The sequence below is a fragment of the Acanthochromis polyacanthus genome, chromosome 15 (genome assembly GCF_021347895.1).
Source record: "Acanthochromis polyacanthus isolate Apoly-LR-REF ecotype Palm Island chromosome 15, KAUST_Apoly_ChrSc, whole genome shotgun sequence".
In the NCBI taxonomy this organism is placed as follows: Eukaryota; Metazoa; Chordata; class Actinopteri; family Pomacentridae; genus Acanthochromis; species Acanthochromis polyacanthus.
The window spans coordinates 17,900,132-17,972,220 of NC_067127.1; the positions used below are offsets into that span (position 1 = coordinate 17,900,132).

The 72,089-nt window shown below is 42.0% G+C and overlaps 1 protein-coding gene across 5 annotated transcripts; it reads left to right on the plus strand.

Annotated features, from left to right (window-relative positions):
- The first annotated feature begins 1,567 nt into the window (after positions 1-1,567).
- On the plus strand, positions 1,568-42,191 carry fgfr2 (fibroblast growth factor receptor 2). Of its 5 annotated transcripts, none has more exons than XM_022204438.2 (18): positions 1,568-2,195; positions 4,351-4,606; positions 12,052-12,309; positions 13,027-13,101; positions 18,162-18,331; positions 20,219-20,342; positions 24,154-24,344; positions 24,608-24,746; positions 27,373-27,566; positions 28,335-28,474; positions 30,645-30,766; positions 31,630-31,740; positions 32,403-32,593; positions 33,280-33,402; positions 35,194-35,264; positions 38,236-38,373; positions 38,942-39,047; positions 40,494-42,191. In XM_022204438.2, exons 2-18 carry the CDS (start codon positions 4,426-4,428, stop codon positions 40,656-40,658), a joined length of 2,499 nt encoding a protein of 832 aa, XP_022060130.1. In that variant the 5' UTR covers positions 1,568-2,195; positions 4,351-4,425; the 3' UTR covers positions 40,659-42,191. The 5 variants fall into 5 exon arrangements, with proteins under 5 accessions (XP_022060130.1, XP_022060126.1, XP_022060128.1 ...); XM_022204434.2 differs by lacking the exon at positions 24,608-24,746 and adding an exon at positions 25,486-25,630 and having other exon boundaries at positions 1,576-2,195; positions 27,373-27,572; XM_022204436.2 differs by lacking the exon at positions 24,608-24,746 and adding an exon at positions 25,486-25,630 and having other exon boundaries at positions 1,576-2,195.
- Positions 42,192-72,089: the final 29,898 nt, after the last annotated feature.

Here is a 72,089-nt window from a genome sequence, read left to right on the forward strand (position 1 = left end):
ATGTCACTGCAGGGGTGGAGCCCATAGGTGGTCTGGGGTGACCAGGGAAAACCTCAGGCAAAAGGCAGGCCTCCTCACACAGCCAATAGTGAGGTCTGTTAGATAGCTACTGCTCATAGAACTAGGGTTATACCCTAACCCTAATTTAGTTTAACTTGCAATATGAACAGGCAAAATGCATAATTTCAGTTGCAGGTTACATAAAAATTCTTCTGTGTAGAATCAGAATCAAAAAGACTTTCATTGCCAAGTAGATTTTGGATTTTGAAGTGGTGTTTTGGTGCATAGCATTAAACTCTGACAAGTGGAAAACTTTTTTAAAAAATAGCAAATGTCGCAACTCAATAGACCGTAAATGTTACAAGTAAGTCAAATAAACAGCAAGTGTAGAAAATCCAAGATAATAAAAAGTAATACAAGTATAGTTTGCAGCAACGTGCAAATGTCCAAATAAATATTCACTTGAAAAAATGTGAGTCTTCATGGTGACTTTTTTTTTAATTTATGCCATTCATATCTGCATATGTGAATGATAAAAGTAAGTGACCACAACATCTGGCTATCTGACCAATTTGTAACATAGAAGAAAATAAATAATGAGGTGTCAGTTTTGGTGTAATCACAGGGTGAGTAATGGTCTTAGCCTAACCGCCCTTGTAAAAATTGTCTGGCTCCACCACTGTCTAAGTGGTCATAATACACATAATTTTAACTATGTAATGTACGATATGCTTTGTTCATAACAGGAAATAATAGTGGTTTAAAGTGTCAAAAGTCAACCTTGCATATTAAACTGTAGGTGTCAGATACATTGACAGAAATCTTTTACTAAAATGTAGAGGAGCTGATAACATCACATGGACAAACTTAAAGAAAAGTTTCTGCAAAATTAAATGAAATACACCCAAACCATTATACTGTAGTGATGGAATATAACAAATGACCTCATCCACCATGTGTTGGGTTGCCAAAGTGTCCTTGACTGTCTGTTTAATGAGCTGGTTGATGGTTTACTCTGATACTGTAGGATAATTTAGTAAAAATGTGATGTACCTCACTTGAATATTTCCATTATCTGCAGTACTTTGCTTCATCTCTGCTGCATTTCAGAGCAAATATTCTTAGACTGAAATTCTGTACTTTTACTTCACTGCATGCACTTTCTAATCTAATCTACACTTCAGCTCGGTTTTTATTGACAAAAATACAATTTAAACATTGTGATATTTCTACGTTTAGTGGTGGAAAAGTATCCGAATACATTCCCTCTGCAGCAGAAACAGAATCACAGCTCCATACTGTATGAATGCTTTGTGCGTCTGGAGCCGACAGTGTGCGCGCCGTGTGCGTCTCCCCCAGCAGATGTCACGTCTTGGCCACTGAGCGGCGTTGTTACTGTGGTCTGAGAGCTCCGAAGAGGAGCAGGGGCCTCGCATTGGACCGAGTCTGAGCAAGTTAAGCGCAGGGCAGGCAGGCAGACAGGCAGCTCTGCAGTTTGATGGGCGGAGGAAGGCAGGGCCCAAAGGCAGCGCGGCCAGGAAGCGGCTCGAATTACACTGGGGGTGCTTGAGGGGGGGGGAGATGACACCCACTGGAGTAAAGGAGGAGGGCGGTGTGTGGAGACGTAAGGAGAAAAAACCTAGTAAACCTGACAAAGCGTCTGAGAAGCAGTGCGAAGACTGTCGGCGGAAGACGACAAGGAGACGCGAAAGACGCTCTTTTCACCGGGGGAACGCACACTGATGGATTTTATGACATTTTGCATCGGACAACTATCCTCTTCTGCCCTTTGAAGCTCGTTACTAGCTGCAAACTTTTCTATTTAGTTGACAAGTGCGCTGCTCGGGAACACTGGGCATGTTTTGCGCCCTGGAAGAAACTTGGTGACGGGGAGGAAAGTTTCGGGGGGACAGCGATATGGTTTTCCGAGCTGTTTTCGAAGGATAACGCGTGTAAACTCGGATTTCCTTGCATGGCATTGGACTACGCTGCCAGTCGGGGTTGGAATATATCCTCTGATCAGAGTTGATGCCGGCTGATTGTGGAATAGTAAGCCGAAGAAAGGCAGCGCCTCTCAGATTTTTTTTTGCTGCATTGTAGTGTTGGAGACATTCCTCTCTGGATTCAGCTCATGCTCTCTCCTCCCTTATCTGTGCATGCCAAAACAGAGACCTCCGAGATTTTAGTCCTCCCTGGTAAGTATTTTCTGTTTACGATAAAACTCAGCTGGGAAAAAAAGTCTAAAGCTTCTTCAGAATCTCATCTGTCAAGTTTTCTGCTGTCAGAGCCTCTGTGATGGTAGAATTGCTTTGCGCGTTTTGGGTTTGTGCTCGTTTCTGACTGCTGCAGAGAAAACATTTTACTACTTAGAGTTAAATTTACTGAATTTTCCATCCAAGAAACTTTGTTGTAGTCAGCGGAAAAGTTCTCCCCGAAGTTTTTTGCTTGGGATTTTCTGACAATGCACATGCAACAAAGTCACACTTTGTGCGTAATTGCACTGCAGCTTTCCAAATCCTCCATTAAAACGCGAAAAAGGGGACTCCAGTGAAATCTGTCCTTGTTTATTTTAGAAGGCGAGGAACCACACAGCACCTTGCATCATCGCTTTAGAGCCCATTAACAAGTGTCCTGGTTATTTATTACTTTGCTTAATTTTCTACATTGCATTTATGGTGCCAATTACCCCGTGACCGCAGTTGTTTTTTCACTGCTTGGTGCCGGAGCCCTAAATCACCGAGCAGCTCCAAATGAGCCCCCATTGTGGAAAAGCCAACTGATTTGAATTTCAATAGGAATTCAATCAGTGCCAAGAAATTTCATTCAAAGGCCGAGTTTAAATGAAGGCTGTGGTCATGTATGGAGCAAAGTCCCTCGTGTGTCCAAATGTCATGTCAGCAACGTAAAGTTCTGCAGCGAAGAGCGCATTAGATCCACTCTCTGGTCAGTTTCAGATTTTTTTTAGAGCTCTCTTACTTTTTTCTTTTCTTTATAAGTTTATAAATGTGATAGCTGCAAAGGTTCTATTATTTTTTTAAAAATTTTTAATCAGGACAGTAACATTAAATTAAATTGTGTTACAGAAGTGGAGGTTCCTGCGTAATTCTGGTCCCTGCAGTAGTTCTTAGACAGTGGTTATTAGTGCACTGATTGGTTTGCATTTCATTAATAATTCATATGTCTGGGCTGTCACTACGCAGAATTGTCAGCCTTAATTGCGAAAACCAAACCGGTGCATTTCCCTAATAAAGTTAAGACGTCTGGATGAAATTCATGGATGCACCGCGGCATCATGTGCGCGGTCACCGTGCGTGTCCCCAGCAGCCCCCGAGGGGTGAATTACAGATAAACCAGCATGTGCACTTTTTCGGCTTCGCTCTCTAAAAGTCAAATTACATGTGTCTTTGCGGGTAGAAACCGATCGATACGTCCAGCTGGAGCAGAAGGAGCGCAGGGAAGCGTGACTACACCAAACCTCCAGAGACCCTTCACCGCGGTTGAACCGCAGATGTCTGGCTAAACAGACTGATGTGTGCGCGTCCCGATGTTGCAATATTGCATTTCAATTAAAGCCGTACTGGTCTCCTAATCAAGGCAGGGGAATGCATTTAAAACAGTCCTTTGTGAATAAAAATGAACACAAATGCAGCAGCGCGGGCAACAGGTTTGGTGCATCTGTTGCGCACAAGAATAAGCGCAACTAAAAGAAACTGGAGCCAAACTGGCTGATCCGTTGACTATCCTGTGCCAGGGATTTTTCGAAACATGTTGTGACTCATCAGTTAAGAAAAAGATTTTGTTATTAATTTGGAGGGGGAAAAACGCCGGCAGCTTGGTGAAATGGAACAGGTGATAGTGCTGGGTCATTTTTCAACACCAGATTTGTGTGAAATTAAATAAACTTCTGACGGCTGATCTCTGAGCTTTATGGCAGCTGGATGAAACTGAGAACACCATGCTCACAGGAGGAGTCTTAATTGGCTTCTTTAAATCTATTTTAATGCGTTTAATTATAGATGTGAGGTGAAGGTAGATGTGGGGCGGTTTAATGTTGACTCCTGGTGCCTCACAGCTTCGGTATGTCTGTGGCATGGCTTGTTTGACAGCATTTTGAAACACTCTGTTTATCTGTTGCTTCACTGGTCTGTCACTTTGTCAGAAGCAAAATAAAGTGAAAAACTGTGCCAAGGCAGCTTCTTGGAATTTACAGTAATTGTTTCAACTAACATATTTTCTTTTTTCCTTCTTTTTGTTGCTGTATTTCTTTACAAACTTCTATCTCTTCAATCATCTTTCCGTCTGCACCTTCCCTTCCTCCTTCTCTCTCTCTCTTCCTCTTTCACCTCTCAGCCCAGGTGATTGGGTGAATTCCAGTGAGTGACAGGCCGACCCGGCAGCAGTTGATGGTTGGGTGGACTCCCTCAGATGGGATCAGTGTCCAGGGGGAGGTGGAGAAGGGGGGTATGGGGAGCTCTGTCCCCCGCTAACGGGATGGCCTCGTGGGCCTGGCTGCTGGCCGCCGTCCTGCTGTCCCTTCTGACCGTCAGCGTGGCCCGGCCGCCCCTCACCGCCACCAAGGAGGAGGAGGCCACTCTGGAACCTGAAGGTAAGCAGAAGGGGTGTCACGAGAAGGGGCAGAAAATCGGAGCCTGGGTGGTAAAGCAGGAGGAAAAAAACATTTGTTGGGTTTGTTTTTGGAGAGCAGGTGTAGCTCTGTCAAGTTTGTTTGCTTCCTTAAACGCCATTCAGGGTTTTGGTTGACTTTATTTAGAAAGTCTTGTCATTAACTCACACTTCAGCGGAAAAAACCTACAATTGGCCAACAGCAAAAGGAGGCATGTGTATGTTTTATTACCTTTGACAAGACAACAGTAAGAAATGAACACAAATTAATTTTCTGATGTGAAGTTTTGCAGTTTCCAAAATTATCAGGAAGCAGTTGAACTTTCTCGCAGAGAAAACAGAGGTTTTGACCCTTTTGGCCCATCTGAGCTTCACAAAAAGTCTTACAAGCACAGAGAATGAAGTGCACAAACATTTCTTGAGGGGATTAAATAAGCAGAAAGGAGACACCTAACCTCGGCATGGCGAGAATCTTGTTTTTCCTCACTGCGAGCCGTGTGATTTACACTTTTTTTGAGTTTGATTTCTCTCGCTGGTGTCTGTGGCAGTTTGAGGTAAACGTGAGTGTTAAAGCCAGGTTTGTGACCTTGTGTGGGAGGACAAGGGAGAGCTGTGAAGAAGGGTGGGACAGCGTTTATGCTGGCATCTCTCTCATGCCCTTTTTGCCTGGAAAGAAGTACACAGAGAGTGAGGGAAAAAGAAAATTCAGAGTTCTGGAATTTTTGTTTTTTTACATCATGACTGCCTTTGTTCTTTTTCTTCAAAGTTTGTGAAATAAAACTCTTTTTAGTTTTAGTAGCCAAAGGATTCTTTGAGAAACCTTTAGTGAAAAGTTTGTTCTGTTACAGAGAGCTTTTTTTTAAGGCTTTTCAATTTTCTGCAACTCCAGTCTTGTATTCTGTTTAGAGACGAGCTAATTAGTTGTTGTGATGGATGGTAACTTACATTCCAAAGGCCTTTGTTCGTGGTTTTTAATCAGCATGCTAATTGTAAGTTAGGCCAACAACAGAGCTTCGCTTTTTAAACCACCTCCCCCTTCTCCTTCTGTCTTTACACACTCACACACTCTGTACCTTGTCCTGCCCTTTGCCCCTGAGGTCAGGTATCATTCTTACGTACCTTGATGAGAGGCTTCTTGAGCTGTTGTTGTTGTTGTTCCGCCGCAGACTGTTTGGCTCCATGCCGATGAGTACGGAGCCCCTCTGGTCGCGAGAGGACAGAGAGAGTTTTCTAAGAGTTATCCAATCCTCTAAGAAAGTTCTAAGAGGATTTGTGCATATTTGACTTCTCCTTTAGATGGAGAGATTACAGAGTACTGGGCAGCAGTGAAGTCATGTGACTGGAGATTAAGTGAGTAGAGCTGGGGCTCACATGATGAAGCATAGACAGGACCCACAGAACCTGCTTATCTGATTCTGAATTGTTTGCATGCTGCGTATGGCAAACACTGATTTTATTCACTGCAGCGGTGTGTGATTGAATCAGAGCGTCCACAGCTCCATTCCCACTACTTACAGGCCGCACTGGTGTCACCTGCAGGACACAGATGTTAAGGAGAAAGATTGGCTGGTCCTGCCCTCTCTGTCCTAATAACACCCCCTGCAGAGATGTTTAGCATTTCTACCCCCTCCACCCCTCCTCACCCTGCAGCCTTGGTCACACCGCTGCCTGTGTCAGTGGGAGCAGTAATTGCTGTAGATTTATCAGATTGCGTATCAGTGTTGTCTCTATAGAGCCCATGCCTGCACCCCTGGTGGCCCTGCTAGTCTGTTTACCTGTGGCTGCTGTAACAGAAGAAGTAGAGCGAGCGCACCTCCACAACAGGCCTATTGTTGCCGCTGTAGTCACTTCAGTATCTATGGGAGTGTTTACCTTGTTCGGGTGCTCTCTGTTTGCACAGTGATTAAAATACTCTGACAGAGCTGAACAACAATGGCACCAAGTACAGGAGGCGTGTGTGTCTTTAACGTTGGTATTTCTGCACTGTGCTCTTTTCAAGACGCTTTTTTTGCATATAATGTGGAATAAATGTGGCAGCAGGCACACTGGAACGCAAGCAGAATGGGAGTGCAGCTGACAGAAGTCAGCTCATGGCTTGGCTCTGCTTTCCTGCAGCCGTTGCCAAACTTTGTTCTTCAAAAAATGCTCTGATCAGCATGGAGGCAGCGCTTCAAAGTAGTTGGGTGGTTGCTAAAATATAGACTCCATTATACATCAAGGATGAGTCGTTCATGCTTAGACAGACACAAGGACGGGATGGATGCTTGTCAACCACAGACACAGTAGGAATGCTGTAGCTCTCGTGGCACATGGCTGCGTTTCTTTGCTGCATGAGTTCTGTTTTCCACCTGTGTGCTGTGCCCTTTTTAATCAGCTCATGTGATGTGTGTCAGTGTGTGTTTCTGTGTGTGTGAGGTGGGAATGCCAAAGAGTTACAGGCTATCTGTGACACTGTGCTATCTACACAGTAGGAGTACAGTTGTAAAAGTGTAAAAGTGTCAGCTGGCCTGTTAATGACATGGAGTGTGTGCGTCTGAGTGTGTGGCGATGGCAATGGAACTGAACTCTAAACAAGCGCAGTGTGTCGGTCAGCGTTGTGACGGTGGGGGTTGCAGTTGGCCTCAATATACGGCTTTCACACAATGACTTTTATTAGCCTGCCGTTGGCTGGTGTTAATCTTGATGCTTCGAGTGTGTTATTTGCCTTGACTGAGGTGCCAGAAAATACCTTGTCATTCCACCGCTCAATCTCACACTTGTCTGATAAGAAGCTGGGAAGAGCTGCTACCTGTGCCAGCTTGTGCCTCGGGTCTCAGCGAACTGTCCGGTGTACGGCAGGAGGCAGACAGGAATCTGAGCTTGTACTGACAGGGTGCAGGATGACGGAGGGGAAGGGAGGGAGGACACAAAGGAAAACCACAGGATAGAACAAAACGTATACAGATTTAGAAGTTAATTTAGGGGGAAAAACTGACAAAAAATCAATTTATTACCATTTTCAGGTAGGCAACTGGATAATATTGCACTCGCTATATATGAACTTTTAATGTAGTATCATTTTTGGTCACAGATTTGATTCCTGCATTAGCCTTCAATGTTTTGTTGTGCATTGTCTGCTCTGTTTTCTGGAGAAAGATGCCACCTGTGTGCAACGCAAATGTGTAGAACAGTTGCAACAACTAAGAAATTAATTTAAAGGTTCACAAACAAAAATAATGCACAACTTTTTTAAAAATCTGTTGATCAGCTCAGCGAGCATTATGATAAACAAGCTGGTTTTATGGTACATTAATTGTTAATATAATGATAATAATTAGTAGAGCTGCAGTTATTAAGTGACTAATCCATTAATTGTCTCCTGCTAAATTAACTGCCAGCAATTTTAATAACCAATTCATCTGTCTGAGTCATTTCTAATGGAAAAAAAGTTGTAAATTGTCTCATTCTTGCTCCTTAAATGTGAGACTATTCTTATTTTTTACTCTTCTGTGACAAACAACTAAACATCTTTAGTATCTTTATCAGTAAAAAAAGATATTTGTCATCTTGGGCTTTTTCATTGTTTTTTGTTATTTCACAGACGAAGCAACAAATCCATTAATCGGGAAAGAATTCAACAGAATAATTCAAAATGTAAATGATCCTTCGTTGCTGCCTTTGTGCCGACATCTATCTCATTAACATTCTCGAGATTAATGTTTAGAAGTCAGAGCAAAGCAGCACTTCTGAGGGTCACTAGAGCTTCAGGCTAAGAAGATTGTTGCAGATAAGGAGCATCCAGTGGGTTTAAGGGGTCGGGTGGGGTTCAGGGAATGCCTTGATGAGGGGTAAAAGGGGTGACTGAATCAGAGGGGCCGTTGCCATGGACGCCAGCAGGAGCCAGTTCATGGAGCTGCTCCTTTGTCATAATAAAGAAAAAAAAAGCTAAGGAGGGATTTGAATGTGAAAGGACATCAGAAAAGAGGGAGAGACAAAAAAAGGGGAGAAAAGTCCTGGGATTTGACTACGTGAGGAGGTTACAGAGGAAAGAGGAGAGGGGAAGAGGAAGGATAAGAAGGGCAGCAGAGATAATGTGATTTGGCAGTGTGTGTCTGTGTGTGTGCCTGTTGGTCTGCATGCATGCTGAGTGAGTGCCTCCGAGATGGCAGTCATTACATTTAGTCCACCTATCTCATTGTGCAGAGCGCGACAGGGAGGAGAGGGGAGATTGGCTCGCAAGCCACTGTGCCTCTCTGCACAAGTAAAATATGTAAGATGCAATGCTTGAACAGGTCCAGAGCTATAGCTAACTGCGTCTGCCTTTTGCCAGCGCTGCCACTTGGCTTGACAAGCAGCAGGACAGACGGACAAACAGACATCAAGGGGGCTCTGGTGGGAATTGCTTGCTGCAATTTTGCCGCAGACACTCGGGCTGCGAGACTAATTATTGCCAGGCAAGACGGTGCGAATGAGGATGAAGAGACAGCGAGGAGAGGACAGCCTGAATCCATCACACCTGATAGACACTTGTAATAGCTGTGTGAAAAGGAGAGGTGGATGTTGAAGTGGAGATGTGCTTCAGGAAGAAGAGAGGAAAAAAATTATAGTGATGATGGAAGGAGGGAGGGAAGAGGGGAAGCTGTTTGATAGAAATTGAGAAAAAGTGTGTGTGTGAGATAGAGCGACTGCCGCCTCCCTCCTGTTGTGCAGAGAGGGGATGAAACTTTGCAGAGATGAAAAATCTGCAGTGAAGTGCTTCAACTCAGCAGGAATCCCTGGACTCTTGTAGACTCCTTTCATGTGGAGGAAGGTGTGCGTGAGTGTGTCACTGCGTCTCTGCTTCCTGGTGTTTAGGTGTTTGACACAAGCCTTTATTAAGGTGCAGGGCTCCTTTAGGTTCAACATTCACAGCGAGTGTGTGTGTATGTCTTTCAGGTTCCCATGAACAATCTGGCATTCTGAAGGTGTCAACAGGTTTGGGAAGGGTCAGGGTTAGGTCAGCAGGGTCATGAAAGGGAGGATGGGGGGAGGAAAAAATGGAAGGGGGAGGTGAAAGAGGCAGCAGGAGGAGGAGGGGTTGATGGAGAGGGACAGATGGGACACAGCAGTGATAAGAAAATGATGAAGACAGAACTAACACCTGCATGCTTTCTTTAATCAGATGCACCATTTGGAGGAATTCCCTTCCCTCCTTTGCTTTTGTTTTCCCTCCTTCTGTGCCAGAACTCTCCCTGTAGTGTGAAACACACACACACACACACACACACACACACACACACACACACACACACACACTGACATATGTATAAATATAATTTTTCTACAGAGATTATACTGAGAGTGTATGTGAGTTCCAGGTGTTTCGTTGCTACGTCATTCACATTAAAGGACCCAGTACCTGGAAGTTGTCTGTTCCTGCTCGCTCCCCAGCAGCCATTGTGTCCCGGTTGACTTCCATGTCTCTAATTCTGTAAATTAAAAAATGAATGGAAAAACTAGAGCCACTAATAATGTCGAAGCAAAGGCCTCCGGTGCGGAAAAGCATGTTGTAAAAAGGTAGCGCAGACACCTCCCATCAATCAACACAGGAGCTCCGCCTCTTATCAGACCACACACTCTGTGGAGCTGAGTGGCGAGGGAGGGGTTAATTATTTCCGATTTGAGAGAAAAAAGACAATGCAGGAACTGTACCTGTGTGTGTATGTGTGTTGCCCAGGGGGAATGTTTCGAGGTTTGCACACATGCCTCGACTGCTGGCTTGCGGCAGAATGACTTTTCCTTCCTGTTGAGGCTAAAGTGAATATATGTGTGTGTGTGCAGGTATACTTTACATTTAACGCTTACATAGGGAGCACAGCAGCATATAATGGGGGTGGGATACTGTTGAAAAGGTGTATTGAGGTACAGGAAAGGCTGGGAGTGCCGCTGCCTCTATAATTACACCTATCGGACTTCAGCCAAACACTACATATACCATCATCACTGGCTTTTTTCGTATGCTTTTCCATTGTTACTACTTTCCTACCTCAAATCCTTTTAATCCCTCTCATTTTTACCCCTTTTCCTCTGAAGAAAGCAGACACGCAAAGTGTTTTGGACTATTTTTAAGAGGGAAAAATTTGACTTTCTTCCAATTTTTCTCAGAAAATCGGTGCAAAGAACTTTAAGATTTATCTGCATTAGAGCTGAGTGAATGTATACACGTGTGCATGAATGTGTATGTGTGTGTTGAAGTCTGCAAAAGCCTCAGGGTGACTGGAATTGGCTTCGTTTTATATATATATATATATATATATATATATATATATATATATATGGCAGAACTCCGCTTATATTTCAGGCAGGTTTTCCCCCTGTTGCTCAGCATTGCATTGTGGAGTTTGCATGGATATGGATAAAACCCATCCTGATGTAGAAGTGCAGATTCAGCTGTGGACATTTCCTTCTTATATATTGGACTTTCCCCTCCTTCTGTCTATGCAGTCGTACAAGTCAGAGGACACGGTGTACACACATGCGCTCACAGGCAGGCTTGGTTTTTCTCCCAGAAATGGAAGGTTTTTATGCTCTTTGGAGTCGAGCATCGAGTTTCTTGCTCTCTGCCTCGGCTGGCAGATCTTGTGCAGGGGCTGTAGATCCTCCATGGCCATGTTATGAAAAAGAACTAAGAGGGGAAACGATGGAAAACAGAAGAGGCAGGCTACCGCCAGTTCAAGGTTTCCGTGGCTGAGGTGCACAGTCAAAACCAAAGAAATGCCAGAAAAGAGAACAACCCCATCCCCACCCCGCTCCGTCTCACTTCCCCTGCCTGACAACTGCTTCCGTCCTAGACCTTTCTGGCTGCTTTCTTTTCTGATGGGCAGACGTGCTGGAGTTGTGTTACCCTTTTTTTTTTTTTAGGCTGCAGATATCTTTCTGCACTGCTCCTGCTCACCCACACACACTGGCTGCTTGGCATCTGCGCTGAGAGGGATGGGAGGTTGGGGAGGGATGTCTCAACTACAGTGATGCTCAAGTTTTTCAACGCTCAGCAAGGCATCGATTGTTTTTCGTTTCTCTACACATGCTGCTATGGCCGTAACTGCATGCACTGAACCTGTACATGCCAATCACACTGCACACTTCACGGAACTGGGTTTCCAAGGGTTCAATTGACTGACTGGGCGTTTATGGTAATGACATGTTGGTGTGACGGTTTATAAAATGGGCCTCCTCTTTTCTGTTTTGCTCCTCCTGCATAAGTTGATTTAAGTGCATCCATTGGGGGTTATGTGGTGTTTTGTTTCTTACACTATGGCTTGTTTCTTCCTCTCCCACCTCTCTTTCCTCCTCCCTGTGCACCCTTTTCCTACTTCACTTCGTCCTCCTTTCCCCCCCCCACCCTTCAACCCCCCCCCCCCCCCCCCCCCCCACACACTTCCGCTTCCTCCCACCCCGTTTGCTCTGCAGAGGCATCGAACAAATACCAAATTTCTAAGCCCACGGTGTGCTCAGTGCACCCGGGGGAGGTGCTGAAGCTGAGCTGCCCTCTGCCGGCGACGGGGACCATCACCTGGACCAAAGATGGCAGCTCTCTGGGCACCAACAACCGCACGCTGATAGAGCAGGAGGTGCTGCAGATCCGTGATGCCACGCCCAAGGATTCAGGCCTGTACGCCTGCACCAGTGTGGGCAAAGACACGGTCTGCTTCATAGTCAATGTCACAGGTGAGTCAGGCAGAACAGGACAGGTCAGGATGGGACAGCAAGTTTGGAGATTCAGGGTTGAACTGTGATTGGATGAGAAGTGGCCATGGAGGATATGTGGTTATGGATAAACAGCCTGAGATGTGTTCTTTCTAAATGGGGTCTGGTGAGTGCATGTGTGTACAACGAAAGCAGCGTTTGACCAGATTAGAGGAGGACTTGGGTGGTTCTTTCAGGGCTGATACCGATTATTAATCAAGGAGCCTGATTCCTAATATTTGGAAGTGATATACATTTGCAGCAAAAATGGAAATTCCTGGTGTCAAAATTTAGAATGATGCAAACTGCAATGCAGCATTTTGTTGAAAAGCTTTCGTTTCACAGTTTTGTCTGCAGACCACTTTTCAACATCTGTCTTTCATTGTTAATGGGGTATTACTCGTGATGTGTAACCAATCAGACAGCACAGTTGGCAGAAAATTACTGGAGGTCACAAAATGGTGACTACCCTAAAAAATAGCAATACAGATAATATGAAAAAATTTGAATATCAGACCTGATGTTTGGCCAAGCTGACCAGTTTTATTTAAAAAAAATAGCCCCACTCTATCGATTCTTTTACATGTCTGTTGCTTTCAAGTTTGCGAGGATGTGACAGCATGAAATATTTCAGAATGCATTGCGGTGTATGTGCATGGGTTGCGAGAGGGTGGCAGTAACCGTGGTTACTCTGTGCAGATGCCATCTCGTCGGGGGATGATGAGGACGATACAGAGCGATCGGAGGACACTGGGGCGGATGGAGAGCAGATAAGTGAGTATGGGAGGAACAGACAAAGGGAATGAATGAGTTAGGGATGCGTTCCCCTCCCTGTAGATTTGGCACCACTCAGCAAAATATGTTAAACATACAGTAGAAGCCTGAATGTGCACTGATCTGACATGTCCACTTCCTCCACAGTCACCTTCTCTGTTAAATGCAAGTGCATTTGAGTGCTGACAACTGTACTTACGTTTTTACAGCAGCATTTAAGTGATGAAAGAAGATAGAAGGAAAATTTGGAAAGAAAAGCAACAACATGTGCAGCCATACATATGTGTGTGTGCCTTTGCTTTTGTGGACTTCACACAAGTAATATGTAAAGCCTATAAAGTCCTAAAGAAGGGCTGTGAAAAGTGTGCAAACCGTGCTTTAAGCAGTGCTGCAGATAAATAATGAACAGTCCCTAACAGCATGTCAGAACATAAGTCTGGAATGCTGATTGTGATAGCCAAACACTTACAAAGGCTTAATCCCTAAGCGAAATAATCTACTTAGCTTTGTCAGTGTTTATTAACACAATTCAGACTGTGCGATTATGATTAAGGCTGAACAGAAAGCGGATAGGCTCTGTTCTTTCGGTTTGGAAGAAGACTAGCTTTTAACAACACCAAAACTCACGTCAAATCTGCCTTTCACCCACATCCCTGCTATTCTATACCTTAGCATTCCTGTCCAGGCCTATGCTGTGAGATTTCGGAGTATGTGTGTGTGTGTATGTGTGTTGTTATGTGCGTGTCTTCCAGGCTAGACGCTCCAGGGAATACAGGGATTCCTGACATTCCTCCAGCTAGTGTCTCCCAGGTAGTCAGGCCCCATGGAGCCATGTAGCCAGCCAGTCAGTCAGCTGGGCTCATCCATTATGAAAGACGCCCATCTGGACCCAGTTACCCACCTGATGGGCCAGTGTGTGTGTGTGTGTGTGTGTGAGAAAGAGAAAGTTTTTACCAAAGTTTGTCTATGCATTGGCGAGTATCTGGGGTAGCAATGTGTTTATGCAGCTGCGTGTACACATGCTTGCTTTCACATACACACTCACAAGAAGTAAAGATGAGGGCTTCCACATCTTGTTAAAATTCTCCACACGCATTGCGTCTCACCGTGAGTTCTCCTCCTCCACTTTTGGGCTGACTGTAATTGCCTGAAATCCATTAAATATGGGGGGAGCGAGAGAGAGGGAGAGAGAGGAGCACAGCAAGAGGAAAAAATGGGGGAGAGGGAAAAGATCCAGCCATTCTGGTGGTAATAAGCTGTTTGAAAACAAAGAGAAAGCTGTTCTGGCAGTACAGTTGCATTTTCTCGCCGTGTGTGTTTCTGAAAATTCAAAACCGAGATTATTATTAAAAGAAAGGGGGGGAGGAAGGGGGGGGGTGGTGGGGGAAGAGGCAGGGGGAGAGTGGAGTGCGTTGGATCGGTACCAACACTTCTCTGAGCATGGCGTGGAGCCTTGGCCTTGGGCCGAGAACTGCAGCGAGGAGGAGGGTGCATGCAGGCGTGGGAGGGAGTGAGAGTGGAGAGAGTGGGGTGTAGCTTTATATTCGTGGCTGCTTTTTCTGGAGCACTCAGAATGGGCTGGGCATCAGGCCACTGCAAAACAGAGCATTTTGATTTAACTTTGCGCAGAAGGTTGAACAACACAAGCCAGTACAAGAAAAAAAAAAAAAACGGAGAAAATGGGTCCAGAGTGTTTGTCCATTGTCAGCAGTGGGTGGTGTTATTGGAGGAGACATGGAAGAGCCTCTACAGGGATCTGAGAGAGAGAGAGGGGGGGGCTGTGTTGAGGGTGGTGGGTGGAGGGGAGGGTGGGGGAGGGAGCACTGATGTCATGATGAAGTCAAAAAGCCACGTGGTGCTTTGCTTTCTGTGTTCAGTTACATTTTCTCTCCTGTTGACACTTATGCTCAGTCTTGATTACGTCATTGCTCACTGTGCCTCCCCTTGACTTAAAGCTGAACATTAAAAGATCTTTACAGAGGGAAAAACACATCTCACCTGCTAAACCAGAAGTCAAGACTGAATCATAAAGCTTGCAGCTAACACATAAAAAAAATTACCTTTGTTATGATCTTGCGTGTGCAACTTTAAGCTGAAAAAATTTGCCACTGCTGTTACACAGTTTTTATATTGGTGGTCGTCTGATACGGTTTTTTCATTCAGCAGTTCCAATACTTAGAATGTAGAGTGGTTGACGGCCGATGTAGAATGTTGCTTTTTGATTTTTTTTTTTGTGTTGCATTTGATTCAATAATAATTTAGTGATAATTACACAAAATTGCTAGAATTAAATAAGCAATTAAATAAGCATGTTTAGTGTCTCTGTTTGCTTAAGTAGATCTACAATCTGTCTATAAGTGCACTTATTTTCAATAAAAATATCTATTAAATACATGTATCAAAAAACTAGTGACATGCAGTTTAACCACAGTCTTTTCCTTTACACTCCTGCTCAGTGTCCCTCCTGTTTAGTTTTTGCTCTTCCTCCTTTATGATAAATGTAGTCATTTTGTAGCGTTGGAGGAGAGGCTTACTAAATAGCTATTTTATGTCCTAGTATTAATGTGTAAGCCATGATGACAGTCCACCTGGAGCTCAGACAGATATTTGATTTGCTGATTAACTGGACTAACAATATGTTCCATTTAAAATATATTTTGAAAAAGTATACAGATGGTGTAATGTTATTACATTAAAACTTGTTGTACGCAGAGTCATTGTTTTTTTTTTTGTAATTAAAGGGTTGCAAGGTTGCTTTGAAAAAGTCATACCTTTAACGAAAGTTTTTCAGCTTCTTACATTTTCTCTACAATGATTTTCATTTTGGAACTCAGCTGACTTATTTCCAGTTGGCAGGACTTGAAAAATCCTGAAAAAGGCACTGTAATGAATCTGTGTGAAACAATGAGGGTTTTGCAATGTCTAAATCATAGTGAGATGAGAATTGATGAGTTGATCTGACTGTCGATCACATCCGATCAAACATTTCACACAGTTTGGGTTAGTTGAGTTTGTAAGTGTTACGCTGAATAACTCTTATGGTTTCTTAGACTGCCACACATCCATTTGTCAAGATGTAATGTTTTTTTACTTTAGTAGCAAAAGGTAGGAATAGTCTTATCAGCTACATTTCAAAATATGTGACATGCAAGATCTGAAGTTTTAAGTTTAACCAAGAAGAAACTGTGGAAACTGTGTCTTAAATTTGGCAAAATGATAAAGCATTGCTGTATCAACAAGAGCAAAGTTGGCATTTTGAGGATACAAGCTTTTCATAGGACAGAATCTCTTGAAACTGAGTCCATTTTTTCCTCCTGTGGTCCTAATAATCCACTGTGCAGAGTTGCCTTGTTCAACTTGAGTTTAAGCGCTGGAGGACATCACAGTTAAACAAGAAATAATCTCAACAATGAAATACTACTTTGGAACATTGATGTTTTGGAGTTTCTTTGTGCTCTGGGGAACTCGCAGAGAAAAAAAATCTTGACTCATAGCGCCTGAGTTAGATAACCTCAGCTCACCCCGGGCCAGCTTAGGATAAACAGCCGTGAGTGGGGATCCGGATGCACGGGGCTTTGGGGGCGGTGGGGGCTCCTGGAGGCCACAGCAGTTGGGCCAAGCAAGAGTTTGGCTTCATCTGGAGGGAGGTCTGAGGGTCATCGCGTTTGAAGTGCTGCCCCTCCGGAGAGAGAGCATGGGAAAAGGCACTGCTCACCTTTAATGTCCCAACCTCATCCCCTGACCCAGGCTGCCAGTCTGGGGTCAGAGGTCGTTGTGGAGAGTCGGACACGTGATGGGCTAGTCTCCACCTAATCTGTCTCTGTCTGACCGGACTGAGTGTTGACAGGGAGAGTAGACGGAGGAAAAATGAAGCGGACTGAGAGGTGAAGACGGAGGAAGAGAGGCAGAGATAGTGAAAGTGAGGAGGAAGAAGAAAGGGGGAAAGACTAATTATAGTTTAGGCACTTAGGGTATGCATGCATTCAGGAAGGAAGAGCAATGTTTACTGACTTTACTATCCAAGTATGCTCGACTTGTCCGGTTCTGCGTGCCAGAGAAAATGATGGGAGGTGTCTGATAGTATGCAGATTGGAGAGAGGCGGGGGGAAGGGCGCTTGAAGTCGATATTCTCTCGGGATGTAAACTTATGCTGAGGGTCATACTGAAGTCAGCAGTGGCCTTATCTGTGGGTATTCCCTCTGTTGCTCGTAGTCCTGGTATACGAAGAGGAAGTGATGGTGTGGCAGACCGTTTGAGTTGTTGTTTGACTTGGAGTTTTTCTTCCCCTCTGAGTCCCATCTGCTTAGGCAATCATGCTCCCAGGTGCAGAGAGAAGGGGAGGGTGGGGAGTTCGGAGGAAAATCCAGCTGACCGAGAGACAGAAAAACTGGGAGAAAAGAAGCAGCCTTGGGAATGGACAAAACACAAGGAAGGTGACAGATTTCAGTAGGAGAAGTGGTGTTTGGCAGTTCGACGTCGATAAAAATCTGGACTAAAGTGTGCGCTGAGACCTCTGAAATCCTTCGTTAAATGTGACATTCATTTTCTCCCCTGACGGCACATAATGATTTTCCAAGTGTGATAAGCATCCCTGGTCCTGCCGCTCATATCTAGTCAAGTGACAGGCAGATAAACAGGGTAGCTATGGTAATTGGAGGAAGTGGAGGGAGGAAAAAAGCTGCAAAGTGGAATGAGATGAAATTGAATGTGATGGTCTAGTTACCCTCTTGGCAACGCCCAGGCACATTCTCCCCTCAGAGCTGATGTTTTTTCCCCCTTCTGCAACACCCCGCGGAGACTATGGGGAAAGAGTGTGTTTTTGTTTAACTGTGTGAGCGTGGAGCTCTGGGTTGTGTTATGCAGACGGCGGGTCAGCCAGTGTTGCCGAGGGGTGGGGGGCCGGTCTGTGGTGGTGTGAGGAACGGTTCAGGTTTAAGTCTTCTGCAGTCACTCTTCTATGTATATCAGCCTGAGCCAGTCCAAGGCCCTGAAGCCAAACCGTTAATGCCGAGGACATGATTAAGGAATCAGACTGAATACCAACTGCTCTCTGGTTCTAGGCGCTCCGTATTGGACCTCATCTGCCAAGATGGAGAAGAAGCTGCATGCGGTGCCAGCTGCCAACACAGTCAAGTTCCGCTGTGCTGCAGGAGGCAACCCCCGGCCCAAGCTGCGCTGGCTTAAAAACAGCAGGCCTTTCCGCCAAGAGGACCGCATGGGAGGGTATAAGGTAGGATAAACAGTAATACATCATAGTTTTTATTGCAGATGTCATTCCTACTGCCTTCTCTTGCTTTTCTTTCTGTGCTACAGTGTTTCTGTCTGTTTCCAAAATGCATTTCCAAGGGGGATGCAGAGCCTCCTCCTTCCAATCATCCTCTTTCTGTCCTTTCACCCCTTTTCCACCCTTCGCTGGAGAGACGGGAGGAGAGTAGGCAGAGGAAACGAGCGCAGGGTTTCTGGTGTGAAATTGGAATTGCTCATCCGTGCACCTCTTCTCACCAGGATACTTTGCAGAGCCTCTCACTGTAACTTGAAATGGTTCTTTACCCCCAACAATTAGAAACGTAAGCCTGGAATTTAAGGGTTAAATGCCCCCAGACAGTAACGTATAGAGAGAGTAGGTATTGTCAGGGTTGAAATGAGTTCAGAATGTTGAGGTAACTCAATCAGGGAGAACAGGTCCCACTGGATCTGGTTGGAGTTGAAGTATGGAATTCCAGTATGTGAGCCTATTGTCAAGAAGTGTGATTTACAAACAGTATTGCTGAGCTGTTTAATGTTCAGAGGTGATGCAGTGTTCAGGTTAATATCTCTGTTTATACATTCTGCATAAAGAAAACCAAACTTGCTGATCATCACTTTAATTCCCGCCAGTTGTAGCCTTTAATGCGTATGACATTCCAGCATGATTCCAAATAAAGAGCTTTGCTTAGATTGTGAAAATGCCTCCCGTCTTAGCCCTGTTTTGGGAAATAAACATACCGAGCTGATTTATATGCACTGAAAATACCCAATTCTACATGTCATGGGAAAATCAAACTAGTGCGGTTGAGTTTTATTTCCTCTTTGAATGAAAAAAGGCTGAAAACAGTTACAACTAATGTAAATTCCTGTCCTGTGACAGAGTCTACATGGATTATAGTTTAGCTGTTTTCCTTCTCTTTGTGTCTCCAAACAAGCAGCCTTTACTGTATATGCTGGAGCCATACTGATAGAGTGGAGCAAGAGTTTAAACAGACAGTTATGAAATTAATTTATGAATAGAGCCAGTGATGCTGAACGAGTCCGAGGCTCCTGGTTAATGACTGATGGTTTATGAGGAAACGCATCTCCCTGCCAGGAAAGTTTAGGAGCAGCTTATGTTGATGTAGCTGCTAATGTCGCTTCCCTTTTGGCTTTCAGCAGGCTCATTACAGCTTAGACAAAAAACAGCCACGACGTGACGAAAACGATACAGTCGGGCTGTCACATACACTGCAGGCAGTTCATTTCTCTCTTATTGTCAACAAACGTCAGACAAAAGCTGTACCTGAGCCCAGCCCTGTGGTATAATCTCTCCATTGTGTGAAATGTAGGCCTGTACAAGCAGCAGCTTCTGTTCGCCTTCAGTCTGCAGAAGGAAACGCTATTGTTAGCTCACACCTGTGGATTCCACACATACGTGAAACTATAATTCAATAATTGTGAATAGCTGCGTACCCTACAAGGGTGGCGTTTGTTACATAAAATGACTGACGGAAGAATTAGAAGATTACATAGAAGAACGAAGGACTGTATTAGGTGTATTTGCAACTTTATCCAATTGCTTTTTGTACTTTTCTCCTTCTCAGGACTCTGGAAAGAACTAATAATGTTAAAGAAATTGGGATATTTTTTCCCATCGGTGGATGTAATCTGCAGGGAAAAAAGAAACTATTCTCATTTCGGAGAATCATTCTGGTGGAATCAACCTGTCATCAGCTTCAGTATTGTCGTCTTGCTCGTCTCTGACGCTTCCAACCAAATCCCCTCTGCCATTTTCCTTTCTCATCCTTGTCATTTAGCACTAGCTCTTCATGCCTGTTAATGCCAACTTAATGGCTACATATTTGTTGGTGTGTATTTCTGTCCCCAGGTGCGCAGCCAGCACTGGACCCTGATCATGGAGAGCGTGGTGCCATCAGACAAGGGCAACTACACCTGTTTGGTGGAGAACGAGTTTGGATCCATCAACCATACCTACACCCTGGACGTTGTGGGTAAGTACTACGCACCGTACACCTGTGTGAGGCTAACAAAGGGGTGTGAGTGAAGAGATGGAGGGAGGGGAGGCCAGCGGAAGGAGTTCCCACAGTGAGAATAGTGTCCTGCTTGATTGCCCAGGTGCACTGTGGATGCAGGTGGAGGTCAAGGAGCGCTGCCAAGTGTGTGGAAGCTTAAGAGGAATATGTCAGCAGTTTTAATGTAGTTCTCATTCATGTGTAGTACAGTAGTTCTTTATTGTGAAATACTGCTTCATGTATTTGATCAAATAATCATAAGCATGAGTTTCACATGAGGTTGTGGCAGTTTTCATGTCACAGTTTTGATTTTCTTTGTACATCATGCTCACCTCCTCCCATCTAAATTCCTGGCAGGTGGAAACAGATGTTCAGTGTCCATTTGAAGGATCATCTCACCCAAATCACAAAAATACCACTAGTATTAAATAAACCTTAGCTCAGAAAACAATAAAATCTGTAAATTAAGTTTTAAAAAACTACCTGTATGGCTTAGTGTCAAGACCAAGACTAGACCAAGTATACAAATATGTTTTTTGTTTGTTTCTGTTTTGGTTTAACTGAACGCTTAAGTCTAGCTCAGGTATGATGAGGACTATCGTTTAGTGAGGACACTGAGTGCTGGTCTCAGCACTATCACAGTGAGTTCAGGCCCAACTCAGTCAACCCCTCTTTTCTGACCTTTGGAGCACAGAAAGCAAAGAGTGTTTTTCCGCTCCATTTGCAGAATCGATTGACAGCGGGGACAACAAGGGGAGTGAGATCAAGATAGTAGATCAATGCTAGCATGTGTGTGTGTTTGTGCACCGACTTTGCTCTTACATTGATGTGGACCCGCTCTCTTTTGGCCTCGCTCGAACTGCTCTGTGAGCAATTGGTCCACATCAAAGTTTATCTGACACAGTTATTCTTCTAAAGCTTGATCAATAGAGCACAGATAACCAGGGGAGACATGAAGCTCGAGCAGCCTGAGTAACAGAAAGACAGTTAGAGGCTACTGGCCATCCATGCGTTTGTATTTTATGTGTACAGAATTATGATGCAAAATTTATCCAGCACTAGTTCGTGAGCAGCCCTACTGTAATTCCACACTTTCACTGTTTTGATTAGCATCTCCACGGCAATAAGGGGTATTATTTTAACATTATATTAGATGAATGTTAAATACCTGAAGGTTTAGTGAATGTATAGGCAATGCACACAAACGCATGAAGGTCCACACATGCTCCCCAACTCCGGCCTCCTGCTCTGCCTCCCTCTGGAGTTTGCTACAGCTCTCCTTCAGACTGCATATTTCTGTTTTTGTTCTGTTTTATTGCAGAGCAGTAAACCCCCTCCACGTCTGGCTCCGCCGCCACTGCCCCCCTGCAATCTCTTGCTTCATTTTGCTCCATTATAGTGGGGTGGACAGAGGGTGGGAGAGGAGGAGAAATAGAAAAGGAGGGGAAACAGAGACAGAAAAGACTGTTCTTATCAGTCTTTTTTTTTTTTTTTTTTTACCCAAATGACCTACAGGATCAGCTATTAAAACCAAAAGGAGCCAGCCCTTTCTGGTTCAAACTGGCCTCTGGAGAAAGAGGCCGCAGTTGGACATCTACAAGCAGAGGCACATGGCGAGTGGACAAATGAGGAGTTAAAACAGATCCCGGCTTTTTCAATAAGAACCGTGGCACCCGGCGGCTGCGCGGCACTTTGTGGGTAACCCCATGCCATCCTGTGCCGTGCTGCGCTCTTCCTCCTCCTCTGCCCCTCCCTGACCCTCAGGTCCCTTGTGTGCCAAGCCGGCAGGTTACCCAGAGTTCACTGGTCTTGCATGGGACACCATGGAATTACCCCTGGTGTGTCTCCTCACGTTCCTTTCTGCCTCTATCCCACCACTGCTGCCATCAAATTACTTCACTAATGACTTAATTGATAAATGGATTCAGTTTTGAAACGGGCCACTCAATATCGGTCCCAAAAAACAGAAGAAAGCGCTGCAGGCTCTCCTCTTTCACTTGTTTTGATACATGGAAACCATAACTAGGACCTGTTTTTTTCCTATTTTGTTCTGCAGACAGAGAGGACAACTTGGCTTAGCTTTTTTGAATCCTTCTTTTACCACTTCTCTTCTCTTCTTCCTTCACATCTTTCCCTGCTTAAATTCTTGAGTGCGTTCAGTAGGCTGTAAAGAAACTTCTCTCCTCCTGAGCCCACACACATACACATTGTTTTCCATTATTTTAGAGGACATTGCATTGACTTACGTTCATTTCCTGGAGATTTAGCCTAATCCGAACCATAACTACCACTTGCCTAACCTTAAACCAAGTCTTCATACAAAACTTCATTATTTACGTTACGGGGACTTCCCAAAAGAGAGACAGATCCCCACAGTGCGACTGAGCAAACAGATTTATGTCCCCATAATATGAGACATGCAGCAGACACACACATCCAAGATATTCCTTTTTCTAATTTAAGAGAGAATTGCTCCACAAACTTTTATTGTTTTGGGGTTTTTTCCATAATGATGATGTGGCCTTTTTTCTCACACTATACACACATTATGTTATTTGGTCTGAGTCGTCCGCTATGCAGCCCGAAATGCTCCAGCTAACATTTGGATCGACCTGTAATGAAGGACGGAATTAATTTCATGCCAGCATGTTTGTCTGCGTTTTTGAAACGGTTTCAAAGTTGACTGCTTTTTTCCTTTTGCTTGCTGTAGTAAATAACATTTGATAGGTCTTACAAAGAGATTCCTGGACGGTGGAGTGCTAGATTTTAGTCGATCTGAAGAGATCGAGAGGGCGACAAGGCTTGTGAAAGATGGAAGAAGAGAAGAAAAAAGGGGGGCAAATAAAAAGAGACAATAAACAAGGCTCGCTGTAGGAATGTGCGGGAAGGAGGAGGGAGACTGGAAGAGAGCCAGGAAGGGTGGGAATCATCTGATCTGACAGATTTCAAAAAAGATGGAGTAGGAAGACAGACAGGCAGACGGACATATGGAAGAAGTCAATGCCTCCTAGTTTCTTCACCGACCATCTGTTGATCCCTTTTCTCTCCCTCACTCACCCTGCTAATTCCCTTTTTTTAGTCCTCCTTAAACCCACCCTCTGACCACCCCCCATGACCCACCCCCAGCCTTATACACACATATACATGAATGAATCCACTGCACCTACCTTAAGGCTTTGTTTTGGAAAGACTCTCCAGTGCTCCAGACTGAGTGATGTCATTTTGTGTGTGTGTGTGTGTGTGAGGTGGCAGCGGGTGGTTGCTGTCAGTGTGGGGGTTGGTGGGCGCCTCGGTGAGGTTGTGAAGGCCGGGTAGTAGTTTGAAAGGGGGCATTGTTCCACAGGTCTCGCTCTGTTTGGATTCGCTGGCCAAATGTTTGCTTGTAGAAGAATGCAGATAGCTGGAGATGTGGGGGTGCTATGGAGGTCTTTCACTTTCCAAGACTGGCACATAGTTTAGCTTAAGCCACTCCTCATGGACAACACACACACACACACACACACACACACACACACACACACACACACACACACACACACACACACACACACACACACACACACACACAACGTTATGGAAGCCCTCCTCCACCTGAGCTGTTTATCTTTTAGAGATAGATGCTGATGCCTCTTTGTTTTGCGTTAAGTCTTTAAAAACTTCTCAGATAAGAAAGAGGCAGCTCAGTCGAGAGTCTACCTGTGTTTAAAGTTCTGCTTTTTCAGTATATCAGATTGACTTTTTGAGGCGCCTCCTGAACCAGCCCCCTAAAACTATCCCTCCCTGTCAACAGAGCGGTCCCCTCACCGGCCTATCCTCCAGGCTGGGCTCCCGGCTAACACCTCCGTACATGTTGGAGATGACGCCCGCTTCGTCTGCAAGGTCTACAGCGATGCCCAGCCTCACATCCAGTGGCTAAAGCATATCACTCAGAATGGCAGCCGCTATGGCCCTGATGGACACCCCTATGTCAGAGTGTTAAAGGTACATTCTTTACTTCTTAGATTCATTACACTCCAACCCTTCCCTTTTTTCCCCCTTGTTTCCACATTTTGTCAGTGATTGCAGGTATTTAAGCTGAATTTCAAGTCATTTTAGGAACTAATTATATTCCCTCCCTCATGACTTGATAGGTTCTTGGTGGTGCTTCCTACTCTGTCCTCTCCTGCAGATCCATAGTCATGTTCTGTCTGATTACTCATTTGTGTGATGCTCACGTCTGAAGTATGTGTATGTGTGGATTGCAGCGTTCAGGCATTAACAGCTCAGACGTGGAGATGCTCACCCTCAACAACGTGACAGAGGAGGATGCTGGAGAGTATATCTGTAAAGTCTCCAATTATATAGGCGAGGCCAGCCAGTCGGGCTGGCTCACTGTCATCCCAGGTAACCCTTGAGACCCGACCTGACCCACCTACCCTCCCTCCCTACCAGTGGGGTTTCCCCGGGCTCTGTTCCTGACCTGCTGTGCTGTGGTGGTCCTGCTGGTGGTCTCTTGGTGGTCCTTGGGTTCACAGACCTTCTCTCCCCTTCAATGTTACACCCTTGTGTTTCAGCTTCGCCCTCCACTGCCGAGGCCGGTGCCGCCACGGAAGCACTGGTTGGGCCTGCACACCGAGAGCCTGTCACAGCTTGCATCTCTCCTTTTCTTGTCTTACATTTTTCTTCCACCTCTGTCTGTCTTGCAAGCTGTGTCGAGATGGTGTGTGGTGTTGCAGTGCTCTCCATGCTCTCTGTGTTTGTTTGTGCATGTATCCAGTTCAATGTGTGCTTCTATTAGCAGGCTCTGTGGGTGATGGGAACCTGTTTGGTTCTTATTTTTGGTGTACTGGTTCTACTTTCTTGTGTTTTGGTGGCGTATTGGGATCTATCTGTGTATCCTCCTCCTCCTTACTCCTGAAAACATCCTTTTCCCCCAGATGGGACCTCAACGATGGACGCCATCCAGCTCCTCTAATTTCTCTCTTGGTGTTGTGGGTCTCATTTTTTTCTCTTTCTCCCTCTCCCTGTCCTCCCCCATCCTTTTCTCTGTGGTTTGTCCTCTCTCATTTCTGCTCTTGTCTTCAACCCTGGCTTTCTACCTTTACACTGTCCCCTTTTTCCTCTTCCTCTTCTCCTCTCCCAGACCGCAGGTGTAAACACCACAGATAAGGAGATAGAAGTTCTCTACTTGCCCAATGTAACATTTGAAGATGCTGGGGAGTATACGTGCTTGGCGGGTAATTCTATTGGGATCTCCTATCACACTGCTTGGTTGACGGTGCTTCCAGGTATACACACTCGGATACTTTCCTCTCTTTTCCTTTTTCCGTTTTTCATTCTTGTCTAAAACGGTTGGACTGTGTCACTTCTATGACCTCAGTGGAAGGCAAATCCTCCCTGCGGACTCCAATTCGCGCAGCTCAAATATTAGATTACTTCCACGAGCCAACACAGTCAACATCCAACACAATGTAATGCAAGAGCAGGGAGCACATATTCTATATTATTATCGGGATTGGTGAGCTGTTGAGAGCTCAGTGCAGATAATGGTGCTGTTTGCCAGTGACTTATTATAACTCTGAGACAGAACGGGGGCTCCCAGAGCAGCTCGAGTGTCTCTGGACTCCAAAAGCTGGGGAGGATTTGTGTTCCTTTAGTTCCACTCTCTAGCTCTGAGTCTGCATGTCAAAGAAATCTGTTTAAATATTTCTCTTTTTTGCCTCAAAATCTTCTCCAACCTCTTTCTGGCTCTGATAATTGGCCTCTTTTAAGATTCTTATTTCTCCTCGAAATAAAGGTCGAAAGGTAAAGCTCAACACTCGCTTCACGTTGGCTTAACTTTCTCAATTATCGGGGCCACACCTCTCCACTTCTACACAGCCACTGACTCATGCATGTGAATGTTTGTCCAATTGTGCGTGTCCTCATTTATCAACTTGTTTTGCCCTATTTTTGTCCGTTGCTGTAAGTGTGGCCTGTAATTACGCATACCAAAGGATAGAATACATAAAACTTAGTGTCAGTGTCTGCACAAGTTCATTCCAGGCTAAATAGGCAATCATTTCTGCTCAAGTTGGAGCCACAAGCACATAGGGCATTAAATGAAACTGATGGAAGTAGCTGACTGTCTGCAGCCGCTATCAAACCAACCTTAAAGCTGTAACAAGATCACAGTTGTGTTCTGCCTGTAAACAATACAAATAATAATCACAGACAAGCCCTTTCCTCTGGGAGTAATATGGAATATTTATTGCCCCCGATGTGTTCTATCTGCCCTGCTGGTGCCTTCGAGACTGTGTGTGTGCACGCTGTGGTTTTTGAACCAGCAGATACAAGGCAGACAGGAGAAAGGTTCCTACATGTAACTTCACCTCCAGCTGGCTGATGGGCTGTTTGGTTGGCTGTGCTGCACAAGAGTCTTGTTTGTGGTCTGGAGGGCTATGCATTATGGAACAGTCCGTTTCTATAGCACACACACACACACACACACACACACACACACACACACACACACACACACACACACACACACACACACACACAAACTCAACCCATTTCCTCGACAGGAAGTTTAGGCCATATACAAGCATGAAGGACACCGCTCTCCCTTGTTTGCAATCTGAAGTGAAGCGCGTATTGTTCCGTCGTCCGTGGGTGTGTGTTTGTGCTTGTGCTCGCGTGTCTCCAACATTAGCACAGAATGCAGACATATGCAGGCCTGCTTGTGCTGGCTGAGTGAAATCTGTTTAGACTGTTCAGCGCTGCACAGTCCTGTTATATTAACAAAAAAAGCAGACATGCTGGTAACCTGGGAAAGGTGATGATGCTACAGAATAATTTCTGTTTAGCTCGCCTGCTGATGGTGATTATATTTACAAATGAGTCACCGCCAGAGCATCTGTCTCTGTTTGTCTGTCTGATGTCCATGTGTGTCTGTTCAAACGGAGAACTGTGTGTGAGAGAGCGATAGTGAGAGTTTTCCTCTAACTTTCTTGACCTCCGTCTCATTGCCTCCCATTATTTTCCTCAGCCCTCGAGAAATCCCCAGGGCCGATTCCCCCGGACTATGTGGAGATCGCAATATACTGTTCCGGTGTCTTCCTCATCGCCTGCATGGTGGGCATTGTGGTGGTGTGTCGCATGAGGAACACCGCAAAGAAGCCCGACTTTGGTGGCCAACCAGCGGTCCACAAACTCAGCAAGCAGATCCCTCTGCGCCGCCAGGTAACAGAAAGTAGATAAAGAGTTCTAAAGGCATCTAACACCCCTGGAGGAGAAAAACACAAACTGCAGAAATGCTGCAGAAATACAATTGTAGCACACTATAGAATGCATAGGAGTGTGATCTTGAATGATGATAAAAAATATATATAATAAAGGCTGCATGGTTTAACCATTTGTAAAAATAATTATAGGTTTTGTAGACAAAAGAATCAAACACACCTTAGTATAGGAAACTCTATTTTAAGAATCTACCTGCAGCCTCATTTAGGAAGCGTGCTTTTCTGTACAAGTCAGCACTGCTGCCTGAAACTGCAGCCAATTCTTTTTTTCCTGTATGTGAGCCACAGTTTTCCCTCAAGGAAAACCAAAAGGTACATAGAGTGTTGGATTACACTCTCGGGAGAGACTGATTCCTGTGTCAAGGTAAGGTGAGGGTGGAGAGAGGAGAGATGAGCCCCGAGGACTGTGACGGAGCTGAGGAATTAACCACATTCATCAAAATTACTGTTGTTGCTCACTTCTTAATCATCCCTGAAATCTAGTCTCTGGCCTAGAGACAGATATTATCGTGATATTAAAGCATTAAGTGTGGAAATTAAAGACATACTATTCATATTAATGTGTCATATTTGCATTGTTATTAATTTCAATTAAAGTCAATCAGTCAATCACACATACATGCACAGTAACTCCTCTAGTGATGCCTTGGAGCTCTATCTGACCTCTGAACCCAGACCGCGGTGATCAGCCATCTCTCTTTTCCTGTAGGTGTCGGCAGACTCGAGCTCTTCAATGAACTCTAGTACGCCGCTTGTTCGCATCACAACCCGGCGCAGCTCTGCACACGATGAGCCGATTCCTGAGTACGACCTCCCTGAGGATCCACGGTGGGAGTTTGCCAGAGACAGGTGAGAGATGTCGGTTTCTTTTAATGAACTGCTGCCTTGTCCTGTAACATCCACCATCCTCTCTGCCAGTATCACCTGCTCGCTGGTCTTATTTTGGAAGTGAAAGTACATGGCAGAATTTCACATTAGCTTTTTTTAAAAGGATTTTGGGTTGTTTCAGTGAATCATAAAGATGTTTTACAGAGGAAATAGTAATTATGACTTAGTCCTAATTTCATGTCTCACCATTTTGCAAAATGCAAAATACATAATTATGTAAATCTGATTCAGCTCCTGCATAAAGCATAACACAGATGAAAATGCTGATCTGCTCTCCCAAGCCACTTTCATCTGAAAGGGGCTACTCATAATAACACACTCAGGATTCATAGCTTGCATACAGTGCATACTTGACGGTATGCACCACAGCTTTTAGCACTCCACCCTCTGCTCTTGTCCTCAATTCCAATATAACTATCTTTAGCGAACAGGAGGCATTTCAGGAGCCAATGGCACCAACATCACAACATAAAGAGCATCTGTCTGATTGTATCTCAGCTGCTAAATGATCAGATAACAATTTTTGCAGATGAAAAGTGCCGGCGATAATGACTAACTGGTGAATAGTGGTTGTGGTAGCTGAGATAAAGACCACTGATTCATCTGTTTGTGCTGTAGTAAAATGACCTGAACTTGGCACCCTGCCCTCTGCCTCATCATTACAACTGCAGCTACGTCACACTCTCACTCATCCGTAGTCACACACACACACACACATGCTTCTGTTGGTATGGACTGAAGCTGTGCTAATTAGTGGTTATTGCTCGCAGCTTTCATCTGCATGTTTGGTCTAGGAGTGTTTGCTCTGTTTCATACCAGAGGAATTAACACCGCTGAGGTTTCGGTTAGTCACACTTGCAGTGGCCAGTGATAAGCTTAAGGGTTGATTTAATAGGACGGCAAAGGTTACAGTATTTTAATACCCAACTGAGGCCTTGGGTTTTGAAAGAAAAGGGAAAATCCCAAACTCTACACATGAATGTCTGTCTTTTGTTAAAAGTGGCTGTAAAAGGAGCTTGGATCATAAATTTTGCCATCAGTGAAAAAACATTTCTGATGTAATGCTAGACTCTCTGTGTGCATGCCGAATGGCATTCTAGTGAGAAGTTTTGATTTTAATTGATGAACGAACCAAAGGGGGATGTTTTGTCTGGCCTGAATCAATCTCTGTGTGCCTCTCTGTTTGGGTCTTTATTCCTCGCCTGTCATCCCAGCGCCTGAGGGATCATGTTGGGCCCACAGAACGCTAAGGAATGCTAACGTTTGCGGTTTGCGTGGAGGAAAAATAACATCGATTATGTGTGGCTGGATGGACAGAATGGTTGCCATTGAGCATGGAGAGTGTGTGTGGACAGATAGGGGATTGTGTTACTACGGCAGGGCGCCGGCCTCGGGCTGTCAGCATTGCATTGCGTAGTGTGAGTGTTTACATAGCCGAGACACTGGGCCTTAGGGGTGAGGCCAACACCTGTCAATCAAATGGAAAAGTAGGAATCAGATGGGTGTTTTGGCTGTGATGAATAGTGTGTTTGAGTGAAATATCTTCACTATGTCAATGCTAAATCAGTGTTTGAACACCAGCTATCGTGACAAGACTTACAGTAAAATAAGACTTAGATTTCCATCTGGTGCTGCAGTCAGGCCCACCTCTAGAGCAACACAAAGCCAGAATTCCATCCTTCACAGGCTAATGTGTCGGGGCGAAGGTAAGCCCTGTGTAATGACTTGTAAAGAGTGTATATTGAAACATGCCAAGACAGGGTAAACAGTTTAGAAATGAGTGCCTCTCCCTGGCTTTATCAGGTGATTATCGTTGCCATGTCTGCCTTCCTACCTACTGCCCTGGCACAGGCTGCAGTCACCGCGCCAATAAAGCACTCACACAGACACAATCTGATTGAAACAGAGAGAGCGATCTAGTAAAAAAACAGCTAGAATGAGGTTGAGAAACTGGCCTGGTGCCTGGTTTCATTAACTCCCTCGATCTCACACTCTATTTAACCTCTTTTTTCCTGTGCTGGGGGTGAATCGATGCAGCAGTCAGATCAGATTGAGGTGTTTTAGTTTGTGTTTCAGCCACTAATCAGCTTCATGTCTCTTTTTCTTGTCTCCCACTCTGTGTTGGCTGTAGGTTGACCCTGGGCAAACCTCTGGGTGAAGGCTGCTTTGGCCAAGTTGTAATGGCAGAGGCCCTGGGCATCGATAAGGACAAACCCAAGGAGGCTGTCACTGTTGCAGTCAAGATGCTGAAAGGTAAGCAAGTCTCCTGCTGCTGCACAATCACAGTGAGGTTGTATTGTCAAATGTCTGACTTGTGCTTATAATCAGACCGCTGGGATAAGATGTACACTGCTTCATTGTATCTTCTGGGCAAGCTGAGAACATTTTAAAGGTGATTTATGCTCCAGTGAGGGTTCAGCAAAGGTGCAAGGTGGAGCCTGGGGCTGTCGTTATTATTCGTTATTGGTGGTTGCTGAGTGACGGCTAGAGGGAGGCGGGTTGGGTAGGTAAGGGTTAGGGGCGGTCACATACCTGACCCCAGAGCAGCAGCTGGCTAGAGCTCAGTCAGCACCTACACAAAGAGGCAAGTCACGCTAGCTGTGATTAATGAAAGCAGCAGAGGAGGGAGCACTGGGTTGGTTTGGGGTTGCGGGGTACGGTTAGATCAGGTACAGCAGCAGGCTCTGGGAGCTACCTTGACAATGGAAAGCTGCTCTTTAGAATGACTCCAGATACGGTAATGGTGCGGAGGAATGCAGGCAATGCCATTCTGGCTATCTGGATACCTCTACAGGCTCAATCAGTTCCATGACAAAAGGAGCCTGTGCAGAAGATAATGAATCCTGATTGAACATCTTTAATTCCTTCTCCTCCCTCCCTCCGGCACTGAAAGGACGCCTCTGTAGTCTGTGTGAGGAGATTCCCCCGCTGCTGTAACTTTAGCCTGCATTGACTGTCAGCCGCACTTAATCAGAAGTACCTACAAAACAAGGTGTTGTCTGACAGGGCGGCTCTACAGTCCTGAGTCACAGGGTTAAAGGGAAGACAGGACTGGGGTGTGTTTGTTTTGCTGACCTTTTCCTGACAATGTGCAATGTAATTTCTTCTGCTGTCAGATGACGCCACTGAGAAAGACCTGTCTGACCTGGTGTCAGAGATGGAAATGATGAAGATGATCGGCAAACATAAGAACATCATTAACCTCTTGGGGGCCTGTACACAAGATGGTGAGTTTATAAAGTGCCAACTTATAAAAGGAATCAGAAGACAATTATTTTTTTTCTGAAAAGCAGTGCACCATGAGGATTGTATCATTTGTAGGTTTAGCATTCAGCATCAGACGGTGCTTTTTAGATGCTCTAGAGGCAGCTCGATCCACGTTTTTAACTTTATGTATAATATGCTCAAGGTTGCTGCATGTTTCAACAAATTCATAAAATGTGTCATCAGACCACATCAGAGAAACAGTATAAGACAAGATGTTAGAAGCCATTTGAATGTCACATGGAAAGGTTGGATTGTAATTGAATGTGAAGAGTTGAGCATTCTGAGAAAGCTTCTTTTATCCTCAAAGGCAAAGATCTAAGATCAGAGAAATCATGTTTGTGCAATAAAAAGAAAATAAATAATTGGCATTCGACTTGAAATTATGCCTTTTTAAAACACAAACACACCTGCTTTGCTCTGCAGGAAATGGCTTTTGACTGTTTGCTCGGTGTTCTTTATCCAGACTTTCTCAAATGTGTTTTAACGGTCATTTTCTTGTAGCAAGCAGTCGGTTGAATTTTTTTTTCTTTCAGATTTTCTTTATTCCATGGAAGAAAATCACAAATTCTGTTCAGTGTCTCTTTCTGCCAGAGTGAGTGATTTGGATCTTGTTTCTGTTCAGGTCCCCTCTATGTGATAGTAGAGTACGCCTCCAAAGGCAACCTTCGGGAGTACCTCAGAGCCCGCCGGCCACCCGGCATGGAATACTCCTATGACATCGCCCGTGTCTCAGACGAACAGCTCACTTTTAAAGATCTGGTCTCTTGCACTTATCAGGTGGCACGGGGCATGGAGTACCTAGCATCACAGAAGGTAAGAAGAGGACAAACACCAACACGTACAAAATGTCCAGTTCTCACATCTACCTCCCACTCGCTGGTTGCCGGAGACAGGCCTCTGTGCCAGTACACAGAGAGTTTGATGTATCCAGAAGGGTTTTACGTAGGCAGCTTGTTTGTGCGTCACTGTGGGAATATTGTCTCCTAAAAACACTACTCTGACCCCCTGCCCAATCCCCACATTGTCTCGCAATCCATGACAAAAGCCCCTCTGTGCAGAAGAATTGTGAAGTTTTCACAATGGGGGTACAGCCATGTTGGCCAAATGCAGCCTCACGCTCCCTCTCACTGTTGGAATGTGACAGAGCTCACTGTCTCACACACGCTAGAGAACATACATACGTACATGCTCACACATGCGCGCTGATGCACAGACACGACTCCGACCATGTATGTTGCAAACTATGTGAGGAATCTTTACTTATCCAGGCATGTTGGTGTTGGTGTAGTCACTGTGGCGTCATGCTATTGAGCGGAGTGCTACCTCTGTGCAGGAGATTTCTGGATGATTACAAGCACCGCAAACATTTTAACACCATTCCAAATTAAGTGCGCACCTGTTCCAGAGTTGATTTATATATGGAATGAGGTCTTATTGTTCTCTTCCCTTTACTTTTTCCACTCCCCCTCCTTCCTTTATTCTCACTCTCTCCATCCCAGTGTATACACAGAGACCTGGCAGCCAGGAACGTCCTGGTCACAGAGAGCAACGTCATGAAGATTGCTGACTTCGGGCTGGCCAGGGACGTCCACAACATCGACTACTATAAAAAGACAACCAATGTAAGTCCTCAGCCTGCACGCTGCACATTGAGGGATGAGCACATTTAGGCCCAGTGTGAGATTAGTCCACTCTTCTCTTGCTTCTCTCTAATTCCTTCCTTTCCCCTCGTCGTTCTTTCTCACTCCTTTCCTCTGCTGGTGTCTTGGCAGAAGCTGCAGGTTCCCAGGCAGCCTGTGAATGTAGTGCTTCTGGAGACTCTGCCTTGTTTACCCCTCAGTCTCTTGTTCTTTTGGTTTCATCGACACTTATACAATTAGCCCGAAAGAGAGACGGAGTGAGAGGGAGAGGGGAGAGGCTTGAACACAATTGAAATCTCGGTAGCGGCCCAGTGGTGTCTTTCTTTCCCACCGCAGAGCAGCACTGCCTGCACATCCTCATTTAATATGCATGATTGCCTTTTCATCGCATGCACAATCATGCTGAGAACTAGCTGACAACAACAACAATATTTGATGCTGTTGGTGGTAATGATGATTAGGACAATGACAGCAGTGACTGTGATGATCATTTATATTAAACCAAAATAGACAGAGCCATGCTTGTAGTGCAGTATACAAATACAAGTAAAAGTCCTGCATGGAGAATTCTACTTGAGTATAAGTACTTCTATATTAGCAATTGTAGAGAAGTTAATATTTGGATGGTTTTTTATGTGGTAATGTTCCATCAAGTTTTAAATCTAATTGATATTGAGCTAAAGCTTTAAAAATATATATTTCAAATTGAAAAATCTCTAAGAAAATTGCCATTAGATATTATCCTTAAATCATTAATCTCTACTTCATATACAGTTTTACATGCAAGGACAGCAGATAAACCTGAGGGGTCATCGGTTTTCTCAAGTTTTGATACAAAAATAAGTTTATAATTTATAGCCCTTGTCCTCTAATCTTTCATTATTGGTGAGATATTGGATCATTTGAACATTAATTGAAATGAAACACTGTGAAGAGTTTAGAAGGACAAATTACAGTTTGTTGCAGCGTTAACTTCTCATAGACAGCTGAAATGTGACTCTAGACATCAGAAGCTAAAAAGATTAACAACTACTAGTTTAATCTTTAAAAATGTATTTTACACCCATGTTATATTGCACATTGTTTAAAATCGTCAGCTTAAAAGTAACAGAAGCTGTCAAATAGTGGAATAGAAAGTAAGATATTTACCTCTGAAATGGAATGGAAGTTCAAAGTGGAAATACTGAAGGAAAGTACAAATACCTTAAAAGTGTACTTGAGTAAGTGTACTTAGTTACTTTCCACCACTGTCGGACTCAAAGGAATCAAATCTTTATACAATGATCGAAAACATGCAAGTATGATATATTATGTGTTATGAATTAGCTTATTGTCTGTCAGCAGCTGAAAGAAATATTGTATAAGGACTGACTGAGGTGAACGTCTCCATTTAATAATTCAGCATCTGATGAGATTATTCTTGCCATTAAGCTACCACGCAGATATCGACTGGGGTCGTCTTGTCAGCTATGCTTAGCTTCCCAGCCAGTGTTTTAATAGCACATGGAGATAAACTCTCTCCTTTATCTGTGACCCTGTTTATCAGCTCTATTGCTTTAACAATGTAAATGTTCCTCTGGGAATCCTCCTCCCAGACACTCGCGCCTGTAGTGCCTTATTCCCCAGACTGCTTTCACATATCAGCTTTTCCAGGAGTAATGAGATCTTCCAGCAGTGAATAATTTCAGTCATGCTGATGCAGACAAAACTGTTGCATTTCAGGGCTGGTTTATGGGGAGATTTTTGTTTGACCTCTCACCTTTGTGTCCACAGGGTCGTCTCCCGGTAAAGTGGATGGCTCCAGAGGCACTCTTTGACCGGGTCTACACACACCAGAGTGATGTGTAAGTATATAAACAAAGTGTTTCTCTGCTCTGCAAGCACTAAAAAATAATACGAAATCCATATTACACGCAGCAGTGATACAAATACACCTTTTCATTCGGAAAAATGTGCTATCAGTGATAATTCCTGCAACCTGAAGTCAGATTCAAAAGGTTGTTTTTCAGGACTGTAGAAACAAGGGGTGGGTGTTTTGGTGCAGTGTTGGTGAGTGTTAGGTGGTGGTGGGGGTGGCTATAGGGGGCCAGTGCTGGCCGGTCTGTGGCAAAAGTGAGGATTTCACGCTAGACTTGGAGCCAATGCCGTGTTACTAATCTGACCGGCTTCAAAGGGCCTGGAAGGAGCCCGGAGCCCACCAGCACCACCTCCTCCCTCCGATTCACTCCGTCCGGCTCGGCTCGGAAGTCTCCCCCCTCCTCCTTTTTCAGGCCTCCACACATCTCTGAAGGCAACAATTGCCGCAGCCCTCCAGCGCAGGCGTCATCCTCTCTGCCGCCACCCTCCTTTAACCCCCTGCTATCCACCACCTCCTTCACTCTCCCCGTTCAGCGGCACTCAGAACATGTGGCTCATCGTTTTTTGGAGCACTTCCATGATCAAAATAAACCCATCCCTCTACCCTTCACCCCGGCATTCTTATTTTCATTCATCTGGTATGTGAATTGCTGATCCGTCTCTGTCTCTCTCTTTTTAAGATCAAGAGTACTCATTCTAAAAACAGAACAAAGGGAGAGCGTCCCACTCCTTTTGGTGTTTGAGTCTCATGCGTTCTGACAGCGCTGTTTGAAGTTTCTGCTCCAGACATTGGCGGCAGAATGTGTATGTGGCAATTAGATAAATGCGTTGCATGCTGACCCCTGGGAAAGGAGGTTTTGTAAGTGTGCGTGTTTGAGTCATACACCAGTAGCACACTAAACGTAGTGCTCATCCAGATAAGCACTTGGATAGAGGTTCACTTTTCTGTCCATGCCTTTGTGTACTTGTTTGAGCGCATAAATAATATGTGTACACACACATGATGCCCTTCATGTTCCATAGCGCAGCACTAATCAATAACCTGGGGGAGTACAGGGGGGTGAACTGGAGGCTGTGCAGGCACCACTGTAGTCCTCTATCAACTCGGTGCTAATTAGGATTCATCACCCACTTTTAGTAATTGGCTTTTTCGTGTAGAGTGGAAAAAGGAAGAGAGGTGGAGGTGGAGCGGGGCTTGTGCTCAAACATCACCAGAGGCAGAGCCGATCTATACATGACATCAGATTAAATGAATACATGAATTCCAATGAAACTGGCCCATTGCTGTTTTTGATAAATGGGCCCAAGGGACTCAGCTCAGGGTGGTGTAGGCAGCAGGAGAGAGATTATCCTGTGGCACGGCTTGGGCTGTAGCTCTTAAACCGGAGCCAAGCATCATATTTTTGTCAGATTTGCTTATTTATGTACATGTATTGACTGTTTTTCTGACATTCATATTCATGTTGCTTTCAGTCGATCATCATAAAATTCAGCAACAAAGAACGTGAACCTCAACTGCATGAGCTATGGATGTAACGGATCATGAATGACTTTAGAATTTGAACCTTGTTAAAGAACCCCTTATGTGAAATTTAAGTTTTTACTTTGTTGGCATCTAGATAAGGTGTTTATATATGCCAGAAAACAATCTGGTTGACCTGCAGGGTGGGGTTTTCTGTATCATTATTAAAATTGTAATTACTCTTTAGAATTGGTTTCCAGTTTAAACTCGAACACAACTAATCATGGTGTAGCCAGGAGGAGTTTTACAGTGTTAGAGCAGAGTTCTAGGTGAGATGGTGTAGTCCAACTGCAGCGAACGTGAGTTGCAATAGAGGCAGGGACTTCATAGAGACGCACATTCTGGAGGAAGGAATGGTGTAAAGTTACATCTAAGACATTTCTAAGGCAGGAAGGGATTATATGCATGTAAAAAATTTTAAAAATTTAGTTTTGATGCAGAGATGGGTTAAGTTAATGACCAGAGCAGGATTTTAATATAGTCATTTGCAGATTGGTTGATTTATTTCAAGTATACTTCCTGTATGTAGTTGGCTGCAACACGTAAGGACCCTAGTAAGATGGACTACCAGGTCAGTTAAAGTGACCCTGAGCATGTTGTTGTGTGCGTGTTTATTTGGTAAGTCATGGCTGGTTGCAGGTGGACACGAATCTTTGCAGTCCAGCAGGTTGACAGGCGCTGAGCGATGGTTACAAAGTGACTCAGAAAGGAGAGATGAGTGTGTCAACAAGAGCCGAGATACAACCCAGCGATAGAGGACAGAACAAACCTGGCTGGCTTGTTGTGTAAACAGATGGAAGAACTGATAAATGCCTAGCCTGCCTCTCAATGCATTCTTGCCTAGTTAGACCACTAACATGGGCTGATTGCGTACGCGCACGTTGTGTTTATAAATGCGTCTGTTTAATATAATGCAGCCTTTGTGTGGACATGAATGAAGCACCCTGTTACCGCAACAGTGATTTTATTTGCCCATACAAACATAACAGTGTTAAAATCAGCACTCTGGAATCGCTGATATTTAAGAACCGGACGCTGCAAGGAGGAAGTAGTTAATAATTAATAGTCACCAGCCATCTCTGGACGCCTTTTGTCTTTTCCTTCTCTTTTGTCTGCTGTGGGTGGTCCGGTGTTTGTTTTGGTGTGGTGTGAGTTGACAATGCCAGCCTGTGTGACCAGCCAGCCCGGGCACAAAAGCCAACATTGAGATCAGGGCCAGAGTCACACTGGCAGCGGGTTTGCGCCACAAGTCACTGGACTGTAGAAAGAGGGCATTGACACCACTGCTGTCACACTTTTGTAATTTTCTCTAACCCTTCGCCAAGTGACTCAATGTAAAGAAAGTGTAAAATAAATCCCACTCAAGAGGCCTGATGTTGGTTGTATTAGACTTGGAGCTCCTGGGCACCACTTAATGTCTTTTTCTGTCTTACCAGCTGGTCATTTGGGGTGCTGATGTGGGAGATCTTCACCCTAGGGGGCTCACCCTACCCCGGCATTCCTGTTGAAGAGCTCTTCAAGTTGCTGAAAGAGGGCCATCGCATGGACAAGCCCGGCAACTGCACCAACGAGCTGTAAGTTTGGCTTTTTATCTGCAAAACTGGCGTCTTCTCCACCCAAGCTGACCACCCGGACACACATTAGATCTCACACGCCAGCCCAGTCTTCATCAGATCCATGACTCTGAACCTCTGTGTCCACTCTGTCGGGCCTCTGCACAGCTGTGACTGTCTGCTATCAGTGTCCTCATTCACAATAAGACCTCTACAGTCCTCAGGACAATGGCGCAGCTCTGCTACGGTGCCACACTCAGAGGGCCGATGGAGTGAAAAAAAAAAAAAAAAAAGTAGAGCCAGACACAAAGGCAGTGCATGACATGCATCCATTATAGCGTTCAAAAAATCCAAAGCGCTGAGAGGCATGTTTATGATCAGCAGTAGGCCATCAGAATGTAAGAAAATGAGCTGGTGTCAGAGAACGCCTGCTGGTTTGAGTTATTCTTTGATATGGAAACACCTGAGTCCAGAGGCATAAAGCATTTCAGCTGGTAAAGTCTGAAACCTGAAGACGAGGTTGATGAATTCGGACATCCTTCATCCGCTTGTCTCTTGAGTAAACTGGTTGTAATTTTCTTTTCCTCAGGTACATGATGATGAAAGACTGCTGGCATGCCGTCTCATCCCAGAGACCCACCTTCAAGCAGCTAGTGGAGGATCTGGATCGCATCCTCACCCTGAGCACCAACGAGGTGAGTCGCTCTTCTCCACGTTTCTTCACACACATTCTTACTCATTAGAGTTCTTGCGTTCAGGGTGGTCAGAATTCATGAATTCATGCACAAACTTTCCTGGCAAACGGGAGTCCAGCATTTCTTAACAATAAAAGTGAATTGCATGATGGATATACATGTTTCCCAATCCAAACTAAATGACGCTCCTGCCAGTGCATTTGGGGTTCAGCAGAGTAGGAGCTTTTGGAGCATTAGCAGACACGTTGCTGACACTAGGCCTAAATGGTGACCGAGAAAATGGCCGAATGATTTGATCCAGGCCCAATTTAGCCGCTACGGCCTACTGAAGTTGCCCAATCATCACATCCATGCCTCAGTCCCTATAATGGTCTGCGTTTTTTTCCATTCCCCCTCCTGTCTTGTGTGATATCCGTGAGCCGACCTGAAAAGAGGCCGTCGATGGAAAGCTGTCAAGACTCGTCTGCTCTGGAGCAGAAACTTCACGAATTTAAGCCAAAAAAGCACAACTTTGAGTTTGAACTTTTGAAATGTAATAAAGCGCCCTTTTCTTGCCTTTTTTTCTCCCCCCTCCTTTCCCTCTACCCAAAACCACTGGCAGATGTGGAGATCTTTAGTAATATGAGCCTTTTTGTGTTGAGCTGGGAAAATGGAAGCCAGTGCTCATTTTCTGCAAAACCCCAAGAACTCTTCCTCCTCACAACTAGTCCCAATAACAGCCATGAAAGACAAGGAGGAGGAAAAAAGGGCGCCTCAGTCGACATGAAAGCAGCTTCACACACTGGACTCAGTTGGAAATTAATAACAGAATTTCTTGAGGTTTTCATTTTCCTTCATCTTCATTTTTTTCGGGGGGGAAGTTGGCTGTTTTCTGCCAGCTTCTTAATTTTTTTCCAGCATAGTGTTTATGTCTGTGTGAGACACCAGATCTGTTTGAACTGAAGAGAGTCTGATGTGAGAGGGTGCTGCAAAGGCCAGGGTGACACATCTCTGTCCCAGTTCTCTCATCTAAATGTATCCTCTTTTCCCCCAAATCCAACCCAAACCACTCTACAGTGAACTCAAAGTGCAGCCACTCCCACCCTGCTATCTTCATGCTCTGCAGGACCAGCCAGCAGTCCAACATTCATTTTATTACCTATTATTCTTCCAAATATTTTCACACAGTATCCAGTTTAGGATTATTTTTTCAGTACCATTTCATAAATCCTCCCAGGGTGATTTGGTATGGTTTAGATAAATATCATAATAAAGGTGATACTCTTCTCCTCCACCTCTCTCACCCTTCTCTGGAAAGTCCCTGTTCATGTTGAGTTGGTTTTAGCACTAAATTTTTGTTCCTCTGTTTGTTCGAGGTCTTTCGCCTCTCACATCTTTGAAGTATCCCTCCCTTTTGTCTGAGTGTAAAACATCTCACCCAGTCCTCTCTTTCCACTGTGTCTACAGGAGTATCTGGACTTGTGTGCCCCAACAGAGCAGTATTCCCCCAGCTTCCCCGACACTCGGAGCTCCTGCTCCTCCGGTGACGACTCGGTGTTTTCCCACGATCCTCTACCGGACGAGCCCTGCCTCCCCAAGTACCAGCACATCAACGGAAATGTCAAAACATGAGCCCTCACCCAAACTCTCTGCCCCAGTTTGACCCACCCCCGTCTTACCCCTCATCACACAGCACAGACTCCCTCTCCAGTATCCCCTCAACCTCCTGCCCCCCCATCACCCTCTCTGGTTCCTGATGGACTAATGGACCCAGATGGTTCTGGGATGGTGGCAGCGCTGCTGTCACACTCTGACACTGCCATGCACTCACACTTCATACACAACACGTTCACATGAGGTCTTAATGGAGAAGACAGGGACTCCGCAGACGCTATTTTGTACTGACTGAATGAACTGCCGCTCCCTGGGGATCCTCCTCTTCCTATCTCATATAAACACAGATTTTTCGTTTTGGCTCTCATGTTTGTACCCGGAGGTTTTTTGCAATCAACGACGTTACTTGTGTGGTGATCCAATTCCAGTGGCTGGCATTCCAAGACTGTTATTTGCAACTGGAGGAATGTATGGACCGATGCGAACTGAAAACAAAACAAGGGACTAGTAGAGGATGACAAATAGGAAATGGACTGAAAGACAGAGCTTCGACTAACAAAACAGAGGAATAGGAGGAGAGCAAATATTAAAACCTCTCTCCGGTTTATTTTGTAATATTGATGCATTTCTTTTTCAGTTCTCTTGATAAAACTCCCCAATTATTCTGGAGAAAAAATACACAGTATAATGTATAGTGCTGGGTATATTTGTAAATATATTCAAATATGTATAAAAATATATTATATATTTACAATGAATTATTTTTTGTATGGACTCGGAAATAACCCCAATCCCCCCCACCCTACTTTGAGTTTGAGGCAGGTACGCTAACAGGTTATGTGTCCTATATTTCTCTTCACACACACACTCACACATGCAGACATGGATACACACTTTAACACACACAAAAAACCTGTCTTACTCTCACTCAGTAACACAGTTGAGTATTGGCTTTCAGGGACTGAGGTAGCATGTTAATTTATTGACTTACGTTTTTTGAAATGAATCAAAAAGAATAAAAACAATATGGCAGAAATGATGACATTAATGATGCTGATAATACATAAATAATCCATTAAATGTATGGTAATTTAAAATGATCTTTCAGCAGTAACAGAAAAGAACTATTTTTAGTGGGTTTGAAAGATCCAGGTTTTGTAAGTTTTATATATGAATGTGAATATTAAGTTAAATTTTAAAAAACTGTACATTTTATAGTCAGCTAATCCCTTTCTTATGTAGATGTTGATGCCATTTCTATCCAGTCATTTTACTCTTTCTTAGCTTTGCTTTAGGAAATGAGATCTGATTTCTGGATATTTATATATATATATGAGAGAAATAAGAATTTGGAAATGCCTACTAGCAATCCACTCCCTCATTTAGACTAAACATAGACTCCAAATTTTCTTGACAGAATCGAAAGCTGAAAAACAAAGTATTAAATCATTCAAGTGTTTTTTTTTGTTTTTTTTTTTCTACTGGACCAACTTTAAGATGTTGTTTTGCAAGTGTTCATGCCACATTTGCGAAATAAATAATGAAAAAATACATTCTTATCCTAATCTCTGACTTTATTGAATCTTTGAAGCTGCACCGAATGAGAAGTTGTGCTTTTTGTTACGGATTTTGTTTTAGTTTCCTAAGAAGAACGTGTTCTCATTAATCTGCACATTCTTCTCTTGTCCTTTGTATCTGATATGGGTGGAGATGTCTTGGCTGTCATTACTAGTGTGCTTTGATTCTTTGCTTGCTCTGAAAAGAGAGGGGTTTTCCACCTTATCTGCAATTAATCCAAAAAAATAACTGGGCAAATCTGCACAGGCTCTGTTAGCAGGCAGACGCTGCTTTTCTGTATTTCAAATGAGTTTGTGGTGTAATTTTATATAACGGCTCACCTTCAGCTGTACAGATGCAAAGCTGCCATGCTCAGCACAAACACAGCTGATCAAATTAGACACTGAATTTATGCCAGTGGTCAAAGCAATTTTGTTAATGAATAGGGAACTCGTCATTGTCGTGATAGTGCGGCTCTGCGTCTCCATCTGTCTGACTTTGATAAGCCAAAGAGTCTCTGCTGGCCTACAAAAAGATGCTCTGATGAGCTGATTGATTTCCCTTTTTTTTTTCTTATCAGAACAGATTTAATCCAACTGAGTGAATAGTTGAGTCAGCTGATTCGATGCAAGTTCGTCAAAGCGGATCTATTAGCAAGCGTGATTGATAGTGGCAGCTGTGGATGTGCTTGTATTTAGTAATAGTGGTTGCTTATCAGCGTCACGCATCATAAACACACCCAGCAGATCAGGACATTAGAAAGAGGAGCCGCACTGACGTAAGTCACGTAAACATTTCTTATAAACATCACTGTGGTGCAGGTTTATGCAATAAAATGCACAGAATTTACAAGATTGCAGCCACTAATGTGCCTCTGTGAGGCTTTGTCAAAGGTTGGGACAATGCTAATATGCTGGTGTTTAGCACATAATGTTTACTCTATTCATCGTCTAAGTTAAACACATTAACATTTGTTAATTTGCAGTAAACACAAAGTAAACAGGAGTGACAAGAATAATCCTAAAGGTACAGTATACAACCACAACATTCCATACAACATTCTGCACAAGTCCCTCTCTGGCCATTGAATACATCCCTAAAAACTCATCTCCATTCAGCAATGTTACATATTTACATAGTTTTTCATGAAAATAATTCTTTCTTGCCTTGAAATGACTTAAATGTAAGTGCACTGTTGCTTCTGTTAGATTCTATGAAGTCCCTCCCCACTCACTCATCACCTCATCTATTACTCTGCTCAAACACTATACAACTACTCGGCGCTACACAATAGCAAGTTGTAATGTTTGAGTAATTCAGCCACACATGTTGAGCTGAAAACCAGTTTTTAAGTAGGGTAGTTACACAGAAAGCCTCACCCAGCAAGCTGACGAGAGTGGCTCCTAATGTTTGGATGTCTGAGTCTGTGCTTTAGAGACTTTCGTTACAAGTTGCGTGACGATCGCCGTATGTTTGTCTGTCTGTCTGTGCATAACATTACTCAAAAACAGAATAACAGATTTGAACGCAACTTTCAGGGAATGTCAGAAATGACACAAGGAGCACCTGATTAGATTTTCGTAGTGATGCAGCTTATAGTCAGGATTCAGGGATCTGTTAAATATTTTTGTGTCATTGCGAGACAGCAGCATGACGTCACTGTAACTATGACAACAAGTGAATGCTTACACATCGACTGCTGTGGACTTATCGGGGCTTATCTGGCTGAAATGATACAACTGCGAAGCCTTGGCAGAGAGCTTTTGATGTTTTACTCATGAGTTGTTGTTTAACATAAAAAAAAACACCATACAAACATGTTAACAAACTTGATTTTCACCTGAGGAGGTCTTTAAGATGTTGATCTGATCCCTAGATGAGTCCGTAAGACATTGCCAAAGTTTTTATAATTCATTTTATGGAGAACATGAATGTTTATATCAAATTTCACGCAATCTGTCCAGTATTTGTCAAAACCTCTCAGTCCAAACCTCAAATGTCTAAAGGAAAGGTCAGATGATCACATTGTTTGGGAATCGTTCATTTTGTACTAAATGTTTTTGGCAGTCCAGATAATAGATGCTGACATCACTGGATAAGAAGATTTTACTGGTGGCACTAGAGGAAAAGTCAAGTACATCTCATAGATTGTAAATAAAAGATGGATCTAGTCTGAAAAGTGAGGCCAATACAGAGATGCCTTAAACCTGTAATCTTTCTGACATCCAGCATTGGGTGACTCTTCTGGTTGCAAAAAGAAATCTGTTTTTTTGAACTTAATAAGAAAATAGCATTACTTCTCACTTGATTTATTAGCTCATTAAACATTTTCCTAAAGAGTTTATAGTCTCAAGCAATAGTTTCAAGTCTCTCTCAATACAGCATGGTTCTCATTTAGTAAATGAAGGCACCATTTAGAGTAAAACAGATGATAAAACAGAGTGTACTTTAATCTGAGGCTATATTGTGATTGCCATGTCACAACTGTATAGGTGTGTGTAGTGTCAGATACCACCTTTAACTCATCATGTCCGGTTTCAAAAAAACACAAAGTCAACAGTAAAAATTTCAAACTTGTGGCTTGAAATTAGTAGTTCGCAAACCAATCAAAGACACTACGTTGATTGCATTCACCTTTTTAATATACAGTTTGCCACTTCTAGCCATGGTTGTGCCAGAGCTGTGTATGAAGTGATTTTTTTCCCAGCTAGCAGACCATAAGTAGATATTCACTGAATTAAAGAAAAAATATACTGGATTTGAATCGCAGATTTACCCTTAAAGCACCACCAGTGTTTTTACAGTTCATTTTACAGGGAAATAAGAATGTCTATATCAAATTTTATGGCAATCTGTTCGATATTTGTCAAGTCATCTCAGTTCAAACCACAAACATCAAGTGGAAAAGTCATGATCACATTGTTTGGGAATCGAGAATGAATGTTTTTGGCAGTCCATCTAATAGGCTCAACGTTGAGATCACTGGATAAGAAAGTTTGACCTGCTCATGGCATTAGATGAAAAGTCAGTGCATCATCAAAGTGAGCAGAGTTCACGCTCTGGGTTACATGAGCGTGACAGACCAGCTGATACCACCATCACAACAGCTAGTGTGACTAAAAAAAAGCATGTTATGAAGTAACTGGTGAATAAACTGTAACAAATATTAAGTAAAAGAGCGTTCTTTAGCATCAACCTGGACCCCATCTATTATCAAGCTCTAACTTGTTCTGAATAAACATACACACATTCGTTCCAAGTCTTCCTCCAATGGACGTGTCTCCTCATGTCTCCGGAACCTGAAAAGGGCTTGGAGGGAAAAATCAGTCAGAAAGCATTCCTGTTTTTCCATAGAATAAGAGGGAAGAAAGCAGCTATGGAGGACTGGAGGGGGATTGGAAAGAAAGAGTGGCAGGATAAACCACAGCAACATACACCCTCATTAAAGGGGAGAGCAGAGAGAAAGGCAGCCGGATATCCACATTGGCTTTCGCAGACTTTTATCAGAATGACTGCCTATTGTGCTGTAGGCTGATGGCACACACAGGCAGGGAGGGGTGAACTCCATGGAGACCAAATAGAGGATTAGATTGTTCCTTCATGACAAAAATACCCTCTGAGATGTCACAGCATTGAAAAAATACATACTGCTTATCAGACTGCTTATAGAACAAATTCTGTTAAGATATAGAATAAAATTTCTTCTTAATGTTGATAGTTATGTGGATCAGATGGTTTAGATAAGTAACTGGGTCAACTATGACCTTAGTCACAAGTCAGTGAATGTGTTGTGGCAACTAACAACTAACAGAACTTTCTGAACTCTTGGCAGTTTCTGGACATTTATTTTGCTCCTGTCACATTTTCAATTACTGTGGCCTCATTTTTCTCTGCTTTCTAAAGTCCTGCACTGCTATGAAAACAGCACAACCATGGCTAGAAGTAGAGAGAACTGGAAAATTTGCTTTGTGCAGTCTGACAAAGTTATAATGCCATAAATCGTTTAAAACAAGACAAAAGAGAAGCTGCATTTATTTGTTCAACATGTCTTTTATCCAAGTTCCCCAAATGTTACAAATACTTGGAAGAAAATGATTTTAATTCCTTTCAAAAAAAATTTACATTTTCAATTTGTTTCCATACTTGTCTGCTGTTTTCTAGAAACACAGCCTGCAGTTCCACTCAGTTCAAAAGGTACCTGAAATATTGCTATGATTGTTGGTTGCAGGTGAGTCACTAATGCCTTCTCTGATGCACTGAGGAGTGCAAAATTTTCAGTTTTTGTTATAGAATCTGGTGCAAACAGTTAATGTTTGGTGCATTTTTTGTTAAGTAGATTAAAGTAATTTTGATCAAATATCCCAGTATTAAAGGGTTAAGCTTAGATCACAAGTGAGTCATTCAAGGACCATCAAAAAGTTGATAATCGTAAGATTTTTTCTGTTTGTCCACTCCCTGGATCTGATAAATGGTGTAATTTTGCAGATTTTTCAAAGCTAATATATCTAGTTTTAAAGCAGGAAACTCTGCTATTGTGACTTATAGCATGAATTTAAATCTTAAAACATTTCAGTTTATACCTATACAGGTGATTATACTGTATTGTGCGAATAAGGAGGTGCACTTTGTTTATCTTCTCCATTATTTAATCTGCTTTTTTAGCTGCAGAGGTTCCTTGTCCAGTAAAAATGCCCCACAGGCTCATGGAGCAGTGATACTTTCTCGCCCTCCACTGATAAACACGACCCTCCACAAGTCAAAGCCCTAAATGAGTTTTTCATTTTAGGGGTTTTGGTTGCCTAATGCCCTGAAGATTAACCCAGTGACCCTCAAATATTAGCTTTGAATGACTTTGGGGAGACGGGGCAGTAGCTGGAGGACACAACAAGACCACGTTATGTTCAGGAGTGAAAGTATTGAATTGTAAGTGAGGGGTAAATGAAAGCTTTTTGCCGAAGGAAAGTTTGACAGAACACCTCATTTGTTATAGGATGGAACTGGAGGCCATCTGGCAGCATGACGGACAGATGAATTGCCGGTGTTGCCTGATGTTTTTGAGGCAAAAGTGTTTTTCACTCTGATCCTGCTCTTTCGTCCTGTACTTCCCCGTTTTCCTCCGTGTCCTTCGTCCAAGCCTTGCTCTCCCTTGCCTAGCCATCTGGTGGGGCCTGGTGTGTTTGCACAAGGCTCGGTCCTCTGGAATGTCAACATGAGGCTTTGTATGAAGCCAGAGGAGCCCACATCCACCAGAGATAAGACCCCCACCAACCCCAGCAGAGGAGGAGGGGTTGGAGGGTGTAGCTAGAGGGTGACTTAAAGTTTAACAAAGCTGCCGTGTGACCGCCGTACCCACTGCTTAATCCTGAGCATTACACTCTCACCCCTCGCCAGATTTGCCTAATAATTGAGGCTGTTACAAGGGCAGCCAAAATCTCATTTCTGCCTAGAAGACATCTGTGCTCTTCCACCGCCGCGTTAATCTTATTATTTGATTTCCCCCATCTGAAGCAGATAGTTCACAAACTGTTTGACCAATAGGGTCATGGTATGAATCTGTTAAGGCTGTGCTCCTCAGACATTCATTTGCATTGAGTAGCAGATAATGAATGGTTCATCGCTAGGTCGGCACTCAAGAGAGGGAGGGGACGACTTGTGTTTGATTAAGGGCTTGCAAGACACCGTGTCTAGTTCTGCATGGAAGGATAAACAAGTCGAGTGTGTGTTTGCGTGTGTGCGTGTGGATGTAGGATGTGTGTAGTTTGTTGCCCCATGGGATCTTCTAAACATTTGCTAATGGCACGATTGTCTCTGAGTAATTGCAATTCAGATTCCACTTCTAGTTCGTTTATATGCTGACTTTGCTGTGTCTTAAGGTCTGAGGTAAGAGCTCTCTGAGTGCAATCAGTGGAAAAAGAAGAGCTGAAACTAAATTGTTTAGAGGAAGATAATGGGGATGGAATTGCCAGAATCGAAGAACTAACATCTTTAAGGAGATTTGGAACGGATTGGTTTGTCGACTAAGCAAGAGTCAGAGGAATTATGTGCTCCGTTTTATAATGTTTGGTCAGATGTAAGAGGGTTAATTATTGCACACAACAGAAAATAGAACTAGTGTTGATTTGTGCAAAAAAAACTTTACATTGCAAAATGTTGGACTGGAGTGGTGAGGCTTGTTACACTGGTATGTTTTACAGCTCTGGGTGTGTTCTATAAATGAGCTTAGTCATAATGTTCCCTGCCCAGTGATGCCAATCACAACACGAACCCCACCGGTCAGACATATTCCCCCGTGTCTTGTCTTGCAGTGATGATGTCATTGGTGACATCAAAAGCCATAAACCCTGACGCACGCTGATGCTGTCCTGCCAAGGTGTCAAAAATGGGTTTTCCAAATGGACGATTTATGTTTTTATTGTGTGCACAAACAAAATGCTTCATGTTATAAAGATTTATTTGGGCTTATGACCGAGTTTGAGATTGAAGCAAAGTTGTGTTTTATAAGAAACAAATTAGTGTTGCACATGAAGTTAGTGAAGGAGAAAGCCAAACCAAATGCAGCAGTTTGAAATATCCTGACATTTAAACACCTCAAACACGAGCTCTCATTTCCTACAATGCAACTCTGTCTTCTTTGATCCTTTCTGCCTGGTAAACATCACTGTTTAGTATTTTAAACTTATCCCAGTTTGTTTGACTCAGTAAAACTCCTTGAAAACCACAGCAGGCAACTGTTGTCTCAAGCTGAGACAAAAGTTGCGATTAAGAAACTAATTTTGATACGTGAAATTAACAAAAGTCTTGATCACAGGGATTCAGTTTTTGTTGTCAAAAATTCTGATTTAAAATGGCAAATTTTGTTATGCCTTTCGAATAGTGATCTGTTGATTTGTATGTGTGTAGAGACACCCGATCAAGCCAGTGGATACATGTGGGGAGTTACAGTAACATGTAAGCACATATTTATTGCTGACAGAAGCATATAGCAAACAACTAAGTCCAAGGGAATATGCATGGCCAGGGTCAGAGATAAACTGCTGTTCTTCCCTCACACAAGCCAAGCTGAGCTGACAGCGCCGTATATTACTGACAGGAGGACAGAAAGGTGGCTGTTAGTGCCTGCTAGACAGCAAAGAGTCTGTTGCCTCCTCTGGCCTTCGTGACAGGAGACAGACTGGATGGAGATATATGGCAACGTACACCCAGGACAGCTAACCACTCCAGCACTGTTACTGTCGTGAGTAAACACAGGTCCGGGCCAATAAAAAAAAGGTTGTAAAAGAGAAAAAAAAGAAGTGCCCATAAATGATGTTTAATTGAAACTGTGCAGGAGGGCAGTTTGTCAGAGCTATGGCTCCCAGGAGTCCACACACTCATTGGTTTTGGGGGAAGGGGAGCACAAGGAGGAAGAAGAAGAGGGGGAGGACGAGCAGGAAGTGGAAGAAGGGAGGTCGGGATTGATTGAACAGGGAGGTTTAGATTATTTTGGTCTGTAAAAGTAAGAGTAGAAAAGAGAATTGTCAAACGCATGATTCAGAGCCAAAGCTACTTCCTGACGAGGCATTAAAACTTCAATATTTAACTTGCAGTCACTGTGAATAAGACAGATATTTTCCTGGTTACATACCATGTGCAATAGGTCGATGTAGTGTTGTGTACCGAATAAAATTTCCCACCAGAGTTCAGGAATCACGCATACTCAGCTGCAAATGCTGGCGCCTACCTTTGTCAGGTGGACTGTTTTCACAATAAATGACAAATGATATCCCTGACAATGCCATGGTGACCGACAGGGGATATAAATCACAGTGGAAATAAATCACCACAAGACCCTCCTCCCCTTTTCACCTGCAACACTCTTTCCAGCTAACAACAAGTCCACTGTTTCTCTGAATGCCTGTTCATTTCCTTTCACACCCCTTCTCCACTCAATTTGTCAATTTCAGATAAACTTTCAAGGTTTTGTTGGTTCTTTTTCTTGCCTGTGTTTGTATCTCCCTACATCTTTCCCTCCTTCCTTACTATTTTTTTCCTGGCAAATCCCTCCCACTCCATCCCTCTGTGTGACTCTCTGACTTGTGTTCCTTGGGTGATTGTGTGCTGCTGAAAGTTTGGGGGCAGGTACAGAGAAACGTCTCTCTCTCCTTCTCGTTCTTTACAGTAAGGCGGTCATTAAATAAAAGTGTGCACTGAGTGATGTGCCTTTCTACCTGCCTGTCTGCTCAGAAACAACAAGAGCCCACTCTGTCCTGCCCAGGCAAGACGAGATAATTATAGCTCCTGACTTAATCACTTACCTCAAAGTCCTTTGGTTGTTCAGCTCCTTGCCGCTCTGCTGCGCTTTTTTCGGTTTATACTGCCACCTGCCAATTGTGAAGCGTTGCAACATTATGGATTGCTGCTTTTTTCATACAGAGACAATGATGGGCGTAGGCACTGTGCTGCCATTGAGATAGTTTTGAAATGCACTCAGCAGGGCCAACAGTTCAAGGTGCGCTGCCGGCTTCAAATCAGAAACACTGAGAGTTGAGGGTTCACTTGCCGGTTAGCATCCATCTCCTCTGGGCTCGACACATTTCGTCCATTTCTCACGTTTTCCAAGAAGTAGTTTTGGTTCCTGAGTGCGTTAAAGCCTCTACAATAAGTCTCACTGAGTCATAGATCAATATAATCCTCATCAATAATACATTGCTGTTCTGCTTCTGCCTCTTCAACACGTGTTTATTCAGATATTACTACAACTGATTAGTGTATGTCTGGTCTTATGCATCTGTTCCAGTTGGGAACATATGAATCTGAAAGTTGAACCTCAGCCCATTTTTGCTGTGAATACATTCCCTCCCAGGCTCCATGAGGTGACTAGACCCTGGCTGAGCACTAAGAGGGGGGGAGAAAAAGGAGAGAGAAAGCCCCTGAAAAGGTGCTTTGTGCTGGTTAGGAAGGGCCCGAGGCTTTTGCCTGTCAGAGGTTGTGGTTGTAGGCCAGCAGCCAGGCCTTCAGACCCTCTCGCTGGCAGGGACTGAACTACCATCTGGAGTGACGGGCCCTTCCTGAACTGCTCCGTGAGCTGCACAGAGCCAGGCTGGAGCTGAGCTGTTTCGACCAGGCTGAGACACACCGCAGAGGGCAGCAAAAATAAACCATTGGTGCTTCGCTGAAATTCTTTAGCTCCAGAGCTTTTACTCTGAAGATCATTCCCCTGTGACAGCAGGAGAAAGTGGCCTCACACTGAGCTGCAGAGTACCTGACAGAACCACTTGGCACAGACTTCTAGATCAAATCCTTGAATGTGATTTGGCGCATTGAGAACAGCACTGAATGATTACAGTGATGATAATGGTGTTTCAATTGCTCGCGTTGGTCAGGTAGAATACCTTCACAAACGTTGAAAAGAAAGATCAAAAGGAAAGAAAGGGTGTAAGATAAGCCACTGTCATCAAAAGTAATTTATTATGTTTAAAGAAGTCTGTCAGCAGTGGCAAGAGGGAAGGATCGGTCCACTATGTGTTGCTGCGAATATGTTCAGTAAAATGCGTCAGACAGGAGAACTCCTGACTCTACATTCTTTCGTGAGGTTTGTTTACATTTTGGATCCAGACCTATATAATGTAGGAAAAGTAGGTCTGGCAAAGGAGTGAGAATTGCTGAGTGCACGATCGACACGGTCTGTGTGGTTGGCAGTCAAGACTCATATAGGCTCAGATTTGGTCTGTTGTGTGCATGTACTGTAGAAGTCACTGCTGTATTTCAGCCACACTGCTACACATGAGATGAAATCAAAGTTTTCCCCTTCAGCTGAAAAGCAAGACAATTCATGGTACATTTAGTATGAGGGAGAAAAATGTGAACCATATTGTGTCGGGCGTTTTTAGAGGGGCGGGTTTCTGTACTACCCCATCCCCCAACTCTTGCAAGAGAATAAAATTCCTCAGCCCTTCTGGAATTGGCCCAAGCCAAGCAAATTATGGAACAAAATCTTTTTATATGAACCTCTGTCACGCAAAAACTTCGCTAAGCCCCGTTTCTAGTTCTCCCATCTCCTGGAGTGGGCCCTGTTTCATCCCATTCCTCTGAGCGAGGCCATTATGTCGAATCCTCAAGGCCTCCCTAATCGAAAGAGAGAGAAAACAAACAAAAGAGCAAAGGCTGAAGCCCTGCAGAGACCACTTCAGAGAATTTGTTGCAAAACAAAAAAACAAGCAAGTTCCATTGGTAGACTTTATCCAATAATTGATCAATAAATCAAAAACAAAGTCATCCTCTCCGCTCTGAGGCTTTGGAGTCACAAACCTTCCAGCAAACATAGTGGAAATGATCATGACGTCCAGCATAAATCTGTTTCTCATTCTTAAGAGGTTCACAAATCCTTATTGAAGCACAATTCAGCTTGGGTGCTATTGTCTGAGGTTTTACCACCTCTCCAACAAATAATAATGACAACAGTTACTTCAATGACTTGAGGTCATTGCTGAAACCTAAATGTGCTGTAAAGAAATCTGACAGGACAAGAAACATACAGTCTGTTCCTGAGACAGGTTTAGACAAACATGTCTGGAAAAGAAAATGAAGCTGGAAAGTAAGATTGGTCCTTATTTACGCTACCAAGCATTTTTATTGTAAATAGTGACTGTATGTGACTAACGGGGATAGCAGCACTACTGCTAGCAAGCTGTTATCAAAATGTTATCTCATATTCTATAAAACCTGGCTGTATTTTTGACAATGTTATTTTAATTGTTTTTATTTAATGTTAAAATTTATACTTTTTTTTATGAATACAGTGGTATTTTAGTTTCCAGACAGAAATTTTTAGCAGCACTGAAAGTCTTTCACTGCCAGAAATTTAACAATCAAACAAAGAAGTAGCAAACATTTGACAAACTTGACATTTTATTTACACAACATTTATTAAGTGTAATCTTTAATACAAGACTATTTGCTTTATAAATACATAGTGCAATCATGATGTCCTCAGAACAAACTGAAGTGACACTCCCTATGTGTTTTGTAATCCAAGCTGTTGTGTTCTATATTCAGCCTGTTTAGCACATGTGAGTTCTGCCTGTTGAAACTGGTGGTTCTCCCACTGCTTATAAATAGACAGTGTGACCTCCCATGCTGCATTAAAAAAGTAAAACGCAGAATTTAAAATCTAAATATTTTATGTGTGTTGCACTTAACTTATGTGCAACAGTATCATTTCAGTTTAGTGTGAGAGTCTCTGTTGTGGTTTTGAGGCTCTCTTCTCGGTCCGTGCATATTTTGGCAATTGGATTTTCCGTTCTGAAACAGGTATTGAAAAACAAAAATGAGTGGTTATTTGATTTTCGTTTTAAAATACAAACATTAAAATTGAAATACGAGGCGTTTTTCCTTCCATCCATCCTCTATACACCGCTTTATCCTCACTGGGGTCGCGGGGGGTGCTGGAGTCTATCTCAGCTGACTCGGGCGAAGGCAGGGGACACCCTGGACAGGTCGCCAGTCTATCTCAGGGCTACATATACAGACAAACAATCACACCTACGGGCAATGTAGAGTAACCAATTAACCTCAGCATATTTTTGGACTGTGGGAGGAAGCCGGAGTGCCCGGAGAAAACCCATGCATGCACAGGAACATGCAAACTCCATGCAGAAAGATCCCAGGTCCAGGCCGGGATTTGAACCGGGGATCTTCTTGCTGCAAGGTGAAAGTGCTAACCACTACGTCACTGTGCAACCCTGGACTTCTACATGAGAACTTTAATTATTCTTTATCTACTTCCTGAAAAGTTTGGTCAATAAAAAAGACAAAAACTAATATGTTCAGCTGAACTAAAGACAGAATTTGTGATTTTTCTGCTCACATGTTGTGTTGTTGTAAACTTACTCTTTCAAATAAATATCTGCTTAACCTTCTGGAAACCAGCGTTTGTCCTGTTTTTGTGTTGCTCCTCGGCGACACTAGACAGCCGGCTCGTAATGTTTTTTGAGCAATGCACCATACTATGACGTTTTTACAATGATGGTTCTACTATGAAACCAGTTTGACATTTTCAGGCGTTCTTTGTGTGAAAACTCAGAGATTTCAGGTATCAGAAGGTGGTTTTCAACTTTCTTTGTTAACTTTCTGCTTCAACTTTCAATTTCCTTCACTAAGCCAGCCCTCTGGACTTCCAGTAAGCTGTGTTCCTGTTGGCTGTCCAGGCGGCTGCTTGGTGTTATCAGGAAGACCTGAGCAGCTCAGTGTCTTCCTGCTTTATGTCTGCAGTCAAACATTTCCTCTGCTTCTCTTCATTGAACCGGGTTTGGTTCTGTTGCTTTAGTTTGTTCCTTAAGTGTTGGCTTGCAGTTTTTTGGTGTGTTTTAGGGCTTTGTACTGATTTGGATTATGACTTGTCCCACCTGCCATCTCTGGAGCTGAAGCTGGATTGGAACAGACCAAAGTACCGTCCAATCATGATGCCAGCTGACTCTCAAAAGGCTTCTTCATCTGGTGGCACTTCTTCTGAGGGGAAGCTGAGCTTCAGCAGAACTTTGGAGATGTGTTCCAGTGGTTGGTGGATGTGTGGGGAGATAGAGAGAGACCTTTGAATTGTTCAGAAAGGAAAACAGGGAACCCATTGGTAGTTTTAGTTTAGGGTGCTACTGCAGTGTGTTTTTGGATTTTAAGAGGTGAACAGGAAGAGTTTTTATTTCATCTTGATTATCTTTCACTTTGTTCCTGGTTAAAATGCACATCAATGTCAACGTGAAGTTCACTTTTTGTTCTGTTTATTTTTATTTTACGAACACCTATTTGCTTTTAACCCCCTCACATGTTGTGTTGTTGTAAACTTACTCTTTCAAATAAATACTCATCTAACCCTCTGGAAACCAGCGTTTGGACTGTTTTTGTGTTACCCCTCACCTAGTTCAGACAGCCGGGACATTACAACATTTTTTGGACCAAAGCCAACTATGATATTTTTAGAGTGACATGCTATAATATGACATTTTTACAGCGACGTGCTATACTATGACATTTTTAGAGCGACATGCTATAAAATGTTTCTAGAGTGACATGCTATAATATGACGGTTTTAGAGCGACATGCTATAATATGACATTTTCAGAGCGACATGCTATAATATGACATTTTTAGAGCAACATGCTATAATATGACATTTTTACAGCGACATGCTATAATATGACGTTTTTACAGCGACATGCTATAATATGACGTTTTTACAGCGACATGCCATAATATGATGTTTTTACAGTGACATGCCATAATATGATGTTTTTAGAGCAACATTCTATACTATGACTTTGATAGAGCGACATGCTATAATATGACGTCTTTAGAGTGACATGCTATACTATGATGTTTTTACAGCAACATGCTATAATATGACGTTTTTAGAGCGACATGCTATACTATGATGTTTTTAGAACGACATGCTATAATATGACGTTTTTAGAACGACATGCTATAATATGACGTTTTTAGAGCAACATGCTATACTATGACGTTTTTGGAACGACATGCTATACTATGACGTTTTTACAGCAACATGCTATAATATGACGTTTTAAGAGCAACATGCTATAGTATGACGTTTTTACAGCAACATGCTATAATATGACGTTTTTAGAGCAACATGCTATACTATGACGTTTTTAGAACGACATGCTATAATATGACGTTTTTACAGCAACATGCTATAATATGACGTTTTTACAGCAACATGCTATAATATGACATTTTTAGAGCAACATGCTATAATATGACGTTTTTAGAGCGACATGCTATACTATGACGTTTTTAGAACGACATGCTATAATATGACGTTTTTACAGCAACATGCTATAATATGACGTTTTTACAGCAACATGCTATAATATGACGTTTTTAGAGCAACATGCTATACTATGACGTTTTTAGAACGACATGCTATAATATGACATTTTTAGAACGACATGCTATAATATGACGTTTTTAGAGTGACATGCTATACTATGACGTTTTTAGAACGACATGCTATAATATGACGTTTTTAGAGCGACATGCTACAATATGACGTTTTTACAGCGACATGCTATAATATGACGTTTTTAGAGTAACATGCTATACTATGACGTTTTTAGAACGACATGCTATAATATGACGTTTTTAGAACGACATGCTATAATATGACGTTTTTAGAGCGACATGCTATACTATGACGTTTTTAGAACGACATGCTATAATATGACGTTTTTAGAGCGACATGCTATAATATGACGTTTTTAGAGCGACATGCTATACTATGACGTTTTTAGAGCGACATGCTATAATATGACGTTTTTAGAGCGACATGCTATAATATGACGTTTTTAGAGCAACATGCTATAATATGACGTTTTTAGAGCGACATGCTATACTATGACGTTTTTAGAACGACATGCTATAATATGACGTTTTTAGAGCGACATGCTATAACATGACGTTTTTAGAACGACATGCTATATTATGACGTTTTTAGAGCAACATGCTATAATATGACGTTTTTACAGCGACATGCTATAACATGACGTTTTTATAGCGACATGCTATAATATGACGTTTTTAGAGCGACATGCTATAATATGACGTTTTTAGAACGACATGCTATACTATGACGTTTTTAGAACGACATGCTATAATATGACGTTTTTACAGCGACATGCTATAATATGACGTTTTTAGAACGACATGCTATAATATGACGTTTTTAGAGCAACATGCTATACTATGACGTTTTTAGAACGACATGCTATAATATGACGTTTTTAGAGCGACATGCTATAATATGACGTTTTTACAGCGACATGCTATAATATGACGTTTTTAGAGCGACATGCTATATTATGACGTTTTTTGAACGACATGCTATAATATGATGTTTTTACAGCAACAAGCTATAATATGATGTTTTTAGAGCGATATGCTATACTATGACGTTTTTAGAATGACATGCTATAATATGACGTTTTTAGAACGACATGCTATAATATGATGTTTTTACAGCAACAAGCTATAATATGATGTTTTTAGAGCGATATGCTATACTATGACGTTTTTAGAATGACATGCTATAATATGACGTTTTTAGAACGACATGCTATAATATGACGTTTTTAGAGCGACATGCTATAATATGACGTCGTTAGAGCGACATGCTATAATATGACGTCTTTAGAGTGACATGCTATACTACGACGTTTTTACAGCGACATGCTATACTACGACGTTTTTACAGCGACATGCTATACTATGATGTTTTTAGAACGACATGCTATATTATGACGTTTTTACAGCGACATGCTATAATATGACGTTTTTAGAACGACATGCTATACTATGACGTTTTTAGAGCGACATGCTATAATATGACGTTTTTAGAACGACATGCTATACTATGACGTTTTTAGAGCGACATGCTATAATATGACGTTTCTACAGCGACATGCTATAATATGACGTTTTTAGAACGACATGCTATACTATGACGTTTTTAGAACGACATGCTATACTATGACGTTTTTAGAGCGACATGCTATAATATGACGTTTCTACAGCGACATGCTATAATATGACGTTTTTAGAACGACATGCTATACTATGACGTTTTTAGAACGACATGCTATAATATGATGTTTTTACAGCGACATGGTTTAATATGACGTTTTTAGAGCGACATGCTATACTATGACGTTTTTAGAGCGACATGCTATAATATGACGTTTTTAGAGAGACATGCTATATTATGACGTTTTTAGAACGACATGCTATAATATGACGTTTTTAGAGCGACATGCTATAATATGACGTTTTTAGAGCGACATGCTATGATATGATGTTTTTAGAGCGACATGCTATATTATGACGTTTTTACAGCGACATGCTATAACATGACGTTTTTATAGCGACATGCTATATTATGACGTTTTTAGAACGACATGCTATAATATGACGTTTTTACAGCGACATGCTATAATATGACGTTTTTAGAACGACATGCTATAATATGACGTTTTTAGAGCAACATGCTATAATATGACGTTTTTAGAGCGACATGCTATATTATGATGTTTTTAGAACGACATGCTATAATATGACGTTTTTAGAGCGACATGCTATAATATGACGTTTTTAGAACGACATGCTATACTATGACGTTTTTAGAACGACATGCTATAATATGACGTTTTTAGAGCAACATGCTATACTATGACGTTTTTAGAACGACATGCTATAATATGACGTTTTTAGAGCGACATGCTATAATATGACGTTTTTACAGCGACATGCTATAATATGACGTTTTTAGAGCGACATGCTATATTATGACGTTTTTAGAACGACATGCTATAATATGATGTTTTTACAGCAACAAGCTATAATATGATGTTTTTAGAGCGATATGCTATACTATGACGTTTTTAGAATGACATGCTATAATATGACGTTTTTAGAACGACATGCTATAATATGACGTTTTTAGAGCGACATGCTATAATATGACGTCTTTAGAGCGACATGCTATAATATGACGTCTTTAGAGTGACATGCTATACTGCGACGTTTTTACAGCGACATGCTATACTACGACGTTTTTACAGCGACATGCTATACTATGATGTTTTTACAACGACATGCTATATTATGACGTTTTTACAGCGACATGCTATAATATGACGTTTTTAGAACGACATGCTATACTATGACGTTTTTAGAGCGACATGCTATAATATGACGTTTTTAGAACGACATGCTATACTATGACGTTTTTAGAGCGACATGCTATAATATGACGTTTCTACAGCGACATGCTATAATATGACGTTTTTAGAACGACATGCTATACTATGACGTTTTTAGAACGACATGCTATAATATGATGTTTTTACAGCGACATGGTTAATATGACGTTTTTAGAGCGACATGCTATACTATGACGTTTTTAGAGCGACATGCTATAATATGACGTTTTTAGAGCGACATGCTATATTATGACGTTTTTAGAACGACATGCTATACTATGACGTTTTTAGAACGACATGCTATAATATGACGTTTTTAGAACGACATGCTATACTATGACGTTTTTAGAGCGACATGCTATAATATGACGTTTCTACAGCGACATGCTATAATATGACGTTTTTAGAACGACATGCTATACTATGACGTTTTTAGAACGACATGCTATAATATGATGTTTTTACAGCGACATGGTTTAATATGACGTTTTTAGAGCGACATGCTATACTATGACGTTTTTAGAGCGACATGCTATAATATGACGTTTTTAGAGCGACATGCTATATTATGACGTTTTTAGAACGACATGCTATAATATGACGTTTTTAGAGCGACATGCTATAATATGACGTTTTTAGAGCGACATGCTATGATATGATGTTTTTAGAGCGACATGCTATATTATGACGTTTTTACAGCGACATGCTATAACATGACGTTTTTATAGCGACATGCTATATTATGACGTTTTTAGAACGACATGCTATAATATGACGTTTTTACAGCGACATGCTATAATATGACGTTTTTAGAACGACATGCTATAATATGACGTTTTTAGAGCAACATGCTATAATATGACGTTTTTAGAGCGACATGCTATATTATGATGTTTTTAGAACGACATGCTATAATATGACGTTTTTAGAGCGACATGCTATAATATGACGTTTTTAGAACGACATGCTATACTATGACGTTTATAGAACGACATGCTATACTATGACGTTTTTAGAGCGACATGCTATAATATGACGTTTTTAGAATGACATGCTATACTATGACGTTTTTAGAGCGACATGCTATAATATGACGTTTCTACAGCGACATGCTATAATATGACGTTTTTAGAACGACATGCTATACTATGACGTTTTTAGAACGACATGCTATAATATGACGTTTTTAGAGCGACATGCTATAATATGACGTTTTTACAGCGACATGCTATAATATGACGTTTTTAGAGCGACATGCTATACTATGACGTTTTTAGAGCGACATGCTATAATATGACGTTTTTAGAGCGACATGCTATATTATGACGTTTTTACAGCGACATGCTATAACATGACGTTTTTATAGCGACATGCTATATTATGACGTTTTTAGAACGACATGCTATATTATGACGTTTTTAGAGCAACATGCTATAATATGACGTTTTTAGAATGACATGCTATAATATGACGTTTTTAGAATGACATGCTATAATATGACGTTTTTAGAGCAACATGCTATACTATGACGTTTTTAGAACGACATGCTATAATATGACGTTTTTAGAGCGACATGCTATATTATGACGTTTTTAGAGCGACATGCTATATTATGACGTTTTTAGAACGACATGCTATAATATGACGTTTTTAGAGCGACATGCTATAATATGACGTTTTTAGAGCGACATGCTATGATATGATGTTTTTAGAGCGACATGCTATATTATGACGTTTTTACAGCGACATGCTATAACATGACGTTTTTATAGCGACATGCTATATTATGACGTTTTTAGAACGACATGCTATAATATGACGTTTTTACAGCGACATGCTATAATATGACGTTTTTAGAGCAACATGCTATAATATGACGTTTTTAGAGCGACATGCTATATTATGATGTTTTTAGAACGACATGCTATAATATGACGTTTTTAGAGCGACATGCTATAATATGACGTTTTTAGAACGACATGCTATACTATGACGTTTTTAGAACGACATGCTATAATATGACGTTTTTAGAGCAACATGCTATACTATGACGTTTTTAGAACGACATGCTATAATATGACGTTTTTAGAGCGACATGCTATAATATGACGTTTTTACAGCGACATGCTATAATATGACGTTTTTAGAGCGACATGCTATATTATGACGTTTTTAGAACGACATGCTATAATATGATGTTTTTACAGCAACAAGCTATAATATGATGTTTTTAGAGCGATATGCTATACTATGACGTTTTTAGAATGACATGCTATAATATGACGTTTTTAGAACGACATGCTATAATATGATGTTTTTACAGCAACAAGCTATAATATGATGTTTTTAGAGCGATATGCTATTCTATGACGTTTTTAGAATGACATGCTATAATATGACGTTTTTAGAACGACATGCTATAATATGACGTTTTTAGAGCGACATGCTATAATATGACGTCTTTAGAGCGACATGCTATAATATGACGTCTTTAGAGTGACATGCTATACTACGACGTTTTTACAGCGACATGCTATACTACGACGTTTTTACAGCGACATGCTATACTATGATGTTTTTAGAACGACATGCTATATTATGACGTTTTTACAGCGACATGCTATAATATGACGTTTTTAGAACGACATGCTATACTATGACGTTTTTAGAGCGACATGCTATAATATGACGTTTTTAGAACGACATGCTATACTATGACGTTTTTAGAGCGACATGCTATAATATGACGTTTCTACAGCGACATGCTATAATATGACGTTTTTAGAACGACATGCTATACTATGACGTTTTTAGAACGACATGCTATAATATGATGTTTTTACAGCGACATGGTTTAATATGACGTTTTTAGAGCGACATGCTATACTATGACGTTTTTAGAGCGACATGCTATAATATGACGTTTTTAGAGCGACATGCTATATTATGACGTTTTTAGAACGACATGCTATACTATGACGTTTTTAGAACGACATGCTATAATATGACGTTTTTAGAACGACATGCTATACTATGACGTTTTTAGAGCGACATGCTATAATATGACGTTTCTACAGCGACATGCTATAATATGACGTTTTTAGAACGACATGCTATACTATGACGTTTTTAGAACGACATGCTATAATATGATGTTTTTACAGCGACATGGTTTAATATGACGTTTTTAGAGCGACATGCTATACTATGACGTTTTTAGAGCGACATGCTATAATATGACGTTTTTAGAGCGACATGCTATATTATGACGTTTTTAGAACGACATGCTATAATATGACGTTTTTAGAGCGACATGCTATAATATGACGTTTTTAGAGCGACATGCTATGATATGATGTTTTTAGAGCGACATGCTATATTATGACGTTTTTACAGCGACATGCTATAACATGACGTTTTTATAGCGACATGCTATATTATGACGTTTTTAGAACGACATGCTATAATATGACGTTTTTACAGCGACATGCTATAATATGACGTTTTTAGAACGACATGCTATAATATGACGTTTTTAGAGCAACATGCTATAATATGACGTTTTTAGAGCGACATGCTATATTATGATGTTTTTAGAACGACATGCTATAATATGACGTTTTTAGAGCGACATGCTATAATATGACGTTTTTAGAACGACATGCTATACTATGACGTTTTTAGAACGACATGCTATACTATGACGTTTTTAGAGCGACATGCTATAATATGACGTTTTTAGAACGACATGCTATACTATGACGTTTTTAGAGCGACATGCTATAATATGACGTTTCTACAGCGACATGCTATAATATGACGTTTTTAGAACGACATGCTATACTATGACGTTTTTAGAACGACATGCTATAATATGATGTTTTTACAGCGACATGGTTTAATATGACGTTTTTAGAGCGACATGCTATACTATGACGTTTTTAGAGCGACATGCTATAATATGACGTTTTTAGAGCGACATGCTATATTATGACGTTTTTAGAACGACATGCTATAATATGACGTTTTTAGAGCGACATGCTATAATATGACGTTTTTAGAGCGACATGCTATGATATGATGTTTTAGAGCGACATGCTATATTATGACGTTTTTACAGCGACATGCTATAACATGACGTTTTATAGCGACATGCTATATTATGACGTTTTTAGAACGACATGCTATAATATGACGTTTTTACAGCGACATGCTATAATATGACGTTTTTAGAACGACATGCTATAATATGACGTTTTTAGAGCAACATGCTATACTATGACGTTTTAGAACGACATGCTATAATATGACGTTTTTAGAGCGACATGCTATAATATGACGTTTTTACAGCGACATGCTATAATATGACGTTTTTAGAGCGACATGCTATACTATGACGTTTTTAGAGCGACATGCTATAATATGACGTTTTTAGAGCGACATGCTATATTATGACGTTTTTACAGCGACATGCTATAACATGACGTTTTTATAGCGACATGCTATATTATGACGTTTTTAGAACGACATGCTATAATATGACGTTTTTACAGCGACATGCTATAATATGACGTTTTTAGAACGACATGCTATAATATGACGTTTTTAGAGCAACATGCTATACTATGACGTTTTTAGAACGACATGCTATAATATGACGTTTTTAGAGCGACATGCTATAATATGACGTTTTTACAGCGACATGCTATAATATGACGTTTTTAGAGCGACATGCTATACTATGACGTTTTAGAGCGACATGCTATAATATGACGTTTTTAGAGCGACATGCTATATTATGACGTTTTTACAGCGACATGCTATAACATGACGTTTTTATAGCGACATGCTATATTATGACGTTTTTAGAACGACATGCTATATTATGACGTTTTTAGAGCAACATGCTATAATATGACGTTTTTAGAATGACATGCTATAATATGACGTTTTTAGAATGACATGCTATAATATGACGTTTTTAGAGCAACATGCTATACTATGACGTTTTTAGAACGACATGCTATAATATGACGTTTTTAGAGCGACATGCTATATTATGACGTTTTTAGAGCAACATGCTATAATATGACGTTTTTAGAGCAACATGCTATATTATGACGGTTTTAGAGCGACATGCTATAATATGACGTTTTTAGAGTGACATGCTATAGTATGACGTTTTTAGAGTGACATGCCATAATATGACGTTTTTAGAGCAACAGTCTGTACTATGATTTTGTTAGCGCGACATGCTATAATATGACGTCTTTAGAGTGACATGCTATAATATGACATTTTTACAGCGACATGCTATACTATAATGTTTTTAGAGCGACATGCTATAATATGACGTTTTTAGAGCGACATGCTATACTATGACTTTGTTAGAGCGACATTCTATACAATGACGTTTTTACAGCGACATGCTATACTATGATGTTTTTTACAGTGACATGCTATACCATGACGTTTTCAGAGCGACATGCTATACAATGACGTTTTCAGAACGACATGCTATACCACGACGTTTTTAGCGTGACATGCTGTAATATGATGTTTTTACAGTGACATGCTATAATATGATGTTTTTAGAGTAACATGTTATACTATGACGTTTTAGAGTGACGTGCTATAATATGACGTTTTTACAGCGACATGCCATAATATGACGTTTTTAGAACGACATGCTATGCTATTTTTTTAGAACGACATGCTATACTATTTTTTTTAGAACGACATGCTATACTATGTTTTTAGAACAACATGCTATACTATGTTTTCAGAACGACATGCTATACTATGTTTTTAGAACAACATGCTATACTATGACGTTTTAAAAGCGACATGCTATACTATGACGTTTTTAGACCAACCTGCTATAGTATAGCCTTTTTTTTTTAGAACTTTATTGCCATATAACAGGGCAACGACATAAACAAAAACATTAACATTGTCCTGAGACTGGGCATCATACCAAATACAAAATCAGATAGAGTATAGGCTTTTTTTAACTGACATATTACTATGACATATTTTTGTTTTAGTTTTTTAACAACATATAAGAATTTGAACAGTTTTAAAAATTACTATACTTTTACTTGAAATATTCTCTGGCATTTTTAGACAACATATGCTCTTATTTTTTATTGAATAACATACTATTTTGACAATATACTGCCCTATGACATTTTTTGAATCACATATCACACATGAAAATTTTCGGCAACATCCTATCATTTTGTGTTTGTTTGTTTGTTGGTTGTTTTTGCCGACATGCTATTCTATGAACTACAGGCCATACTATGTTATTCTTTAAAAGTTTGCTATACTTTTACATTTTCTGAACTACATCCTATACTATGGCATTATACACAGAGTGCTTTGGTTACATATTGATTCATAATCCAGATTTTTTTGTGTGTTTTGTTTTTTTACGGGATTTGTTTTTACCTGACCGTGAACACCATTGACACCCACCCGAGAGAGACGCTGCCTAAAATCTCCAGGCTGCTTGGTCGTGGTCTTTCTGGTCTTGCTGGAGAACGCCATCATCAACTACGTCTTCTTTTGAAGAGGCCCTCAGCTGCTGCAATCTCTGACCTTAAAGCTGCTGTCCGGAGTTTCCGTTTGTTTTCAATTTATGTATCATTTTTTAACAAAGCTTAAATGTGTTAGTCTAGTTCGATACTATAATATAAAGTTAGTATAACGCGATATGAAAATTTATTCCTGAGCTCCGCCTTCCTCTCATAGACCCCCATGTTATTCCAAAAAGCGCCGGTCGCTGCCGACCAATCAAGTTCGAGCTTCAGCTTTGTCATGCTGTCAATCAACGGTTACGCGCACAGCAAGCAAGCCCATGCAGAGGTGGGCGAGCTACGCACTACGCAACCGCGCGCACATTTGTTTTGCTTGTGGAGGAGAGAGCATCAGGGCTCAGCAACTTCCAGAAAAGTTACCAATCCCATGGCTTGTCAGGCCAAGAGACTGCAGGACGTTTTTTGGCTCGGGGTGCTCGCGTCGCTCCCCGACCACGGCCCTCCATAGCCCGCCTGACGGCTTCGTTTAGATGCCCGACCTCTGGAGGAAGATGTTGGGGCGTCTGGGACATACTCTTCGTCAGAGGAGTCATGCAATTCTGAACTCTAGATAGAAATAAATAAACAATGTAACACATATACACACGTAAATGCACTAAGTTTGATAAACAACGTCATCGATAGGGATACACGAGTGTAATCACATATTGAAACTTTACTCGTTAGTCCTAGCAGATTCATGTTATTTTGGTATTAGGACAAGTTAGACTCAATACAGCATTCTAACGTAATTCCTTTATTATTTACTAAATGTACTAAATGCAGAAGAGGGGAAAACAGCAAAACAGGCCATATGCTGCAGCACTCCGGGCACTTCTCTCATGTACTGCGCGCGTGCACAAATAAAGGGGCGAAATCAGAGGGAGGGACGGTGGGACCAACAGTGTTTTGGGAGACGCTGCGATTCAAACTCCGGACAGCAGCTTTAAGGAGGAACTGCTACTTTCACTCTGCAACGAGACGGCGGTTATTTTAAAGACCCAGCTCCTGGTGGCTTTGAGTGAAAATTTAACATCCATCAAAACAGAACTACAGACAGTTAAATCTGAGTTGTTGGTCAGTATTTCAAACATCAAGTCCAACCCGGTTGCCCTAAAGCACGCTGTGGGTGAAACGGAAACTTCACTCTGCACATCATCGACGACATCGTCACACTCCAAAGCAGAGCACCTGTCTGCTGAACAGAGAATAATAAATTGCTGAAAACAGGAAGTGGTTCACTGAGGATGTCCTCCATTCAGTCTCCTTCTTTACAACCAGATGAGGTTTTCCTTCTGCTGGCTTCAGTCAGAAGATCCTCACAGTGAACATGAGACACCTGAGATGAAGACAGATGTCACAGCATCAGCATCAACAGCAGAGATTCATTTTAAAGTGACCCTAAAAAGATTTCCTCTGTCATATATATTTTCCAAACAACTGTAAAATGTTGCTGATACACTAATGATTCATTTTTAATAATATAATGATGTCATATACAACAAGAAAAGGACTCAGACAGCGCAGTACTCCACCAAGGCTGCTCAGTCATTCTACGATTTCCAATGGATGAAATCTTTAACAAAAAATACCTTGCAGTGAGCACAGATGTGTTTTATGTATGAGTACATTATATATGGATACCAAATCATGTGACCTAAATACTGTATGTATTGTTCCTTGTATCATTTTTGATGGATACGTCCCTATAAGTCAAAAGTGGCCGATTGTAGTAGGATCACACTCATGTGATTGTCAGCAGTCAGCTGACATAGCGTTCACTTGTTGTCATAGTTACAGTAACGCCGTGTCGCTATTTCTCAATGATACAGAAATCCTCAACAAATCTGTAGATCCAGACTATAACCTGCATCACTGCCAAAATCTAATCAGATGGTCCTTGTGTCATTTCTAACCTTCCTTGAAAATTTCATCCAAATCTGTGTGTCTGTTCTTAAGTAATGTTGCTAACAGACAGACAGACAGACAAACGATCGTCACATAACTCCGCAGAGTTCCTTGGCGGAGTAATACTATTAGTCTGATATATTGCTTTATTTTACAAGCACTTTTCTTTCAATACTTTAATTACATTGTGCAGCTAATTACAGTGTATGTGCTTCTACTTAAGTAGGATTTCTTTATGCAGGGCATTTGCCTATAATGAAGTACTTTTACATTGTTGTATTGATATTTTCACTTAAGAAAGGGATCTGAATACTTCCTCCAACTTATACCAATATTGCTGAGAAGACAAAGAAATTATGGCTAAAATACAAAGCATCACACCTTCAAACCATGAAAAGCAGCAAAATTAAGTTAGTTTTTTTAAAGTTATATCTCCTCACTGCTGCTTTTTTTTAACCTAATCTTCATGAGACCACCGCAACCCTCTGAATGCAGTCATACCGTGTCCCCCAGCTTTCACCTCCAAAGTTCAGCTTGGTGTGAACCACTCAAATGGCCCTGTTGTTTACAGTAGTGTTAAGTGTGTGCCCCTCCAGGATCAGTCAGGGCCATAATCCCCTCTTCATTCCCAGTGAGGCCCAGAGTGTGTGTAAGTGGACATGGGTGATGGCAGACAGGGAACGGCTCACCAGCCCACCCAATCAAGCCAGCCACGCCGCTTCAAACAGACACAGAAAAACACATGTGAATACGTATATTCATTCTAGGATGAATACACACACACACACACACACACACACACACACACACACACACACACACACACACACACACACACACACACACACACACACACACACACACACACACAATATGGGCTAAAAGCACCAACACAAAAAAATAGAGAAAGAGAGAGGAAAGTCAAGAGGTTTTCATTTTTTTCTTAGATACTACCCAATGCCTTTTCTGCTCTCCCTGTGTTTTTATGTCATGTCACCTTGTAAAAAGACTTTATGGTCTTCCCAGGCCTCATGGCTATGAGTGCCATGAGGTGGATTGTAGGAGCTTTAGAACTCCTCCAGGACATGCACTTAGCACGAGTGATGGGAGAGCATCTCCAGAGAGGTTTAGCTCGCAAACTGGGAAACTCTTTAATCTGACTTCCTCTCCTAATCTTACATTTTTGTTCTGTTTCACTTTATCTACAAGTGCAGGCTTAAAGTAAAGCAAAGACAAAGAACTTCAGTGGGATTTTACCAGAAATGTGGGTCACTGGATAAAGTCCAGTGCCGTGCATTTCTGGTAAAATGTCTTGAAAATGCATTCTGGTAAGAGGCAAAATGACAAGTTAATAATGTGCATTTAGGTGACACTAAATTTGATAAGAAGCACATTTTACAAATGATTTGCTTTCCATTTATTCGAGAATATAAATCAAACTCAAGCAGTGCCACTCTGACCTTTTTTAATTCCTAAAGTCTCTGTCATCATAATCCCAATAAAATTGACTCGTGACTTCCCAAAACTGCCTCTCGAAACCACCGTAAGGTTTTTGTCACAGTTGTACAGTTGCCAGAGCAGGACAGAGGGAAAGCAACAGGCTTGTTAATGGTATTATTTATTGAATTCACCTGTGGCTCTGATTTTGTTTCCACTTGCTCCACAGGTCAGACAGCACAGGACACTATGTGCTACTGCAGTCATTTATAAGATGTGCAAAAAAATATAATTGTCAAAAGAAGTCGCCATTAGGGACTAAATGGGAAATCCACATGACAGAGAGGAGGAAAAGGAAAGGAGGGGCTTTGGTTGTATGTTAATCTAATCAGGTAGGTGTTACCCATTAGCACTGAACTCTTGTATCAGCAACTGTAACTCCTTCATACCCCCACCATCCCCTCACTCCTCCTCTCCCCCAACTTTTTATCTTCTGGCCTCTGAGCAGGTCTGCCTGTATGCCTGTATAATGTCCACACGAAAACCAGTGTGGGGCCTCTTCGAGGTGTTCAACAGCTATGCTTTAAATCATGCAATTAGTGCTCAGCTGGGGGATTTATACTTTCTGGCTACAGCAATTCTTTAGTTTATATTTGGCCGTGGGGAGATGACCCTATAAAAGGAATGAAACAATAAAAACACCCTGAGAATCAGATTTTATATCACATTGTATACATTACTCAAACCATTTAGTGTAATTATTTTTGTGTAAATAGACATTCATTTATAACTTGACATATAAATGCACATGTGGAATAAACATCAAATCTGCTAGATGAAAACTGTTTGCATGCAAGCAAGCTTGAGACAAGACTGTTATGAGTATTTAAAAGCTTTTGGTGACATAAGATAGCAGCAGTAACATGGGAATGGGTTTATGTATGGCTGTGTATGTGCTTTGATCATGCCAGTTGCAGCTGCAGATTTTCTTTTGTCTCCCCCAGCTCTCCACATCTCCTCTCTCCGGCGTCAGTCTGACCAGTTCTATGGTTTTCCCAAGAACACATAAACAAGCTAAAATGAGCATAATGAACAACGAGCAATCACTCCTCTGCCGAAGCCGCCTTTCCCAACATGAATGTCGTCACAAAAGCAAATAGTGTGTTGCCCAACTTTAGACAGAAATCTAATGTCTTTCCCCTTGCATCTAAATCACGGATATCTATATACACACTCAAAACAGAAACCAAATAAACACTGGATAATACAAACACACACACTGTCCGCTGGCTTCTCACCAATGCCTTGGTGTGAGAACGCTCCCAAAACATGTATGTGTAACAAAAGAGCCGACCACAAATTCCTGAGTGTCCAGCCGTCTGCCACGGCCTCCAGTCCAAAACCAGCAACCACAAAACATGTGAGACCACAGAAAACGCTGCAAAGGAGTGAAGATACATGATACTGATATTTGCACGCATGATGATTGATACCATTGCAACTGAAAACTAATAAATCCCCCGTTTGTCTTCGCTCACACTCACAGATGTATCAATTAATTTAGCAAGCAGAGCCTCAGAGGGAGAGACAGAGACCCTCTGTGAAGACAAAGAAAGCTGTCATAAGAATCTGTTCAGAACAAATTTAATCATCACAATGATCATCGTCAATCACAGTTGAGGTAAATATGAATTTGTGCGGGGGATGAATCATGTCTGATAAATTGAATCCATTTAATTGGGGAGGCGTCCTGAGGATGAGCAATGAGCTAAAAGACGTTCCTCCAAATTTGATTTCCCATTAGCCCGGCGGAGTGAAGAAGGGCCGCAACAAACACTGCTGTGACTGATATGATGTTGATTCACATGAGGAATAATACACTAAAATGCTCCACCAGCTAATGGAATCAGTTGAGTTCTTCCTAAACAATTCTGTGACTGGAACTTTTTTTTTATTTGAGCAGGTGTTAAAATGGCAAATCCTCCCTGATGAAATGAAACTCTTAATTTGTGCTTGTGATATACGGCACTCCCTCTCTCTCCCCTCCTTTTCCATCCCACCCTGTGTGTGTCTGTGTGTGTGTGAGTATGGTTTCCTGTGTGGCATACTCTCCAGGTTGTGCTCTGGGAGAAAATTTACGATGGAGGATGTTTGGTCTTCCTCTGGCTCCAGGGCAGGAAAAGTTGTGAAATATGTGTTAGCAGTAAAAGAGACCCGCACGTTGTGTTTAAACAGCGCAAATAGTAACACGCACTGTTTGACACACACATGCATTTCTGTGCGACTCTCAGGTGCGAACCACATAGCTGTGGATGAAGACTGATTGACTCGGATGTGTGATGAAGGAGAGAGAGAGGACATGCTGCAGTACAGGGAGAGAGCTGGGAGATTGAGTCTGTGTAATTCTTGGCGCTGTATTCACACCCTGTTACATTCCTTCCATGGAAGAATGCAGAGTATAAAAGCCATTAACTGCAGAGGTTGTCCAACAACAGCCTAGTCCATTTACTATGCTATAATTTACTGCCTTGTTAATTATCTGGCGGCATTAAAATACACCATTTTGACCAAAATTGGGATTGGAGTGTTTGACTGTGGTTTCAGCTATGTATGAAAGATATTATGGTGCTAAATAGCCATTAAAGATTTATTTTTTCCATTGGTCAGAAGCACATTCCTCTTTTGGGTGTGACGTTTGGGGTTCTTGGCTTGTTACCGTGATTTGCCAGACTGAGGAAAAGTGGGAGAAATAAACTGCTGAGTAACAATGACAAGATCTGAAACAATGTCAGGTCTGTCGGTGTGGAACGACCCACATATTTTTAAAAACTATTTTCGGCTGTGAGTGTGAGCTGACATCGGTATAATGTTGCCTGATGTGTGGAAGTGTGAAAACTATACGTACAGACAAATATTTATCTCCCTGCCGGCTGAACGCTGACGAGGTAATGCTTACACACTGGACACATTTCTTCTTTCGGTAATAAGCCAACTGGAGGGGATCCAGTGAAAATAGCGTGCAGGACGAGATGGTAATCTATTTACCCATTTTCGCATTCTTGAAGCGGTCGGGCTCACCTCAGAGTTCTATTGCAGGGGGAAGCCATTAGGCACTTTCTCCAGGCTGATGGCAAAACCACATTTTCAATTTAAGAAACTTCACTTGTTGGAGTGCTGCTTTCTAAAGGTTATTGATCTAAAACCGCCGATCATATTGAGGA

Coding starts and splice junctions, on each gene's coding strand:
- fgfr2 (XM_022204434.2), top strand. CDS start 4,426: ATGGGATCAGTGTCCAGGGGGAGGTGGAGAAGGGGGGTATGGGGAGCT. Junction 35,265..38,235: donor TACACACACCAGAGTGATGT/GTAAGTATATAA, acceptor CTGTCTTACCAG/CTGGTCATTTGGGGTGCTGA. Junction 38,374..38,941: donor GGCAACTGCACCAACGAGCT/GTAAGTTTGGCT, acceptor TCTTTTCCTCAG/GTACATGATGATGAAAGACT.